Source organism: Peromyscus eremicus, chromosome 1, assembly GCF_949786415.1.
Source record: "Peromyscus eremicus chromosome 1, PerEre_H2_v1, whole genome shotgun sequence".
Taxonomy (NCBI): Eukaryota; Metazoa; Chordata; class Mammalia; order Rodentia; family Cricetidae; genus Peromyscus; species Peromyscus eremicus.
The window spans coordinates 110,698,296-110,770,384 of record NC_081416.1 but is presented as its reverse complement, the minus strand read 5'-3'; the positions used below and the strand labels follow the sequence as shown (position 1 = coordinate 110,770,384).

Sequence of the window (72,089 nt, the reverse complement as noted above, 5' to 3'; positions counted from 1 at the left end):
GCTGGAGTTCAAAGTCCTTAGATGAGGTTGTCAGGAAGGGAAGATGGATGTGAAATAGGGAAAGCAAGACCAAACTGGAACACACAAAGATGGACTAGGACTCATGTCAGGTTTTTTATTGTGGTCTTCATGTTATGAGGATCCTTCAAACAAAGACTCTACCTCTTTAATTAAAGAAATGCATCTGGTCCAGAAGTCAGATAAGCTAAGAGAAGACCCTAAGAAAAGTAGATCAGCTGTAGGGCTGGTCTCTACCTCCACCAACCAGGTGAGCCAACAGAAAGCAACCATGTGTGAACTATAGAGTAGCAGGCTTTTTATTAAAAGACCATCTTAGATTCAAACAACAATGTACTGTCATCATCAAACTGAGGCTGTGCTTAGACAGGCACCAATCATGCCATAGCCTATGCTCTGAGTTGTCATAAAGTAACAGATTTTTATTCCACTTCAGGAAGTTTTCAAATGATTGGGAAACAAAACACTTTGATCTTTTCAGCCCCCAGTTAATCCCACCTATGGCCAATGTCACGTGTCAGCCATTATGGACACAGAACTTAAAATCTATAAGCTTTACTGAAATGTAAAAGAAGAGGTATGCAGGGATTAGAGAGGAGGTTCAGCAGTTAAGAGTACTTGCCGCTCTTGCAGAGAACTGGAGTCTGATTCCCATCACCTATTTCAAGCAGCTCACAACCATCTCCAACTCCAGCTCCAGGAGATCCTTGGCCTTGCCTGGCCTATGTGGGCATCTGCACTCATGTGTACATACATATGCACAAATGCAAGCACATACCCATAAAAATAAAATAAATCTTTTTTGAAAGAGATATGAGAGCAGCTTTATTTGTAATAGCCAGAACCTGGAAGCAACCTAGGTGTCCCTCAACTGAAGAATAGATGAAGAAAATGTGGTACATTTACACAATGGAGTATTACTAGAAAAAAAGTCATCCTGAGGTGATGCAGACCCAGAAAGACAAACATAGAATGTACTCACTTATAAGTGGATATTAGCTGTAAGGTAACCATGCTACACAATCCACAGACCCAGAGATGCTGGATAAGGAGGGCTCAAGGCAGACATTGAGATCTCTCTAGGAAGGGAAATAGAAGAGATCTTGTGGGTGGACTGAAGGCCAGTGGGGATGGCATCCTGAGGGATCAGGTTGAGAGGTAGATGGAGGAAGAGACTACTAAAAGAGATGAGTGAAAGGGGGAGTGCATTTCAGGGTCAGGTAAAAACTCCCAGGAATCTACAAGGATGACCCCAGCTAAGACTCCTAGCAATAGCAGATATGTAGCCTGAACTGAACATCTCTTGTAACCAGGAAAGATTTCCATTGGAGGGATTGGGACACCAATCTACACACATAACCTTTGTCCTGCCTATGGGATATGCTGAAGTAAAAGGAGCACAGATATTGTGGAAATGGCCAACCAATGACTGGTCCAGCCTGAGACCCATACCACCAGAATGAGCTCATCCCTGACACTGTCTAGAGTGCCAGAACCCAGAGCTGGATGGCCCAGAGACCTAGAATAGAACCAAACACTATTTGAGAGAAAAAAAGTCAATATAATGATGCCTAATGATATCCTGCTATACTCATAGAGTAGTGCCTACCACAGTTGTCATCAGAGAGGTTTCATCAGTTACCACTGGTGGGAACAGATGCAGAGACCCACAGCCAAACATCGGGCTGAACTTGGGGGATCTTGTTAAAGGAAAGGAGGAAGGATGGTGTGATCCAGAGGAATCAAGGACATCACAAAACCCACACAATCAACCAACCTAGGCCCATAGGAGCTCACAGTCTGAATCGACAACCAGGGAGCCTGCAGGGGGCTGACCTAGGCTCTCTTCAGATGTGTGAAAGTTGTGTAGCTTGTTCTACTTGCAGGATTCCTAACAGTGGGAACAGGGACTGTCCCTAATGCTTTGGCTGGCTTTTGCCTTGCCCAGCCTTAATACAAGGGGAGGTGCTTAGTCCTGCCGCAACTTGATGTGCCTTTGCTGTTGTTGTTGATCTCCATGGAAGGCCTGCCCCTTTCTGAATAGACACAAAAACAGAGAAGGAGTGGAGGGGGGGGGGCAGAGGGGAGGGGGGGCAAAGAATGGGAGGAGAGGAAGGAGGGGAAACTGTAGTTGGGATGTAAAATAAATTAATTAATTAAATTAATAAAAAATTTAAGAGAGATATGAGGATTGACAGTGAAAATACATTTGTCACTCAATACAAAATGAATTCTTACAAGCAAATGTATATGTACGTAATTGTGTATCTACAAATCTTTGACTTAACTATAACTTACAATGTAAATTTTGAAATAATTTTTTTATCATGCAAACTTTAGGCAGATTCATGTTTGATAAAAAATTACAGTTAAAAAACTGAGACAGATTTTCTTCCAGATCAAGAAAATTTGGGGGAGACCTGATGTTTTTTAATCTTTTTCAGAGGCTGCAATTGGGCCCAGATGCTGCAACTTCGTCTTTTTGTATAATGGAGAAAGGCAGATGTAGACAAAAGAGGGAAAGGTATGGCCTGATAGGAACAGGAATCTATATAAAATAAAGAGGAAATGGGCAGCCTTGGTCTTGCCAGGCTGCCTATTTCGTTGATATGTCAGGAGCATTTTAAACATAGCCCTGCAGGTGGTGAATGAGAATAGAAACCAGAAATGTACAGATTAAATTTAGCAGCAGATTGGATCGCATTCACCAAGATGTTTGCCTCACTGCTTGCTCTCCTCCTCCTCCCCACTCAGGCTGCAGGACACCTAATCAGAGAAGGCAGGCTCCTAGTGAATTCAATTAGCCATGGAGCACCTCGTGTGAGTTAATGGACGAAAGAAATGGAAACAGACACGACTTTTGCACAGAAGTAGCCCTGAGCGGTATGGGAAGGACTCAGCGCCAAGCCAGGCAGCACTTCTCCTTCTCTGGGGATCAGGTATTTTTTTTTTTTTCAGTGTAGCTGTTGAGAACTAACTCCCCTCCCTCCCAACCTGGAAAGGCAGAACTAGATTCTTCGGCAGGGCTCCTGTAAGTCTTCAGCTCCAGGAGAATACGTAGGCACCAGGGTCCTGATCTGTGTGAACACTCGGTTTGCTCAGGACAGATGTGTCAGGCATTGCGCTCAGCCCAGCTATTTTTCTTTACTTTGTTTCTCTCAAGCACACTCATAAATTGACTTCCTGTAACCTAGGACTGTCACCACCACTTCCTGGGTGCTCACTGCTTCTTTATAAAAGAGAACCCCTTTTGAAGCTGAACTCCTATGTCAATGAAGAATTGGCGTCTCTCCTCCTCCTTCCAGATACCCACATTCTGAGACTCGGTCCCTCACTATTTGTCCAATGGAGTCTGTGCTTGCCTCGCTCCTTGTCTAACATGACTTGTGTCTCTTTCTACTGCAGCCTGGAAGAAGGCTTGTTAATCTCAAACTGAATCGACACCAAAACATTCATTAAGATGAGTATTGGATAAAAGCACAGCTCTGTGGCTCTGTCCCCTGAGTTCAAATCACTGCCTTTATCACCTATGGGCTCTGTTGTGTAACTTTTTCCTGGAGAGACAAGAAAAAATCTGTATTCACCCCAGACAGGTCACCAATGACAAACCAAACTAGTTCCTCCACCCAAGTCCAGAAAAGCGACCCAGCAAGTTTACTGACACCACTTACAAAACGTAAGTGAGAGGTCACTTACAGAGTCACGGGTGACTCAAAGGCAGTTGTACCACCAATGACAACCCCAATGTGGGTGACAGCTTACAAACGTTGGATCCCCGGAGCTCCCTGCCCAATTCCCAGGCAACTCCATCAGAGTGTCTGCCCTATCCCCAGCCATTGTCTGTTTTATATATCCCTGGAAATGAGCCTTGTGAGTTTTATAATTTTCTAAGCTTCCTGAGCTTTGCAAGCTTCCTTAGCTTCCTGAGTCTCATGAGCTTCGCTCCTCCCTCAATGAAGGAATGTTTTCACTTAGAAAACATTCTTGCCAGGCGGTAGTGGCACACGCCTTTAATCCCAGCACTCAGGAGGCAAAGCCAGGCAGATCTCTGTGAGTTTGAAGCCAGCCTGGTCTACAGAGTGAGCTCCAGGACAGGCACCAAAACTACACAGAGAAGCCCTGTCTAAAAAAAAAAAAAAAAAAAAAAAAAGAAAGAAAGAAAGAAAGAAAGAAAGAAAGAAAACATTCTTGTGTGTATGGTCTTTAGCAGATGCATAAAATTATCCTTACCCTTAGTCCCCTCAGTCTTTAAAATGGATATACTAGTAGTACGCATCTTATATGTTGCTGCTGGAATACCAAGTTGTGTGTAAAATATTTAGTACATGTACCACATAGCACTCAAATAAATATTAGCAATTTTACTTTTAAGTAAATTTTAGGAAATGTGCTAGGCAGGGAATAAGACATATGTTATCCCTAACCCTTAGTGATTACAGTGCAATGGAGGAAGCAGATAAGAAAATTCTAACCCTAAAATCACAAAATGAATGCTAGTCGTGCAGACCACACAGTGGCGTGAAGCCTTCCTTCTGCAATAAAGAATGATACAAGTTCTCATCAGGAGCCAAGCTCACTGTGGGAGAGGCATGAGTGTTGCCTAAAAGATAGAGGAAACGCAAGGCCACCATGACCCATATCTCACTTTGCAACATGCTCAAGGGACATCTGTGACTCTGCTGACATAAAACAAAGACTATAGCCCATTGCTTTGCTTGAAAATTTGTTAAGCTCAAATGTTCAAGACTAGCTTTTGACAACAGTGTTCTTATAGTCTAAGCAGATAGACACTTAACAAAAGAACTACAAGTATGCTGACCATTAGAAAGCAGAGATGTGGATGACTAAAGTGAAAGCTCCCTGGAGGATAAAGTAGAACTTAGCTCAGAGAAGGAAGAGAGGACTCTCATCGAATAGAGAGGCATGCCTCAAATATTGTAATCTTTAATACCTTTGAAATCATGGTGTATAAATGTATTCAGAGCCCTATGCAATACAGACTGGGGATCAAATTACAGCTCGTTCTTAGAATTAAAAAAAAAACTTACAAGTAAAAGTATCAGGTGAAATCCTAGTGGTTAGTCATTTTGTTTTTAATATTTAGTATTGATAATTAAAATAGCAGACAGTTTACTAGGTATGGTACAATTGTAAACACAGTTGGATGTAACTTGACTTATCCATAATAATGTAAAGTATACATGCAAGCACATACACACTATACTATCCTTTGCCTCCTTTCCTCCTTTGCCCTAGAGTTTCTTATGTCTTTGGCAATGAGCACTCCCATCTTAAGAATTATCAAGTTACGATAGTGATCTTTTCATGTTATCTTAACATTTAGGCACTTTTAATTACATGGGTAGATTTTATATATGAGTATGCAGAAACTGGGCCAATGCTCCTTATTCTGATGATTTTTATCAATTTGTCTCTGAGATAAACAGCCAAGTCTTTAAATGTGCTAAAACCTCCTATAAATAGTCTGGGGAGTTACTTAGCAGAGCCTTTTGCACATTTTTTTAATTTTTATTATTAAGAAATTTTCTATTCATTTTACAAACCAACCACAAATCCCCACCTCCTCCCTCTTCCTGCTCCCCAGCCTTCCCCCACAACCTACCCTCCATTCCCACCTATCACAATTTTAAATACACTTGTTTACCTAGAGTTTATTAAAAATTCTATGAAGACGAATGGTGCAGTTATATGCAATTATAAAACTGTATCATGAACTCTGGATCTTCTGCATGTAATGCCCATATCTGATGGCTAAAATCACTGTGAAGAATGTTCTTGGGAGGAAAGCTGTTAGGTGTTGATTTAGATAGATAGTTCTTTGGTGCAACACCTTGAGATGGGATGAGTGATATGTAGTCTCTTTTGAATTAAATGGAATGGGAAGAATAATTAACAGCAATGAAAGCAGAAGTGATAAACATTTTCAATGGACAAGACTACTTTTCAAGGATAGGGGAAAGTTAGAAGCAGAGAGTCTTAAATACTGGGGAAACAAGTCATTACAGGATTGGTATCAAAATTCAGAAAAGGCAACCGAATCAAAATAAAAACTCAAAGATCTTTCTTTCAAGCAACAATGTCCTGCTGTTCTCTCTGTACCAGAGGAGCAACAACAAAGCTCCTTCACCTTCTGCCCTGTCATCCAGTGTAGGGAAGCTTCAGAGAGCTGTAGCCATCTACAGCATGGCTCCAAGGGATAGAGGGATGCACCAATAGTCCAAGTCTGAGAATTGACACAGGGATGCTGTAGATACAGTACCAAAGTATGGACTTAAGGGTAACTCTCCTTAATTAAACTTACAATGTGACTGTCAAATAAAAAGAATTATCAAATTACATTGCATATTCACTGTGTACATTGAATCAAGAAACTATATAAAGCTTCCAGTTTGCTTTTCCTCCTGTCCTGAGCAACACACTGAAATTTAAATTCTAGTCCTGTCCTTCTTACTTTCTTTACTGTCTCATAAGAATTGTAGTCTGAAGTAGTCATACCCTTCCTCAGAGCCTGGGAGATTAATGGACCCATCACAAGATGGATCAGAGGCAGCCTGGCAAGGCATCTCTTCATGGTTCCTGAGTTACTAAGAAAGGGCATGAAGAACTTAATATTAACGTATATGAGTAAAATTAATTAGACAAAAATGGAAGCTGAATATGCATAGGTGCTCCCATCCTTGATTCTGTATAGATAGAGTGACAAGGGACCCAGAAAAAGGTAAGTGCTATGGGATAATGCTTTTGTACACTGGTTTAGTAAAATGTTGATTGGCCAGTAGCCAGGCAGGAAGTATAGGCAGGATAAGCAGATAAGGAGAATTATGAGAAAAGGACAGCTGAGTGAAGAGACACCAGCCCGCTGTCCAGGGAGCAGCATATAATGGCACATACATAAAGCCATGGAACATGTGGCAACATATAGATTAACAGAAATGGGCTGAGTTTAAGTGTAAGAGCTAGTCAATAGTTAGCTTGAGCTAATGGCAGAGAAGTTTTAATTAATATAAGCCTCTGTGTGTTTACTTGGGTCTGAGCAGCTGCAGACCAGATGGGATACAGGAAAAACTTTCAACTACAGGTAAGGATGTCCCCTGATACACAGACTGTCATGTAGCAGCATCAAGGCCACAGGCAGTAGATCCCAAGCCACATGTCAGTAGAAGAAAACAGCTGGTAAAGATTTAGAATCTGATAAATCTGATATTACTAAAACTAATTTGAAGCCTGGATTTTACAATTGCCAGTATGTTCTGAAATAGGCCATTTAGCATCTCTGAGCCTGGAATTTTCATCTGAAAAAAAGCAACAATACTTCATAGGATGGTGTTAAAGATCACAAAACCCTACATCTTTTGGTGCAGATTCAGCTTAGTTCTTTCCCACTGACCCTTTCAGAGTTCCCTTCTACCCCATCTCCATTCCTTTGTGTCAGCTGCCAATCTGGAAAAAAAAAAAAAACCACTTTATACCAGGGACCCCCAGTGGCCACACTGGGCTAGGATACAGGCAAGAAATTTTCACTATTCTTCTAGTCCCCAATTTAAAACTGGGGTACAGATTAAGGCAGAGTTCTCAAAAGATGAAACACAAATGGCTGACAAATACTTAAATGTTCAACATCCTTAGCCATCAGGGAAATGCAAATTAAAACTACTACTTTGAGATTTCATCTTGCACCAGTCAGAAAGGCCAAGATCAATAAAACAAATGACAGCTCCTGCTGGCAAGGATGTGAGCAAAGGAGAAAACTTATTCATTGCTGGTGGGAGTGCAAACTTGTACCACTGTGGTAATCAGTGTAGCAGTTTCTCAGGAAGTTGGGACTTGATCTACATCAAGATCTCGCTATACCACTCTTGGGCATATACCCAAAGATCTCTACATCTACAGAGACACTTATCCAATCATGTTCATTGCTGCTTTATTTATAATAGTCAGAAATTAGAAGTATCTTAGATGTCCATCAACTGATAAATAGATAAGGAAATGTGGTATATTTATATAATAAAATTTTACTTAGCTTTTATAAAATTTGCAGGTCAACTGATGGAGCTAGAGAAAAAAGCATCCTGAGTGAGGTAACCCAGACCCCAAAAGACAAATATTGTATGTTTTATTTTATTTGTGGATGTTAGCTTTTAAGCCTTCAATATATGTACTACAATATGAATAACCACAGAGGTTAGGTACATAGTAAGGAACCAGGGAAAAGAAGAGAGACTCTCAGAGAGAAAAAGAAATTGAATATGTTGCTATGGAGATACAAGGGGGAAACTATAATAGGAGAATTAAATAGGGCAAGGAATGGGAGAGAAGGGTAAACAAAGGAATATGGGGAGGGACAACTAACACTAAAGGCCACTTGAAAAACCATATGGAAATCTACTATTGAAGAAGGTTCATAAGATATATACATATATGAAAGGAATCTTAATGGAGTTATGTAGCTAGAGTTTTCCTGCCTGGCCCACGGTCAGGGCAAATCTCTCTCACCTGCCAGTCCCACAGCCGCTCAGACCCAACCAAGTAAACACAGAGACTTATATTGCTTACAAACTGTATGGCTGTACCAGGCTTCTTGCTAACTGTTCTTACAGCTTAAATTAATCCATTTCTATAAATCTATACCTTGCCACATGGCTCGTGGCTTACCAGCATCTTCACATGCTGTTTGTCATCATGGCGGCTGGCAGTGTCTCTGACTCAGCCTTCCACTTCCCAGCTTTATTCTCCTCCTTGTCCCGCCTATACTTCCTCCTGCCTGACTACTGGCCAATCAGTGTTTTATTTACCAACCAATCAGAGCAACACATTTGCCATACAGAACATCCCACAACAGAGTCACCATATAATGAGTCAAACAATGTCCCCACTGGACATCTTATGCCATCAAGTAAAAGATGAAGTATCATAAATAGGCTACATCTTGCTGAATCATCGGCCAAAGAGACCCCATGGACCACTTCCCCCCAAAAAAACAACCAATTCTTCCAATGATTCCCCACTCCCTCTCAAATTTGTGATGTGTTCTTCAATTATTGTTATACATATATGTAATGGGTCTACTTAGTACTGCTTATATGTGTTTAGGGCTGACCACTTGGCATTGGATAATGTATCAAGGGACTCATCCCTGGAGAAGACTGATTCTCTCTCTTTCAACACCTATCAATTACCAGTAGTTCATCTAGAAGTTGGGTCATATAAGATTCCCTCATCCATATTGGCCTATCAATTAGGACTGTCATTGTTCAAGTCGTGTTTAAGTGGGTTTTTTGTTTTGTTTTGTTTTGTTTTTAGATTTCCTGGGTGTAGCTTCACTGTTATAAATAGAAGACACAATCTCACAACAGTCTGGTCCTCTGGCTCTTACAATTTTTCCATCCTCTCTCCACAATGTTCCCTGAGCCCTAGGTGTAAAATTGTGGTTGGGCATCCCACAGCCAATTGTTCTCGGCATTTTAATCATCTGGGTCATTCTGAAGTAGTTTCATTCTGCTTCAAAAAGATGCTTCTTTTTTTTTAAATGTGTAGCCCAGGCTGGCCTTGAACTCATGATCCTCCTGCCTCTTCCTCCTTCAGCAAATCCTACCAGTGTACACCACCACAACCGGCAAAAAAGATGCTTCTTTAATGGGGGTGAGAACTATAATGATTAGTGGGTATGAGGAATAATGACAAGTATTTACGATACAGTTAGAAATTATACTGATTTAGGAAAGTGGCATTAGTTGCTTCTACTCTTGAGTCCATGGCCTCACCACCCACAGATAGTTGTCTTTGTTTATAATACCAGGAGTTATTTCTTCTTACTGAGTAAGCCTTAACAGCTGTTGGTGGAAGTGCCACCATTGTACACTTGAGTATATCTTGCCATGCTGGTCATTGTTGTGGTTCATAGGCTTTATATCTGGACAAGACTATTGATTGCTTTTCTTCCTTATCAGCTTCTGTGGCACCTTCAGATACCATGAGAAATAGTCTTCAAGGAGGAGGCTTCCAAGTCAGTTCCTGCTCAGTTCCTCCAAGCTCAGTGTCCAAAGTATTTGTTTTCAGAAATAGGGTCTTCCCTTCAAGTTCTGGCAACTTAGGGCAACAATAGCCTATATTATTATTTTAGAAGTCTCTTGGACTCCTCTGACCCACAATTTGAAAGAAGTTACCCATGCCTAGCACTAGAGGTTTTGTCAGATAATCTACAGTTCTTAGGGAGAACTTTATCACATTATCTCCCTAAGTATAATTTCATTCAAACTGTGTGTGTGTGCGTGTGTGCGTGTGTGCGTGCGTGTGTGTGTGTGTGTGTGTGTGTGTGTGTGTGTGTGTGTGCTTTTCCAAACATCTTTAGTGTTATTTATTCCCTCCTCTCTCCTCTTACCTTTGTATTACCCTCCTCTTCTCCCCCAGTAAAGCCCCCTCTTTTCCCCCATTCCTTCTTCATAAAACCTGTATCCTGTTCTTTTCCTATGTAGGCTTCTCCAAACACTCCATGGTCCCTTTTTACTTTCCTGTTTTCTGTGGTTACTTCAGATCATAGAGTCATATCTAAAGATTTAGAGTTAGGATCCACAAAGAGAAAGCATGTGGTACTTGTCTTTCAGGGTCTGCATTACCTCAACTTGGTACAAAATATTTTGTATTTTCATCCCTTTACATGCAAATTTCATGATTTTAATTTTTTAGAGATGAATATAATTGCATTGTGTGTATGTATCACATTTTCAGTATCCATCCATTGGTTAAAGGACATTTAGGTGGTTGATTTTTCATTTGAAAAGTAGTGTTATCATCAGCTAAGCATACTAAAAACAAAGTATCTCTCTTATTAACGTTTATTCTTTGAAATTTTCATATATATATATATATATATATATATATATATATATATATATATAATGCATCTTAATTATATCCACCCCTATTCCCCCCCTCCAACTATCCCTGGACCTTCCTGCCAATATATCTCCCCCACCCCCAACTTCATGTCTTTTGGTTTTTATTTTTTGTTTTTTTGTTTTTTGTAGTTAGTGCTACCCATACAGGAATAGTTGTAGGGTCATCCAGTGGGGCATATGTAGCCTACCAGTAACCAACCCCAGATGAGAAATTATTCTCCCTCCCTAAGCAGCCATCAACTGCCAAAGGTGCCTCAACTAGAGATAGGGAATTAGGGCTTTGGAAATCCCTCCTCACTCCACTTTTTCATTTGCTTGTTTTTTATTAAAATTTTTTACATAATATTCTTTTTGGGTTTTTTGGTTTTGTGTGTGTGTGTGTGTGTGTGTGTGTGTGTGTGTGAGAGAGAGAGAGAGAGAGAGAGAGAGAGAGAGAGAGAGAGAGAGAGAGAGAGAGAGAAGATTTTTCTTTGTAATATCCCTGGCTGCCAAGGAACTCACTCTGGCCTCAAACTCACAGAGATACAACTGCCTCTGCCTCCTGAGTGCTGGGATTAAAGGTGTGCACCACCACGCCTGGCTACATACATATTTCTAACTACTCAAAAAAGTGAAGATACTAGGTCAAAGGTCAATATTTTCACTGCCACATAACCAAACAGACCCAAGTAGATGTCATCTATGTGGCAATCTTGGCTAACCTTTTACATTTATACTTGTTTTTTCATGTATTTATTCATTTCTAATGTGCTGATCTCTGTCCATATTCCAGACACAGTGTTAAGTAAAGACAGCATGCTTTGAATTTATTGTATTTTTTAGTCCACCTGCTATTAAGCCCATTGCATAGTAAGCAGAATCACAGAGGGAGTAAAGAATCTGTATAGAAGTTCACAAAATATATTTGAGTACTGGTCAAGTAAAATTCTGTGGGATGCTACTTAGTAAGCCACAAGAAAAAAGATAATTTTGTCTTGAGGAAGTCTTCACAATGGAGAGATGACATTTCATTCAGTTTTAAAGGTTAAGTTGGAATTGTTAATCAGGGAATATGATGAAGACCATTTGAAACAGAATAAAGACTACATACAAGGATATAAACTCTGTTACTCAGTGTCTCAAGTCAAATGCTCAATGAATATTCCCATCTCAGCCTACTGGATGATAGAGTTTGAATTGATAAACAAAGATAGTGCAGTTGTGTTACATTTATGGTGTTTATAAGGACAGTACAATTCTTAGAAATAAGGAAAAGGCCTATTTAATTTTGATGGAAGCTAATTTTGACCACATGGACATAGAGAGAGGTGCAATCTTACTGGGCACTGCTACTTTCTTTCTTCAGTTTCTACTAACTACTTTCTTAGACTGTTACAGCAGCTAACCTGCCAATGAATATACACATATATTAGTAAGATAGAACCTACTTCAGATAATAAAAATGAAGTTTTAAATATGAGTTTTCATGTCAAATGGGGCAATTATTGCCTTTGAAAAAAGCAGAGAAAATGTTTAAATCATCAACCCAGCAAACTAGAAAGAAAAATTGAACCTTTGTTTTTCATGGTGAACTGCTTTTCCTCATGCCTAAAGAAATAAGATCACCATCGCCCAGTTGAGCGAGTTGAAAACAGTCTGACTCTCCAGTGCCTAGCACCACTGTGACCTTCCTTTGCTCGACACTTCAAGCAAAGCCAAGTTACATGTCTTCCTTTCTGTAACTCAGCCAACTTCGCCTTTCCCTTAGTCACTGGCCCAGTTCAGGACTCATTGCTATTCCACTTCTTATTCATCCTCTGAAGGAATTTGTTATTACTAAGATTTATTTATTTGTGCGTGTGTGTGTGTGTGTGTGTGTGCATGTGTGTAAGTGCCTGTGGAAGCCAGAAGAAGAAGATGAACTGAAGTGAAAGGCAGTTGTAAGCTACCATGTGGGTGCTGGGAACTTCACTTTGGTCCTCTGAAAAAGCAGTATGCACTTTGAGGCACTGAGCCATCTCTCCAGACCCTTAAAGGAACTTTTCAATATTTCATCTGTCTCAGATTATCTCATATCATTGCCAAGAGTTATTAGTCTAAGCAAAGCCAACTGGACTCCTTTTCTAGAACTGATACACAGAGATTGGGAAATTGACTCCTCAGGTCTTTGACCAGATGGGAAAGGCTGTCTGAAGTAAGAGAGGCTAGTGGCGACATTCTGAAAGAAGGGGCATGAGTGAAGATGAGCAAGGGGAAGTCCTGGCAGTCTTTAGTTCTTATCCTTGTTGTGACTCCTTAATGTCACTTTTCTGTTTTATCAACTACAGAAACTAGTAAATTATGATAAAAGAAAGAGAAAGGCAGACAGACAGACAGACAAGCAATGCTTATGTGCATCTCTAGCTTTTGACTGACTCCTCATTATCTCTAGAGTGAAATGCAAGTTTGTGAGCCTGGAAGTGTTAGCCCTTGACATTATACCTTCTGTCTGCTGTCTCTGTCCTACTTCACCATCCTCCCTTACTATATTCAAAATTCGGAGAAGCATACACAGTGAGCTGTATGTGGCTGTCATCGGTAATGCCACTATAAATGTTGTTACTGCTGCGATGATTTCACCATGCTCTGCTCAGCATTAGGCCTTGGCACTACACGGACCTCTAGCCCTCTTCCCTCTGCATACTAAGCCTCTAAATACAGCTCAACTGGAGTAAATGAATAAGTTGCTTTATTATCCCCTATGACTTTCTGACTTCTCCTACTCAGTGGGGACAAGGAAGAGCCACTCCCATGTTCTGGCCGGAAAGATCCTGGGAACCAGGAACACTCAACAGGAAGCCATACACATTTGCTAAATGAACAAATGGATGAATATCCCAAGATATGACAGTTTAGAAATCTTGAAAATTAGACTCTCTGACCTTTTTAAAAGATTCTCATTGCACACAGAATAGGAAGAATGTGGAAGACTATAATATACAGACACCCAACTTACAGGTTAAATGTTCTTATGATTGAGCTTATCTCCTTCAAGAGTTTAATATTAGCTTTTAATTGAATCCCCATCTAACTAGTGATTTAATAAATTCAAGGGAATAAGCCCTCTTTGCATATCAACAGAGGTGAATTCAATTCAATATTTCTATTTAATTAAGCATTTTTGTGCTCTAATAGTCAAATTGCTGGAGGAGATGTCATTTCCATAAGCTCGCAAACCAAAGAAGCTGAGTCATTTAATGACTTTTAAGAACTTCCTGCCCCAAGTGAAGACGGTTTCCAGCCACCTTCCTAAAAGTCCCCACATTGTACATCACTCCTCTTCAAGATGGTGGTTCAGAGGTACAAACTTTTATCATATTTATCCCATCTGCTCATCTCATCTTTCATGTAGATAGCGTCTCCACCTTTCAGAGTTCATGTCAGAATCCCTGCCCTCCATCAAGCCTGCCCAGAATCAGGAATTACTCATCTAAATTTATCAAAACCTGATCATTGCCATTCTCAAAGACATGATAGTCATGTTAACTCAGTCTAGCTCCTGACCTTAACAAAATGAATGGACATTCTGATTTATTTTACTGAAAATGAAAGGCCTTGGTCTTAGAGTCAGGGAAATCTGTGGGAGACCATTACACTTGCTAAATGACATGAAAGTGCCATCATCCTTCTGGGTTCCAGCTCCTGTGTTTGTAGAATGGAGATGATTTTACCTACCCAGCCTGACACATGTGGAAGTTAAGTCTCTGCCCAAATCACTGTTTACACCCATGGTGCTTAGAACTAGAAAGCCATCATACAATCACACTAAAAAAGATCACTGATGGACACACTCAATCCTCTTTTGGCAAAGTGTGAATCAGTGACCTGCAGCCAGGCTTTTTATACAAATCAAAGAGAAAAGGATTTTCAAAGGCAGATTCTGCATTCTCCCAAGTCAGATTTGGCGTAAGTTTGTGGCTTACTCATTGATGTTGGTAAGCAGCCAGTATTGAGAAACGACAAACAGTGTGGGCAGAAGCACCTCACTAGTCAATCAGATGACCAGACATGCCGACTTTTACAAATACAAACTCCCAGGACACATAAATTGACACACAATAAGGCGAGCAACTAGTGAGGAAAGGGTGCACATACCAAATTGCAAGCAGCTGGCAAAGTAGGTCTGTCAGAATCAACCAAGAAAAAATGCCTTTCTGTCTTTCTGGTTGAAAACAATTGCCCTAGCTCAAAAGTGATGAAAGGGGTTAATGTATTTGGTAGATGCATCCAGGGACTTACATACTAGTTACTTTTTTTTTTAGTGCTGTGATAGAGCACCATCAACAAGGCAACTTATAAAATGATATGTTTAATTGGGCTTGTGGTTTCAGAGGGCTAACTAGAGTTCATAATGGTGAAGGTAAGGCATGGTGGAAGTAACAGCTAGGAATTCACATCTCAAACTATAAGTAGGAGGCAGAGGGCATACTGGAAATGATGGGATGTAGCAGACTTTCTTTAGGCTGCCAGCTCACCAAAAAAAATGACACGGAGACTTATTAATTATGAAAGCTCAGCCTATAGCTTAGGCTTGTTTCTAACCATCTCTTATAATGTAAATCAACCCATTTCTATTCATCTATGTGCTATCAAGTGGCTCATGGCTTTTACCTCTGCTCTTGTATGTCTTGCTCCCTCTGCATCCAGCTGGAGACCCTGCTTTTCTTCTTCCCAGAACTCTGTCTGTCCAGAAGTCCCAGATATAACTCCTGCCTAGCTATTGGCAGTTTAGCTTTTTATTAAACCGATCACAGTGACATATCTTTATGCAGTGTAATCAAATACCTTGCAACAGTATATGTTAAAACCTCAAAATCTGCCTCTGTAACATACCTCCTCCAACAAGGCCACCTCCTAATCCTTCCCAAATGTTCCTATCAACAGGGGACCAAATATTTAAACATTTATTGGGGCCATTCATATTCAGACAACCACAACTAGTCTACTGGAACCCATAGCAACCAGTAACAAAAGGGACAAAAAAACTTTGGAGGTGAGGATCAAACTATGATGGTCTTGCTTTGCCTCCACCTGCAGTGCTGTGAGGAAATGATTATTATATGTATTTTACAGAGAAAGAACTGAACCATAAGAGTTTCAGTGATTTTGCTAAATGCATCCAACTTGGGTGTGAACAGAGCACTGCCTGACTCTAAGCTCTGTCCTCAAAGCTGGTGGAATTCATGACAATTCACACTGCAAGTTTCCATTTCCTCATTTAGAATAATAGAAAATTCACTATTATGAAGTGCTGTGGGATGGTCTGTTTGGCAAATGTGTTGCTAATTAGTCAATAAATAAAACACTGATTGGCCATTGGCTAAGCAGGAAGTGTAGGCGGGACAAGGAGGAGAATAAAGCTGGGAAGTGGAAGGCTGAGTCAGAGAGACACTGCCAGCCGCCACGATGACAAACAGCATATGAAGATGCCGGTAAGCCACGAGCCATGTGGCAAGGTATAGATTAATGGAATTGGATTAATTTAAGATATAAGAACAGTTAGCAAGAAGCCTGCCATGGCCATACAGTTTGTAAGCAATATAAGTCTCTGTGTTTACTTGGTCGGGTTTGAGCGACTGTGGGACTGGCAGGTGAGAGAGATTTGTCCTGACTGTGGGCCAGGCAGGAAAACTCTAGCTACAATGAAGGGATATGGGAAATTGAAAATAATGTAGCCATTAATATGTGGTAGCTGGTATTGTTGTTTAATATTGCTAAATGATCTCTTTGGATTTGTGGTATTATGAGTGGGTATAGATGGAGTTTTTCTGTCCTGGTAGCTGCTCCCAAATAACCACTCAAAGATTTAATATTAATTATAAATGCTTGGCCGATAGCTTAAGCTTGTTTGTAGCTAACTCTTATAACTTAAACTAACCCGTTTATATTAATCTATGTGCATTATATATTAATATAAATATGTTTCTATTAATCCAAGGCTTATTAACCTCCTGTATGAACTTCCCATCCTGTTCTCTCTGCATCTCATGGCATCTCCTCAGACTGCCCTCCTTCTTCCCAGCATTCTTCTGTCCCCAAAATCCTGCCTAGCTATCAGCAAGTCAGCTCCTTATTCATATTATATATATTCATCTTGTACAAAAAGATGATTCCACAGCAAGTGGGCATTCTCAGAGATTAGAAAGCCAAATATAACACCTTATCATAATGGCCTGCTTAAGACAGAATTGCACCTTGAACTGTTTATCTTTTTGACTATACACTTTGATTTTCTCCTCCCTCATTTTTATTTTTTTCTTTTTAATGATTCTTGAAAAAATAAAGATGTGTTCCAGGTCTAAATATAAAATGTAATGTATATGGAGAAAAAGTGCTATCTTTCAACCGAAACAAAACCTGGGCATTTGCTTCCAAAGCCAGCTGATAATCTTCCCTGTAGAATATTCTTCTCAGTGGAGACACAATTAAAGAAGCATCTAGTAAGAGAAGCAGCATACCCCAAATTGCCATCTGCTGGCAAGGCAGTTAGTTTAACCATGTCCATTGGAATCAAACATGAAAACTCACCTTTCTGGTTGAAAGCAACCACCTTAGCTAGGGCATGATCAAAAAGGCAAATCAGTGTGGTACCCAGGCTGCTTTCTGCCAAATGCCTGAGCACAGGCTTGCTGTGCTATTGATGCTAGCCTGTTCTCCCTTTGCCTCCACTGTGCAGTTTTGTAGACCCTCAGAGGATTATAGACCACAGTGCTCTGTATAATGCAGAGAACAAATTCCACATTAGCTTGTCCCTCAAGGAAGCAAACTGGTATGCTGAGGCAGAGGATCACGAGTTGAAGACCAATCTTGGGCTTCATAATGAGGCCCTATCTTGATTTTCTTTTTTAAAAGCAAACAGCAACTTGGAGCCCAGAACCTCTGATTTCTGACATGTGATCATTCTTGTCTTGGAGTCATTCTAGAGTTCTCGAATTAGTTGCAAAGTTCAGTAAAAGACAGGAAAACCAAATCTGGGGACAGACCCTTCCCCAAAACAAAAATGGAGGAAAAGGAGATTGTAGAGAAAGTATAAAGTCCTGCATTTAATATTGATTTAGCACCCTCCTTGTATCAGACAGACTATCAGGTTCCAAGGATACCAAGTCAAAATGCTACATGGTCCCTTTCCCAGTGCAGTTGAATGGTGGTGGAGGAGAAAGACAAAGAGACTCACTGATTGAAGTGCAAAGTGATAGAATGGAAGAATGGAAATCACACAGCTCATTGGGAACATTTGAGACAAAACTCCTAGCATGCACCTTGCAAGACTGACAAGCGTTTGACATCAAGAACAAAGCATGCATAAGGCATGAATCAGAATGATGTGTCAGGAAAAGTTCAAGCCAATCAGAGAGACTCCCACAGTGATTTGAGAACCACTGCCGAAGAATATTGGGTGAGATTTTGTTTCCAGGTAAGTACTGAATTCCTCCTGCTGTCCTGGATCATTGTTTCTTCCTACAAATTTATTAAGGCAGCATTTCTTCCAGCAGAAGTTCTGCGATTTCTGTTATTTCCGCCTCTTATAACTTGCTGAGGAGTGCAGATTAATGTATCTCAATCCCATGGCTCCAATTACATGGAGAAATGTGATGATGAGAGCTGCGAAAGATTTTTTTCTGAAAAACACAACTACCAAAGTACTTGGCAGATTGTATTTTATCATCTTGTGTTATTTGCAGAAAGAGGAACCTTGGTCTCCACCCTGTAGTCCCTTTCCTCCAGTTCTAGTGAGGCATTTGCAATCAATCAAGGTGTTTGAATCCTGGATGGGCTCTCCCTGTCTGGTTTCCTCCCTGTGCTAGTAAGAAGGAGTCTGTGCATGACAGGGCTATTTATTGAGAGTGTGACTTTGATACCCTTTTTATAACAAAGCAGTCAGAGTCCACCCTGGGCCCATTTTGGGATCATGATATCCTACCTTCTCAGAGCTCAACACAGAGACCTATATCAACAATGCTATTTATCTAAGAAAGAATATCTTCATCAAAGTCCTTCCTTTGGGCTATCTTCAATTTTTTTCATCCCTGATTTCTTCTTTGTCCCCTTAATTTAGAATCAGTTTTTCTAGGTCACAAACATTACAGTTTCTATAGCCAACACTAAATTCGCTGCTAGAAATCAATAATGTTTTAGGACAATGTCTTACCATTAACCAATTCTTTCTTATTTATAAAAGCTTTTTACATGCATTACTTGGTCTCCAAAATAGATAGCCTTTCAGTTCATGTATTTCTTGATTTTTTTCCACTGTATTCAATAATCCTAGTAAACTTAAAACCTTTCTTTTAAAACTTTTTGATAGTTCATTACCTTGGGTCTCAAGGATAGTTCTGTATTTCTACTTGTAGCATGAATCCTAATTGGTCCTAATAAAAACCCGGAACCAGATATCAGGGTAAGTGCTGAAAGATCAGAGAAGCAGAGCAGCCAGCCACTAGCTCTTACCTCTACCCAATCCTCAGCCAAAAGGACTCTGAGCTCCTATCTCCTCCCGCCTTGTAGTTCTCTCTCCACCTAGCCACATCACTTCCTGTCTCCACCTCCTTCGTGCTGGGATTTAAGATGTGAGATCCCAAGTGCTGGGATCAAAAGTGTGTGCCACAACTGCCTGACCTTTATGATTAGCTTGTAGCTGGAGTTTCCTCTCAGGGTCCTGCCAAACCCCGGAAGTCCGACAGCCCACTTATAAAATAAACACACAGACGCTTATATTATTTAAACTGTTTGGCCTAATGGCTCAGGCTTCTTGCTACCTGTTCTTGTATCTTAAATTAACCCATTTCTATTAGTCTATAAGTTGCCATGTGGCTCATGGCTTACTGGTACCTTACATCTCGCTCGTCATGGCAGCCACTGGCAGCGTCTCTTTGACTCAGCCTTCTACTTCCCAGAATTCTCCACTCTGCTTGTTCGGCCTATACTTCCTGCCTGGCTACTGGCCAATCAGTGTTTTATTTGTTAACCAATCAGAGTAACACATTTAACATACAGAACATCCCACAGCATTAACTAGTGGCTAGCTTTGCCCTGTGGTCTTCAGGCAAGCTTTATTTGTTAGAGCACATACAAAATATTACCACACCTACTAGCCAGCTTCCTGTACCAGTTATTTTTTTACTAACTAATGTGATTACAAATAAAAGTCATCATCTGACCAAAATAGTCTGCTGTACTTGTAGACTGGAGCCTACCCCAACTGTCATCAGAGAGGCTTCATCCAGCAACTGGTGGAAACAGATGCAGACCCACAGCAACTGGTGGAAACAGATGCAGACCCACAGCAACTGGTGGAAACAGATGCAGACCCACAGTCAAACACTAGGTGGAGTTCGGAGAAGCCTATGGGAGAAGGGAGGGAAAGATGGTTTGGACCAGAGGGGTCAAGGACACCACAATAAAACCCATAGAATCAACTAACCTGGGTTCACAGGGGCTCACAGAGACTGAACTGACAACCAGGGAGCCTGCACAGGACTGACCTAGACCCTCTCTGTGTGTGTGTGTGTGTGTGTGTGTGTGTGTGTGTGTGTGTGTGTGTGTATAATAGTTGTGTAATTATGGTTTTCTTATGAGATTCCTAACAGTGGGAGCAGAGGCTGTCTCTGATTCTTTTGTTGGCTTTGGGGACCCTGTTCCTCATACTGGGTTGCCTTGTCCAGCTTTAATATGAGGGGAGGTGTCTAGTCTTATTGCAACTTGATATGCCATGTTTGGTTGGTATCCATGACAGGCCTGCCCATTTCTGAATAGAAGTGGAAAAGTGGATAGAGAGGAGATGGGAGGAGAGACTGGGAGGAAGGGAGGGAGGGGAAACAGTGATGAGGATGTAAAATAATAATAATGATGATGATAAAAGTAATAATAATAATTTTAAAAAACAAGAAATAAATAACTCATTATCTTGGTGACTTATAACAAAAGTTTATTTCCCAAATGCCTTACAGGTTGATATAGGTTGGCTGCAGTCTCTCTGTGTCTTGTTTTTTAATCCAGGCTGAAAAAGAGACGTATTTGGTACATGCTATTCTAGTATAGTTAGGGAAATAGCAACAACAGATCCAGTGACATTTCTTAATGCTTCCTCTTTAAACACACGCCTTCTACCACCTTTTATTGGCCAAAGTAACACATGAAGTCCAAAGTCCCAACACATAAAATTCTACTTCTAAATAAAGGCTATGAAAAACTAGAAACAGTAACACAATCTACTAAACATAGATCACTCACCTAACATTTACTGCCAAGAAGTCCTCCATGCTGCTCAAAGATAATATTCTGTTTTGTTTGTTGTGGTGGTTTGAATGAGAAATGTCCCCCATAGGCTCAGGTTGTTTGAAAAGGTGGTTCCCAATTGATGGTGCTGTTTGGAGAGGACATGAAATCTTTGAAAAGTATAGCCTTGCCAGAAGAAGCACATCCCTGAGGGAAGGCTTTGAGAGTGTATAGCCTTGCCCCGCCTCCATTTTGCTCTCTACTTCCTGTTGTGGTTGGATATATGATCCCTCAGCTTCCTGCTTCAGTCATCTCCCAGGCCTCACTGGCCATTATGGACTCCCCATCTGGAACCATAAACCAAAATAAACTTATTCTTCCATAAGTCACTTTTGATTATGATATTCATTACAATCAATAATTTGCCCCCTATAAACTGTATATTCCTTTTTCTACATGTAGCTCTCCTCAAAAGCTCTTCTAGTTTCCATATCTCATAGAATCTAAGAGTGATGTACAAACAGAAGAGATGATTGTTGTAAGCTGCAAGGGTTTCAGAAACGCTAATAAATGGCAGAAGTAACACATTGATGGAATAGATAAGCAGGATAAGATTTTTTTTTAGAATTTTTAAATTATAGAGATTTATTTCTTAAATTTTCTTGATGTGATTCCTAAACTGAAAAAGAAAAGCCTTGAATCCCAGAAATGTATATTTATTTCTCAGTCCTCAGAATGCTACAGAATGGTAAAGCAAACACAAAAACTCATTTTTAAAAAGTAAAGATTGCATGTCTCAGAACAGGCTTTACATTTACATCAGAATGTGATGTAAATAAGATGATAAAGTATGACAAGAGACTCAAGTAGAGTTGTGCCTTACTGAGTGAACCCATTGCATAGAGTGTTGAATAATATATCCATGCCCAACTTAAAGATTTCCTGGAATGCATTATAAGAATATTTCCTAGGTCTTTGCCTTACACAGCAAATCTTTTTTGTTAACTATTGTATCAGTAGCATAAAGATTATGCTGTGTTTGTCTTTGGCACAGTTCATGAAGTATCTATGACTACATGATAGAATTGCAATTTCTATCCTCCATGTAGCTGCCAAGTATACAAAATTGTTCCAGCTAAGGAGCAAAGGTGTATTAGTTTTTTTTTTTCTGTTCCTGAGATAAAATATCATGACCAGAAGCAACTTAAGGAAGAAAGTGTACTTTGACTTACAGTCCAGGTGGCTAGAATCCATAATAGTGGGGTCACGTATGGCAGAAAGAACAGGACTCTTGATTGACCCATCACACTTTGCCTGTACATAAGAAACCGAGGGTGAATTGGAAGTGGGACAAGGCTACTAACTCTCAAAGCCTACTCCCAGGGTGCACTTCTTTCAGCAAGGATCTATATCCTAAAAGTTCTATAACCTAAAACAAGGCCACTAACTGCATACCAAGTGTTTGAAAAATACATGAGCCTATGGAGGACACTTCTCACTTAAACCACTTCTGCTCAACACCTCTAGGCTAAAGTAGTGTGTCTTACTTCTAATTGCTAATTTTGAAACTTCCCAGAATCATTTTTCCTTCTTCCATTTTAATTTACTTCAGTGGAAGTGAAGGTTTTACTCAGCCTGACTCCCAAGGAAGCTAGAAACAGAGACCCAACCAATCCACAATGGACATGTAGGACAAGGCACAAACAATCTTCCGATTTTATAAGCCTCTTCAATTAAGAAATTGTTTCTCCTTCAATATATCCATCCTATCCTGACTCTAAGACTAACAAAATTCTACTAATATAGAACAATTAGAGGCATAATCAATGTAAAGTATGATTGATTCATGGCAGAAAGTGTTATAAAAGATTGGGATTCGGGGCAGAATGAGTCTGGCAAGGTAGATCCTAGGAGTGTAAATGTAATTTCCTGTGCTTGTGGTTCAGAAATCAATAGGAATTCACAAAAGGAACAGTTTGTGGTTTATACATTCAATAAGAATCACAATTATACATTGGTTGCCAAAAAACACCAAACTTACTGACAACTTATACTCATAAAATAAAAGCTTTTGTAGAGTTAGAAAATTAATAGTCCTGTATTCTAAAAAGTAAGTAAATAGAAAAGCACCCAAAATCCAGACTTCAACTGACATCAGAATAAATGGAGATAAGATGTCAATAGGGATGGAAACTTTGAAAGATACGGAGATGCAAAGGGAGGGGAGGGGGGCAACTCAGAGAACAGGAGACTTAGAAGGGACATGGCCTGTTTCTTTGACTATCTGGAGAGCTGGAATGGCTCTATTCTGTTTGCCATCAAGGCCCAAAGTAAAGAAAGCTGTAAGGAAGAAGCAGGCCCTGGGAGGCTTCCTTGAACCTCCACAGATATCACACTTAGGCCCAGAAATGATCTTGCCTATTCTTAAACTGGAGATCAGACTGAATTTGTCTGTATGAAGATGTCAGAAAGCTTAGAGTTCTTCAAGGAAAATGGATTGCATTATCTATATTCCAATATTCAAGATGGATTCAGCGTTCATAGACTGGAGCTTGATCAGAAGGAATTTGAAAACAAGCAGAATTGCTCAAGAGGAGGAGAAGCACAAATTGCCACTTAGGGAATTCATATAGGAAGGAAGCAGCCAAAAGAGATGGCCCTCTAACATTTGTTCCTGCTCTTCTTGTCCTCTGCAACTTAGAAAAGGCCACCCTGGAGTCTGACATTTAAAACCTCCCTCTAACTCACATATTCTTGACATACAGATAATACATCTGCTTAAAAAAAACAGACAGTAAAAGACAGAGATGGAACTCAAGAAGACAGACCACATTGTATGCCTTAGTTTATTGACTTTGTGCATACATTAAATGTTGCCATTTTCTCCGATGTGTGTGTGTGTGTGTGTGTGTGTGTGTGTGTGTGCGCATGTGCGCATGTTTAAGGAGTTATTTTATTTTTGTACTATTCGGTCTATCTGGTATAAAGACAAATAGGAAACCTCGTGAAGTGGTAACTCAATAAAAATGCATTCATTTAATCAAGAAATAAGCATTAAGTATCTAGTAGATTCCTTACACTCTATCGGGCTGTAGGAAAACAAAGATTAGATAGATGGGTTCTTCTACACAAGGACTGTTAATTTAGAGAGAATACGAGTAATTACTCGTTGTGTGCTTCTAATTGTAACAAGAAGCCTAGGACAGGAGCCTTAAACAGAGGGCAAACAGTAGTCGGAGAGTGTCTTGATTTTTTAAACACTTAAAACCACTAGAATGACATCCTACAAACCAGGGGAGAAAGGACAACTGGATTCTCTCAAAAGAGCTCTCCTGAGTGGGAACTGTTACAAAAGCGTAAGGTGTGAGCACACGCTGGGAACCACGTGGGGCCGGGTGTGTCTTAGTGTGGGCAGTTGCAACCAGAGTTAAACCACAAGCTTCTGAAGCAGACCATGGCCAACGATGAGCACACCGCCATAGCTATCAAGCCCGATGGGGTCCAGCAGGGGCCTTGAGGGAGAATTCATCAAGCATTTTGAACAGAAGGGATTCACCCTTTTAGCATGAAATTTCTCAGCCTCAGGGCCATCCGTTCATTACCTGCCTGGTGAAATGCATGCATGTACTCAGGGCAGTGTTTGCTGTGGTCAGGGTGGGGCTAATGCTGTGAAGACAGGCTGGATGATGAGGGAAGACCAGCCCTGCAGACTCAAAGCCTAGGACCATCTTTGGAGACACTAACATCCAAGCTGGCGGGAACATCTTTCACAGCAGCAACTCTGTGGAGAGTACAAAGGAGATGAGCTTGTGATTTCAGCCTGAGGAAATGGTGATTACAAGAGTTGTGCACAGAACTGGATGTTTGAGTGACAGGAGGGCAGGCCACCATGCCTTTCCTAGCTAATTTTCCCTGTTCTTGCAGGCATTGGACCAGACTTAGTAAATCCAGTTGTTTTTAGAACCTCCTTTTACCTGGTGGGAAACTCTGAGAGGAGTGGGTGTCCCTGTACAACTTGAAGTGCTACTGTCAGGTTAGGATGTTTCATCTTGCAATAACAACAGCAAAAAGAATATTACAGTTAAAAAAAGAATATCTTATTTTTATATTATTGATTCTTTGGTGTATAGAAAACAAAATGTTTTATCAGTAAACTTTCTTTCTAGCACATATTTAGGTCCACAGAAAATTTTAGAAATAAAAGTTCCCATGTACCTCTTTCTTTCATACACATATATCTTCCCCTCTATAAACACCCTATATCAGATGTAACATTTGGTACAATGGATAAATCTACATTAGCATGTTAGTATAACTCAGACTACATAGACTACAGTTTGTGTTGCATGGTACTGAATAATGACATACATCCAGCCTTCCAGTATCAGTCTGGATAATTTCATTGCCTCTCTAGTCCTATGTGCTTCATCAGTTCATTTTTCTCTCCCTCAAAACCCAGAAAACCATGGACCTTTCTGCTGTTGCCATAGTTTGCCTTTCCCAGGATGCCATACAATATGAATCCATGCACTATATAATGTTTTCCAATTTACTTCTTTCACTTCACTATATTACTAAAGTTTCTCTATGTACTTTAGGGTCTTGATAGCTCATTTATGTTTGCAGCACCAAGTAGGATTGTGTCACTTGGGTGCCATGGACTGTCTCCACTCACCTACTAGAGGATAGCTTGATTGGTCCAACTTTATACAATTTTGAATAAAATTGCTGTAAACACCTGTTGCTTTTCTGTAGACATAAGTTTTGGTAATTCAAATCATTTTGACAACTAGCAAGGATGATACAGCAAGAGTATCTTTAGCTGTACTAAGCCATCACAATGTCTTCCAAAATAGCTATTCCATTTTACATTCCCACCGGCAATGAATAAGAAATCCTGTTCCTCTCATCCTTAATAACATTGTTCTTGTTAGTGTTGTAACAGTACTGCATTGAGTTCCTCCTCCATGTTCAGACCCACTGCCACACATTATCTCTGATCATTGTTTTCTCTGCACCTCCAAGTTTTGATAAATTGTATTTTCAAGATATTTTAAAATATTTTTTTTCTGGAGACATCTTTAATTTGCATGTTTTTTAAAATATCCCATTTAATCTGCAAGTGTTTGGGGCCCCTGCAGGTATCTTTTTTGCTACTGATTTCTAATACAAGTTCCCTGTGGTCTGGGGGCATGTTGTTTTTCGGTTTCCTTGCAACTTCCTTCTTAGACTGGAGTCTGACTCTTGAATCCTGGTATACTTCATTTACTTTACTGTTAATATGGTGCTAAAATATTAGAAATTAGCGGTCTCCTATAATAGTGCAGTTAAGGGTCAGGGTTTTAGTGGGCGTTGTCACTGATCCATGACCTCTTGAAGTGTTTATTGGAATTGCAGAAGTATTTCTAGGCACAGAGAGCATATTTCTCCCCCAAATCATTTGCATACTCTTGTAGACTACTTTGGAATGGAGGCCTTTGGTCCCAGTTTCTCATAACTTTGCCTTTCTTCTTATAACTTGAGGTAACCCTCCCCCCGAATCTTCACAGAAAGAAACCAGAGGTGCTCGTGAAGCTAAGAACCTGTTAAAGTTTGGTAGTCCCCAAGCTACTGAGTCCCTAGGAGTTTTGAACTTTCCAGCTAGGAAACCTCCAGGGATTTGCTAAAGCTATCACTTAAATGTTCTTACCAGTCATTTTCCCCAACATCTCTGGCTCTGAACTGATCTCAAGGAAGAAGCTGTATATTCCCAATCTTTCTTGGCTTGAGATTTGAATTCTCAGATGAGCCTAAGACACACAGCTAATTTTTGTTTGTTTGTTTGTTTGGAGTTTCTCTTATTGTGAGGTGCAAAGAAAAAGTGACTTCCAAGCTCTTTACACATCCTTGCCAAATCCAGACATTATAGTTCTTCAAAAAAGAAATAGAAAATAATTTGATCTTTTAGTAAAGGCACTTTGGCAATTCCATACATATATACACATACATATACATATACATACACATACACACACACACACACACACACACACACACACACACACACGTGTGTGTGTGTGTGTGTGTTTGATTCTGGTTATTGGCACCCCCACTTTCTCTCATCTTCCTTTCATTCCTATTCCTCCCCCTCCCCACTACAAATCCTTCCCCACATCCATGTCTTTTTGCTTTGTTTTGTGACCCACTGAGTTTAACCAGGGCTGGATATTTAAAAATACATATTTGTCAACTTCAGGGTCGAATGCTCAGCCCTATATAGGACAAATCTATATTTTTTGTGAGGCTTAAAAATATATTTCATGACAAGGATGACAAGGAAACATTTAATGTAGTGGCCTGGGGAAATGGCTCAGTGGTTAAGAGCGCTTCCTGCTCTTCCAGAAGACCTGAGTTCAGATCCCAGCACTCAAATTGGTTGGTTCACAGCTGCCTGTGACTCCAGTTCCTCGGCATCCAGTGCCCTCTTCTGGCCTCTGTGAGCACCTGCAGGTGGAACTCACAATCACACTGACAAGTAAACACGTATATAAATAAAAAATAAACACAATTTCTAAAAGAAAATTTTAATATAATAGCATATAGAAAGAAATCAGCATGTCACAAATAATATCCCAATTGGGAGCTAATTTGGAAACTATATAGACATTTGTGTGCTTGCATGTGTATAGGAAAAAAGTAGTTTTTCTCATAGTTATGTAACATCTAGGTACTTTTTATGGTATTCTTGTGATTTTTTAAAAAGTTTTCAAATATGTTACAATAACCATATATTTTTATAATAAGAGAAAAACAATGAATGCCATCTTCATAAGACAAAAGGAAATTTTCAAAGGGGGAGAATATTCGACGGAGAAATGTAGGATTAGCTAGGTGCTGAGGGATGATTTGTGGGGCTCCTCTATGCTCAGATAAGGAATGGCATTTCAGAAGTCTCCCATCCCTACCTTGTGACATTAAAAAGCCCTCACCAAAAGAGGAGTTGTCACTGAACCCTGGAGGCACAATGAAGGCCAGCTGGGTCAGGCAATGGAACACATCTTGGGTATGAACCCTCTTCTTCTCCACACCTCAAGGCCCTCCTTCTCTAGGAAGCCCACCCTCATGGCAACAGCAACATTTCACTGAGCATTATCTTCATTGCACTTCTGTGTCTACAGAATCTGTGGCCCTGTTCCCAGCAAGGAACTGACACAGCCAGCTGGCTGAGAATTCTCCAAGGGAGTTCTCTTCTAAAGAACAAAAGGCAAAACCAGAACAGAGATATCGCAGCCCATTTCCACACGTGATAATTCAATAGGAACTGTATTTATATTGGCTCCCCAGGAGACTCTACTGTCCATCCAAGATAGGGGATCATTATACTGCACCATTCCTTAGCATAACCCACATAAAGTTTGGCTTGCTTTCTGAGAAGATGTTAATGTTATTTTTTTCTTACCTCAGAATAATTTTTATCTCGAAACTGTCAGCAATTTTCTGTCACATTCACTGTCAACCATGATTGTGGTACAATGTTGTTCTGAAATAGGCATTCAATAAATATTTTAAGTCAAGGAATAATAAATATGCACACAGATCAAGATGAAAAGAAAAGGACAGACATTTTCCCTTAGAGACTAAAATGTGTACCGTATCATTGAATAATTCTGATATGTGACATTTATTTTAGGGACTTTTTTGAGATTGTAATTACAGCTTGACTTCCTTTCCTGTCCTCCTGCCAAACCCTCCCATGTTCCCTTCCCCACTCTCCTTCAAATTCACAGATATGTGACATTTATATAGTTTCTTAAAATTTACAAACTGATTTCTCAGTTGTTACTAAAGTTAATAGAAACACACCACAGAAATTTACTATTGATTATTATTATTATTATTATTATTATTATTATTATTATATTACTATGATTAAAACTGTCAAGGCTAACTAATTAGACTAATTAGGAAACCTAGACTCTTTGTCTTGTCCAATTTCATGAGCACAAAGTCAAGACTTAAAGACTAAAACAGAAAAAGAAGAAGAAAAAAGTCTCATTTATTTCCCACCATTTAAAAAAAATGAGTAGAGAAAAAAAAAAGGTCTTCTCTTAGTTTAGATGGAGGGCAAAAATACTAGGAGTGGAAATAAATTTTGTGTAAATAATACACTTGTCACTGAGCTGGCCAGTGATAAATCTGTAGAGACTGAAGAATCATTCCAGTCTGGTCACACAAGATAAATGTTTGCATTTGGCGGGAGAAGAAAAGGATGCGGATAGCAGCTGAAGGCCCAGGAGTCTCCAGAAGATGTTGTCATTGCCTTCAGTGACTTGATCTCTGTGGTGATTAATGGAAACTCTTTACACAGTGATATTTAATCTCTGAGTTTGGAAAGTTAAATTTAAACATACAAGCAATAGATGAAATTTCTCATCAAAGACAAGATCTTGGGTCAGCGGCTCCAATCCCCAGAGGATGTGTGAATGGAAAAGATTTGGAGAGCACAATAAATAGACAGAAGAGTGTAGACAGCCATCCCTCAGTTTACCCCCAAGCACTAATTCTGATTGGACTTTTAGGAAGAATGAGTCAAACAGCCAATAGTAGTCTTCTCTGAAAGATGATGGAACCATCATCTTTAGTTAGACAGAGTTTACAAGTCATGGGGGAATGCATCCTGGAAAGAAGAGTCTTTCAGTAGCATCCTGGGCTTCTCCCATCACTTTCAGAGGACACCATTTGATAGCTGTGAGCCTATCAGAGTCTAGGAGACTCAGCTCTTCAATCAAGTTACGTAGCATCAAATTCACCTCCTCAATTCCACCCTCCTCCTGCTAACTAACTTTGTCAGCCATGCCCTTTTCTTCTTTTTCTTGCCCTCGTTTTCACTTCACATTTTCTTTTCACTGGAGGGGGATGAGATGAGAATGGAGACTACTGTAGACCTCACAGAGGCTTCCTCCTTTCAGTTTTATCTGTTTCTTCCTGTACCTCAGGCAAAGAGGACATGATCACAATGGTTCCCTGCTGAAGGTCCTTCAGGAGTTTTCTGGTATTTTGAAAATTTAAATGAGAATCTCAAGTGGCTTCCATGCCTCTCAAGTCCTTTAAACTGAGCCCAATCTGTCTGGCACATTATACCTACCGCATGTGCTCTGCAACCTCTTCTTCCATGCTTCCTGAGTCCTGTTGACTCTTTGCCCTGTTCACTATCCCTCCTGTTTATATCATTCTACTCCATACTCCAGATCACTGTTTGCAGTACCTAGCCCCAAGGTTCAGTGGTTTACTCTGCCTGGAAAACAGCTGGGTCATATCTCCCAGGATCCTTCTCAACTAGAAAAGGAGAGGCATAAACTAAGGTCTAGCTTTAGGAATATGAGTGAGGAGGAGTGAATGCCATTTCCAGAACTGGTCCATAAAGATCATCCATATATAAATTTTCCCTTTAGGCCAGTGACTGTGAAAAATAAGTATTGATAAAGTTAAGTATGTAAATTTTTATAAGAAAGTTATGTTGACACTGGCCTAGGGCCACTTGGCCTGTGAGTCAAAGAAACCACAGGCCTGCCAGGTGCCATTAGGACCAGGTAGTTGAAGGACACACACACACCTAGTTGGGCTGGTTGGCCTGGGCAAGTCAAAGAAATCATAGACTCACCTGATGCCACAAGGTTGGGCACCATTATGGTAAGCAAATATATAGTGGGGTGTGGGAGAGAGAAAGAGGCAGAATGGTTCGTGTCCTGTGGAGAGAGGTGGGTCTGAAGAGGCAAAGACAGTAAGGAATGCACTGATGTGGGTGGCCTGCTTGCCACCCAGGACCATAGTGATGTCTTGGCCAGGGCTACTGCTAAGGACTATATTTGTGTTGATGTCCATGGTTCCTGTTACCACCAAAGGCTATGCAGATGCCTGGAGTGTGGACAGACGTCTAAGGCTATGTTGGTGCCCAAAGGCCATGCTGCCTTAGGGGCTATAGAGCTCTGCCACCCAGGCTGTGGGGACATATCTGGGTCTATGGTCATATGATAGCCAGGGTCTGTGTTGATGTCTATGGCTCCTATTGCCGTTGAAGACTGTGCCACTGCCTGGAATCTGGGCCACCACCTGCGGCCATATTGGAGTTCTGGGACCATGCTGCTGCTGGGCCTATGCTGATATGAGAGGCCTGCACTGCCACTCAGGGCCATGGCAATACCCAGGCCCAAGGTGCTGCTCATGGCCATGTCTGAGTCCATGGTCCTACTACAGCTGGGTCCATGTTGATGTCTGTTGCCTGTGTTACCACAGTGACCACGTGAATCATGTGTTGAACCATGTGTTGAACAATGTGCAGAACCATGTGTTGAAGTATGAGGGTCATGCTGAGCTGGCCCACTCCTCACTAGCCCTGAGAGAGCACCACCACCACCACCAGAAAGCTGACCCTGCCCTTCACAGGTCCTGGGATAGAGGATCCCCACATGGGATAGCCGCTTCCACCAATCATGGGAGAGCTGCCCTCCTCCATTTCACTTGAGAAAGCTGGCTCCCACCCCTCACCACAGGTGTGAGAGAGTCTGCCCTTCATGTGAAGGTGTAATCCCAGCAGCCTGGATTGACCAACTCAGCTACCACTCAGAGCTTTGAGTTGGCACACTCTGACATCTACTCCATCTGTAACCTACTAGAGCCTGTGAAGGAACTGGTCCTCTGGAACCATAGCCCCAGGATCTCTATGAGTTGAGACAACAGTAGGATATCCAAAAGTAGTTTCAATGAGGGTCCAGTATTGATGATGTACTAGAAGCCATTGGCCTTGAACCTGACCAACAACACATGACACAATGAACATTTGCAAGTAAAGCTCTTTGGACAAAACAGTATACTGCATGATTTACCACAGCTCCCAGTGCCACTAAGATGAATGGAGAGGCTGTGGAGAGGTGGAAAAAAATGGAGGAGGGAAGTAGTTTTTTGTTGTGGAACATTTTAACTGGGCAAAGATGTGTTATATTTGTTTATGTTGAGGAATATTGCTTTGACTATGTAAAAGTGTGTTACATTTGTTTATGCTGCATTTGTTTAATTATGTGAAGATGTGTCATATTTGTTTCACCTTACCTGCCTAAGGCACCTGATTGGTCTAATACAAAGCTAGGACAGGCGGACAGAAAGAATAAGTAGGAGGAGAAATCTAGGCTCAGCAGAAGAAGGGGGAGAATGAGGGGGAAGGAGGACAAGCTTGGGGCTGGAAACCAGGTAGCCACCAGCCAGGCAACCACAAGAACCAGGTAGCCACCAGCCAGGCAACCACAAGAAGCAGGAATGTAAGACATGCAGAAAGAAAGAGGTGGGGGGGGGGGGGGAGAAAGGAAGGAAAGAAGCAAAGAAGGTAGAAAGGAAGGAAGGAGAGAGAAAGGTAAAAAGCCCCAAGGCAAAACATAGATAAAGAAAATCAGGATAATTCAAGTTATAAGAGCTAGCAAGAAATAAGAGCTAAGATAAGGCTGAGCATTCAAAACTAATAAGAAGTCTTCATATCATGTTTTGGGAGCTGGATGGTGGCTCAAAAGAAAGCCTGTCACAGTTTTTTGTTTGTTTTTGTTTTTGTTATTTTGGGGAGTTTGTTTGTTTGTTTTTAATTAATGTCCTTATTTGTATTTTTTTAGTTTATTTTTATTATTTCTTTTTAAATTTTCCTTTTGGGTAGACACTCCAAGGGTGAAGGGAGGATATGGAGAGACTGGGAAATAAGTGGGATTGGGGTACATGATGTGAAATTCCCAAAGAATCAATTAAAAAAAGGAAAGAGCCGGGCAGCGGTGGCACACACCTTTAATCCCAGCACTCAGGAGGCAGAGCCAGGCGAATCTCTGAGTTCAAGGCCAGCCTGGACTACAGAGTGAGTTCCAGGAAAGGTGCACAGCTACACAGAGAAACCCTGTCTGGAAAACAAAAAAACAAACAAACAAAAAAGATATTTTAAAACATTTTTCTGCTCACTTGGAGTATTCAAGTAACTAGCTCAGGCCGGTTTCCTTACTGAAAAATGATTATTGTCTACCCCATCATTATGAAACTTGCTGTGGGCCACAGAAATATGAAGCAGGAATTCAATTGACTATAGCAAAAGCTAATACCTGGAAGAAGCAGGGCTCTTCCAGAGAAAAAAGCCAAGCCTTAAGGAGTCTTGGTGACGTTAGCTTTTAAATATATATTAATGGGTTCCTGCAATGATTTTCTTGTGCGCTATGGCAGCTTTCCTGATTAATTCTTCTCCTAATAACTTCTTTTTTTTTTTTTTTTTTTTTTTGGTTTTTCGAGACAGGGTTTCTCTGTGTAGCTTTGCGCCTCTCCTGGGACTCACTTGGTAGCCCAGGCTGGCCTCGAACTCACAGAGATCCGCCTGGCTCTGCCTCCCGAGTGCTGGGATTAAAGGTGTGCGCCACCACCGCCGTGCTTCCTAATAACTTCTAAGCAGTGTGGATTGATCACTCTTTGGGCATATACTATTAAGGTGTTTGGATAACAGCCACACAGGCAAGGCTTCCTGCTTCCAGGCCTTTTGTTTCTCCCTTTTTAGCATAAGAATCAGCATTTCAGACCACCACATGCTAGTCTCCTGAATTAAGGTAAATATCCATATGGAGACACCCTGCCTAGACCAGGCTGCCATTAGGTATGTAGCCTTGTTTCTTGTGCAAATTGAGATCAGACCCTCCTTTCTTACACAGCCTTAGTGGAACCCCCAGTTATCCCCTCCAACAGTTAACTCAGAACAAAAGGGTTTTTACATACCAGGTGCATCAAGCGATGAGGCAGGTTTCCTAGCTCTAAGCAGACTTACCCCGACCAGAAAGTGGCAGGACCAGAATATTGCTGATGGTAGGTATGGAGGCAGGTCACGGGAAGAGGAGAGGAAGGAATGAGGATGGAGATAGGAATGAAGACAAAGATCAGAACAAGATGGAAAGAATTTAGATAGAACTCTGAGCAGACAGGAGAAGAAGGAACAGAGAGGAGCTAAGTATGAGAACAGAATTAAAGCTGTGTAGATGGAATTTTGTATCAGAAGAATAAAGTGAATGGACTGAAGAGCTTGGTGTACTTAGATTCATTCTCTCAGATTATTTCTCGCTGTTGGTAGTGTCTTTTCTGGAAATCCTTGGAAAACACTATTAGAAGTTGAACCCTAATAGCCTTTATTAGAAATTGGACCGCATATAAAGCTTTCTAAAGGGGATTACATAAAACCTTTTAAAATCTTCAGCAAATCTGCCCTGTGTCAGGCGCTGACCTTGGTGTTAGAAAGACAACTTGATTATGTCACTGGTCCTGCCATCAGCATGCTCCGGTGCTAGTGGAAGAGATAAAGATGTCACCCTCTCAGTGTGACCGAGCGTGTACTTTCCTAAAGTGGGGCAGCTGGGGTTCTATAGAGAAACAAAACCACTAGAAGAAATACTTCTAGTTTGCTTTCTAGGCATCTGATAAAATGAAAAACTGATGAACACTAACTTATGAAGGCAAGTGTTTATTTGTCGTACATATCCCAAGTCACAATCCACTGAAGGAAACCAAGGCAGGAACTCTACACAGGAACCTGAAGGCCAAAACTGAAGGTGAGAACTGAGGCCAAAACCAGAGGTAAGAACGGAGGCCAGGGCCTTGGGAGGAATGCTTCTTACTGGCTTGTTTCTTGTGGTTTATTCAGCCTGCTTTCTTACACAACCTGAGACCACAGGACCACCCATCCAGGGGTGACACTTCCCACATCAATCAGTTATCAAGAAATAGCCTACAAATATGCTTATAGGTAGTCTGATGAGATTTCTCTTCCCAGGTATCTCTAGCTTGTGTCAATTTGACACAAAAGTAACTAGGACACACACACACACACACACACACACACACACACACACACACACATTAGATTGACTTCAACAACTGGAGGTTGGAGAGTTCAATCACAGGTTGCTGCATGCTACTGAGTCAGAGAAGCCACAGTGCAAGGGTAAGCAATAATGCAGACCTAGTCTGAGGGGGAAGGCCTAGACTCTCCCTAGAGAATCACCGATGTAAGTCCATGTTGAAAAGCCAAAGAACCAGGAGTCATATGTCCACAGTGAACCACAGCAAAGGAAATTCTTGCTCAGGAAGAAAGGATCTTGCACATCTGGGCTGGTTTCCTTTTCTACTTCTGCCTCCTTCAGGCCTCAGTCTACTACACAGTGCTGCTTACATTCAAGTCAGTCTAACACACTCAGCTGCAGCCTCATAGACAGTTGTCTCTGGAAATGCCCAATCAGACTTATATACAAGTACATTTTTTCCAATCTCGTGGGCACCTTGTGGTCCAATCAAGTTGACAACCAAGATTAACTGTCACAAGAAGGCAAAAAGCAGAGAATCCCAGCACCCTTCATCTTGTAGTTCAGTCATCTTCATGGGGGTGATGAGGAGAAAGAAGTGAAATGGGGTAAAGCAAAAGGTTTGAGAGACAGTGATTGTAAAGATGTGATTGTTTGAGAGACTGCAAGATTGTAAAGATGATAAATAGGAAAAACACCTAAAATGAGTCATGCAGAATATGCAAGAGCCTTGGGGGGAAAGGCCGGGTAGTGATCACAAGACCAACAAGTGTATAAAGACCTAGATGAGGGGGGCATGCTATAGAAGCAGAAATTCCTATAGGCCTTTGCTTAATTAATAGTTGTTCCTCATATCCTTCAACTGCTGATGTTCATGCTCTGTAAAACCACACTGACCTCTGATGAATAGCCGTGGCACTAAGATGGTTCAGCATACCATACTGATAGGCTGCTCTCCAGTGACAAATAGGCAAAGCTAGATGCTAGTTAAAGAGGTGATAGATTTTAGCTAGCAATAGCTATTGTGATAGGCACAAGAGTACCGCATGAACTTAATTTCAGTTTGTGTAGAAGGGACAGAGAATGCTTAAAGAATAAGGAGATTGGGAAAGGGTAAGTGTGGTCTCAAGAGAGTCAGAGACAAGAAAAACTACCAAGGGTACATCGGTGTAAATGCAATTAGGTCACCTGTATCTGCCTTACAGAGCCAGAGTTGTAGGTGGGTGTAAGCTGCTGGACATGGGTGCTGGAACCTGAACTTGGGTCCCATGGAAGAGCAGTGTGCACCTCTGAATCACCAAGTCATCTCTCTATACTCGTACTTACATGTCTTGTTGCTGTGACAAAATGCCTGACCAAAACAAACTTGAGGAAAGGGGAGTGACTTTAGTTTACATTTCAGTGGTACAGTCCATTAGATCCATAAAGTCATGATGGCAATAGCTTGGGGCAGCTGGTCACTTTGTGGCTTCAGTCAGGAAATACAGAGCAATGAAAACTCATGCTAAGTTAGATACCTCCTACTTTTTCAGCCCAGGATTCTGGCTATAGAATGGTATGATCTACATTCAGGGTGGGTCTTCTCATCTCAATTAACCTAAAGTAGATAATCCTTCACAGACAGGTTTAAAAGCTAACTTTATCTAGATAATTCCACACAAGCATGCCCACAGGCCTCTAGCTTAGGTCACTCTAGATTCTGTCAAGTTGACAATATAAGCGTCACAATCTTGTGATACTCCTCTGTGGAACATTAGACTGTATGCCCACTTTTACAGATCAGCAGGCTTGCAGACATTAATGGCCCACATTGGCTGGTCTCCAAACCCAAGCTTACCAGCTTCAAGTCACACTGTTCCTTTGTCCTGCTGTCACAATGTTGGCCTATGAATGCCTTTGTTGAGTCATATGATAAATCTCTGTTCTTTGTTTCTTGTATTGTCAAAAGTCACTCTACAACAACTAAGCCTGCAGCTTGCCAACCGGGTTCACAGTGCCTTCTCTTCACTCTCCATTTCTCCCCCAGCATCCAGGACTCATCACTTGCCAGATAGCAAGGGAACCTGACAGCTCTTTCAAAGATGGAACAATCCTGTTGCATTCTCCCTCAAGGAAACCCTGTACAAAGAAGATTAGGCTAATACAATCTATGCTGACAACTCTGGCTTCTTAGTATTGAGCTGCCAGTAGCATCTGGGACCTCCTTCACCCTGAAGCATTTAATAAAATAGGGTCTTCAAAACTCCACATTCAGTAAGGGGAGCCCTTCAATCATGAGAACAGAAATCTCACGGCCCATCCATGAGATTTATATCAACAGAAACCTGGCACTCTGACAGTCAGAAAGATCATGCTAAGATCACCCAGAGCACTGAAACCACAGTCTGTGTCCTCCCCAGGATCCAACCTGGCAGGATGGGGTTTAAGGCCAGTGTCTTAGTTAGTGTCCTAATGCTGGGAAGAGACACCATGACCATGGCAACTCATATAAAAAAAAACCATTTAACTGGGGCTAGTTTACAGTTTCAGAGGTTTAGTCCATTATCATCATGCGGAGAAACATGGAAGGCTCACAGGCAGACATGGTTTTTCTCTTCCAAGCAGATCATTTTAAGAGTTACAGAATGTTGGCAAGTATATGTCTATGTACTTCTCATGATATATGTTTTCATATCTCTTCATTCCAGGTTTTATGCTGTGTGACTCTGACACAGCACTCGGTTGCCTGGGGCACAGTGATAAACAAGGTCAGTATCCTGTCAGTATTTAGTGAGAAACAGGCTAGTATCCTCTGCTTTGAGCACAGGTCATGGTGAAAATGAAACCTAGATGATGAATGTTCGGTCTTTATTTGAATTAATTCAGACTTGATAGGAAACCGTATAGGTAGACAGACCAGGAATCCATCACTACCCTTCAGACACTTTACCTGAAGTGGCCAAAAGCAGAGGTCCAGACTGAACACATAGAGGTGGGAAGAAAACAGTCAACAACCTACGTAGTTGACAAAGTGTTCATCTGTAGGTAAGACAACTGCTTTTTAATGTCATCCTCACCAATGCCAGTTTTCAGGGGTGAGTTTCATGAACAAAGAAAAGCAACCCTTATGTCTTTGGTATGAACAGGCTTTTAAGGAAATGTATCATTTTAATTAAAATGAAAAAACTTAAACAAGTTGCTAAGAAACAAGACCCTATCTAGGCCCATTAGGAGCTTAGACCAATAACAACTGGTTGTAGATGGGTTTCCTTGGAAACAATTTCTAGACATTCCGAAGTATCAATGCTGAGAAAGAACAACATCTTCTTAATAGATGTGCATGAGGACTGTAAAAGAACTGCTAGCTGAGGCAATGAACTACCTGTGACAGCAGGATATAGCCATGAAAAGGATAGTCTAATAGTCTAATAATGTCTTCCCTATGTGTTCTCTATTTTTGTTGTTTTCTTAGATAAAAGTAGCATATATTCATGGGGAAATATTTCAAATAGTCAAAAACAAAATCAAGTTAGAAGTAGATTTGCCCTTCACCTCTCCTGTGCTTTTGTTTTTCCTCACAATCAGCCACTAGCAACTTTAAAAACTTTCTCGATTGGCACAAGAGTGACTGTATCTTTATTTTACATAAATAAAAATGACATATTCCATTCCTAGACTTACCACATGTTTCCCATGATGTCTTATAGATCATTCAGTGTCAAGGCAATGAGATGCACTTCACCGTCCTTAACACCTACACTCCACATTGGACAGAATCTCACAAATTTTTTTCATTCATAAATGGGTATTAATGATACATAATCATGGGTAGCATTATGAAAGACAACACCCTTAATCCATTCACTAATATGCCTTACATAATTTCCATTCCTTCACTTACAGAAGCAATCCTGCAGTGAACATCCCTGTATACATCTTTGCACACTTATGTGTTCCATATTTAGGAAAAACTCCCCAAAATAAAACTGCCAAGTCAAATTGCACATGTATATTTTTATCACAGTTGCCAAAATTTCTGAATATATCGCACTACTATTCTCCCACTAGTCACATAGAGAGCTTCCTATTTCGGGCCTTTCTTCATATCCCCAACAAACACTGGGTACCACGGAACCTAAAAGTCTTCATGAATCTGATAAAATATTCTTTAAAATTCGCATTTTTTTCACTTTGGAATGTAGCTGTGCATTTAATGTATACCACTCACTGTTCTCTTTTCAATAGATTTTCTGTTTGTGGCCTTTGCCCACTTTTCTACTGACTTGTCATTTTCTTAGTAACACCTAAGCACTCTTTACGTACTAAGGAAATTAGCCCCTTACATTTACAAATATTTCTTTGCTTAGAAATGTTATTCATACCGTCAACATGGGATTCCTTTAATCCTTGATCAATTGGTATATATGAAAATGCTTTTATTGATACAAAATCTTAATTTATATATTTTTCTAGGTTGTTTTCTTATTACCAAAATAAAAGCATCTGGTAGAAGAGAAGCACACTTTGTATCTGAGAATTCAGCTCAAATCTTTGCAGTCATTAATGGCTGAAGAGGCAAAATGTTGGAATGGCCTTAAATACTAGCTAATTTACATCTGTGCCCTTAGAGCCTTTGGTCACCTCCCACTCTGCCTCTGGCCATAGCAATGTGGCTTACTTTGGCCAATCAGACAATCTAAAACACAGAGTTACAAAAAGGCTCCCATATTTCTATCTCTTGAATGTTGCTACAAGAATAATTTGTTACCCTAAGAAGACCACACAGAGCAAAGCTGGATTGTCTCTGCCAATTCTCCAAACATGTGTAGAAACCAGACAAGACCAATAAATCTCCTTGGCTGCTTATATATGAGCATGAACAAGTCACTGAGTGGGGGGATGGGTTGTTGCAGCAATCCTATACTATCTATATGATTAATCTCATTGTATCCCAGTTTTTAAAGATAAGTGTGTGGATTTGTGCTGGATAGTTTTATGTCAACTAAAGTCATCTGAGAAGAGGGAACCTCAGTTAAGAAAATGCCTCCACAGTGGGATCAAGATCTATCCCTGGTGCATGAGCTGGTTTTCTGGAGCCCATTACCTATGGTGGGAAGCCTTGCTCAGCCTTGATGCATGGGGGAGGGGTTTTGTCCTGCTTCTACCAGCAAAGTACCAGGCTTTGTTGACTTCCCATGGGAGCCCCTAACCTTTTGGAGGCAGGGATTGTGGGTGGGTTGGGGGAAAGCTGGAGGGGAGCAGGAGGAGAGATGAGAGGGGGAATCTGTGGTTGGTATATAAAATGAATGAAAAAAATTCTTAAAAAAAAAAAAAAGAAAAAGAAAATGCCTCTATAAGATCTTTCTGTAAGCAAGCCTATAGGGCATTTTCTTAATTAGTGATTGATAGGGAAGTGTTCAGCCCATTTTGGGTGGTGCTATCCCTGGGCTGGTGGTCCAGGGTTCTATAAGAAAGCAGGCTGAGTAAACCATGATGAACAATCCAGTAAGCTGCATCCCTCCACAGCCTCTGCATCAGCTCCTGCCTCCAGGTTCCAGTCCTGCTTGAGTTCCTGTCCTGACTTCCTTCAATGATGGACTATGATATGGAAGTGTAAGCCAGATAAACCCTTTCCTCCACAAATTGCTTTGATCATCATCACAGGGATAGAAACCCTAAGACAGGATTGTGGGATCATTACAAGAAATAAAATAATACTTATCCCAGTAATAGGGACTCTGCAGTTTCTTCCATCAGTGAGGAAACTACCACAGGTAGTGTTTAGAAACTTCAGTAGTTGAATATGCTACCCCAAAATATAAAGCAGTTGCTACTAGATACTATTATCTTTAAGATCATCTGCCCAAATTCTTCTGTATCCCAAGAGTTGCCATGCATCCTTGAACAGCTTGGTGAGCCTTTCTGGGTTCCCTATGTTTCTCTCTAGCTGCTTTTCCACCTGACATTTTCACTCAGCTCTTGAACTTACTCGGGCTTCCAAAAGATTCGTTCTTATCTCTTTGTTAAGCAGGCCCTGCACCTCACCTGGGTGGTGCAGTAGAGCTAACCCTGTTGACAGTGGTGCAGGTGAACCAACCCCAAGAACACAATCATGGGAGATCTCACCCTACTCCTCATCTGCCATGCAATGGTATGGGCAGACGAGAGATTCCCTCCTCCCCCATCAACACCTGAGGCAGGTGGGAGAGCTGTACCTGCCCCTCACCAGCTGCAGCACTCAGGAGAGTGGCCCCTGCATCTTGCCTGGGCAACACAGTAGAGCTGGCCCTCACGGTGTAGGTGTGGGAGAACTGACCCTAAGGGCATGAAAGCAGGAGAACCAAACCCACACCTTGCTTGCTGTAAGGGGTGAACTAGCCAGGGCAATGCTGGAAAGCTCACCCTGAATGTGAGAATAGGGAAGAACTGGCAGGATGACCAATCCTACAACTACCTGTGTTCAGAACTAGGGTTATAAGTTGGACCACCCCAACATCCACCCCATCTATCATCTGCTGGAACACATGAAGGGGCTGGACTCCACTACACAAAAACAGAATGTCCAAGAGGAGTCCCAGTGAGGGCCCGGTATCGATAGTGTAGCAGAAACCAGAGGCCTCGAACCAGACCAATGACTCTTTTCAATGAACATTTACAATTAAAAATGTGTGAATAAAAGGGTTTACTGCACAACTCACTGTGTCACACTACGGCTTCCATGTCAAGATTTTTCTTTTTTTTTTTTCTCTTAGATTTTATTTAATTTTATTTGGGGAGTTGCAAGGGTAGAGGGCAGATACAAAAGGGATGGAGAGATAAATGGGATTGAGGTGCATGATGTGAAAGACACAAAGAATACATAAAAAGAAAGTCTAAAAAAAATCCTAAGTCACCCCAGGTCCTGCCCCTACACCCCAATGCATCCTTCACTTTTAGAGTCATATTGCTAAAGCCCAGATTTGCTAAGCAATAAACCACAAAGCTTTCAGTGCTTCACCAGAGTCTTGAGGAAGTGGTCCAGCATCTGGAAACAGCAAGGCACATCCTATTCAACTTCACTGGCTTCTTCCCATTCCACCTGTCTGAGTTTTTATACCTAGCCCACCAGATATGGCTGCTGAGCTCTCTAGGCTTTCGGAAGTGCTGTTTTCTCTGCCTTGGGGTAAGCTTCCTGTCACCAACTCCCTGCTTTGCCTGGTCAGTTTCAACCCCTAGAAGGCTTTTTCTAACCCAGGATTTCTGATTGTACTGTTCGTGCTCAGTTGAGCAGATGGTGTGGTGCTGGCTGTGTATTAAAGGATGTTCATTTAGCAACACACCTCTCTGGCTTCTACCCACGACATTCTAGAAAGACTCCTCTCAACTTGGGACAAATAAAAATACTCATAGACATTACCAAATATCTCAGAGGCAAAATTACTCCCATTGAAAGCCAATCCCAATGCAGTCTAAAAGCAGATTCAATGTTGTCAGCCCTCCAGGCCTAATTCTGTACAAGCGATTATGACACTTTACAGTAAGCATCTGTTATCAGTTTGATTTTTCCAGAAAACAGACTTCCAAGGACAAAACTTATGACTTGGATGCCTGTGTGCTTCACTGTTTGTTGATTTTCTGGAACAGGGAAAATGATAAATGAATATTAGTCAATTGTGTGTGTGCACATGTATATGCACTGTGTTATATAATATAACACAAATTGAATATAACATATGTTATATATTGCATATTTGTTATATTATATAACAGCAATGTAGAAGTCTGGCTCCATATTATAATCACAAAAGAATTTTTCTTAAATACAAATTCCTAGACACATACTGAATCATTATTTCAGGATTAGATTCCAGACATGTCTCCTGTTTAAATCTCAAGGTGATTATGAGTTTATCTGCCAATGAGAGCATAATGTAGAATATCAGTGGACAACTGTTACCACCTTTGCAGACCATCTGACAATACCCCCTTCATGGCTGAAAAAAAAAAAAAAAGATACTCATTCCTCCAGAGCTGTGCTTCTACCCTCAAATTTAAAGTGTTTTTGTTATAGAGTGACTGAGGCAGCCCCTAAGACACTTCCAGAAAAGCTTATAAAATCCTTATATACAGGCAGGATAACCCCCAGCCAGTCCAAGTCAGTCAGCATTTATGAAACACTCTTTTTCCAGGCAGGGCATTTGAATCTGCTCTGCTTTCCTATTCTGTGGCCTCTCATGGCCACCCATGCATGGCCATTATAGCCTTTTCCTTCATTTAACACAGATGACTACTTCCACAAGCAGGCTGCTGATTGACAATTGCCTTTGCGTCCAGCCAAACTTAGAATTCTATAGCAGAATATGTAGACTGACTACCCACTTGCCCCCTGAAGGAAGTAGACAGTGACGTGCACTATGGCAACACTATTTATATATTCAAAAATATGCACCAATACAAATCAAAGCACATACTTAACATTAGTGAAGGTGTATCTGGTGAAAATCTCTTTATAAGAGGGCTAGGGAGATCAGGCCAGTAAGAATGGCCCACAGTCGGGGAATCAATAGAAAGCAAGACACTGAGGAGGTACATGGGCTAGAAATGTGATAGACTTACAAAGAAAACTTTGCTCTCCCTGCCTTGACTAGTTGCTAAATATGTATCAATGGTGGAGGCTCCATGTAGGCAGTATGGGATCTTCTCACTCCCCAAAGAACATCTTTAATGATTCTGTCATATTAACGGCCATGTCAGAGTGCTTTTATTACAGAACGTCTGTGTTTCTTTGCAAAGGCTGCTGTTGAGTGGCTGGAACAACAGAGAGAGATATTGTCTCACAATTCTGAAGGCTGATACTCCAAGACTAAGGCATAAGCAGGGTTGGTTCTTCAGAAGATAATGACAGGATGCATCGGTCCCAAGCTTCCCCTTTGGCTGCAGATGGCCATCAGCCTCCATGTTTTCACAGCCTTTCCCCTCTGAGTTTCTGCCGCTAAAATCTCCCCTGTAATAAGGATACTAGCCATGTTGGATAAGAGAACATCCCACAGTCTCATTTTAATCTGAATACCTCTAAGATGTGTCTCCTAAGAGCATTCCCTTCTGAGGAGTTAGGAGTTAGGACTTCAACATATGAGTCAGGGTAGGGACATACACTTCAACCCTTAAGGATGTCTGACAACAATGCCTAATGCTGTCAGTTCACACCCCTACACACACACACACACACACACACACACACACACACACACACACACACAAGGGTGCGTGCTTGTCGTTCCTTCTCCCATCCTCCGAATCCCTCAATTCTCTCTGACAAGATTATGGTATATTTTGCAGAACCTTGAGAATGAACCTAATCACACCAAACTAACTGTGCTTATAAAGATTATAAGCTCTTGGAGGAAATAGAGCTGGTTTTAAATCCATTCTAAGCTGTACTAACTGTGTGTCTTAAACTCTTTCTGACCCCAGTTCCACAAATTTATGATATAGATCTACCTGTTAAGTTACATATTTTAAATGTTACTAGTTATTTATTTCCGTATTCATAAGTGAAAGCCAGAAATTACCAAGGAGCAAATTGTGTTATAGGGAAAAATAACCATTGAATGGCTTGAGTTCGCAATTAGGAATTGGGCCCCATGGCAAGAGTGTTTGAGTCAGCCTGTAGCCTGTCAAAGTGAAACCCTTCACAATGTCTCATGGTGTGAGCCCTAAGAAGGATATGGGCACATTTTCCTAGGCTTTGGAAGGATCCTTAGTATGAAAGTCTAGAAATCATCCACTTTTTAGATAGAAAGCAAGACTCCACAAATAACAGTTGATCAGCATCTTTTAAATTTCTGTTTACAGACTCACATTTATGGGAAATGAAATTTAAACAAATATTGTAAATAAATCAATAGAGAAAAATTAAAACCAAAGGGTTTTTAGTCATAGATTTAACACACATAAAAATAACTGTAAAATATTTGCAATATTTCATAATAATGTTTTTATTTTATAAGAATGTTTTCATTTTATTTTATTTTATAATAATTTTTTAGAGATTTATATCAAGTTTTTAAATTTTATCTTTTTGTAGGCTAGTAACAAAAAAGTCTGTGGCTCATCCTCTGTCCAGGCACAACAGAGTAGTGTGGCACTTTAATGGATAATAGAGGACTTAAGCAGAGCCATCTGTCTGTGAGGACTCTGAGTTGAAGTACAAAAACATAACATTCAGCTGCTGACATTCACGAGTTTTTCTCATCCACAGAGAGAAAGAGGCTTGAAAGTCAAGCTTTGTCAAGGGAACAACAAAGAAGCCAAAGTGGCTCCTTTCCATCTTTGAAATATCAGGATCCAAGCATGGAAGACAAGACCACAATATTGCTTGATGCCTAGAGTACTGGTCTACCTTTCACCTAGATGTGAACATTATTATCAATATATAATATTAGTGCGTTTTATAAAGAGCATCACCCATATCTATTAACAAGTTAGAACATGTTTCACGTCTATAGTGGACATTTATATATCACTTTACCTAAAGTTGTGTCTTTATCCCCAACTTACAAATAAGGACACTGAGATGATGGTATACATCAAAGAACTGTCATCTTCCCTACACTTGGAGAGGGTGTGATATATTTTGCTGAGTCCCTAATGGGAATGACTTTTTCTGTATTATATCTGAAGACAGCATAAAGGAGTAAATGGTAGAGTCAAAGACCTCCCCTTTGTGAAGGTATTGTCATTATGACCTCCCTATCATCATCAACCAGCATTTGTGTGGCCCTGTTAGGTCTAAGATTCTGTACCTAGCAAACATAAACAACAGGAACCAGAACAAGAGTCATGAGCTCGAACACTTTGCAGCCTGCTCTGTGCCTGGAGCCTATTTTCACAAACACACACTCATCTACCTTGGAGTGTTGTTGTATTAAATAATAAAGTACTTAGCAAAGCACAAGGCTCAGAAGACCTACAGAATATTCCCTCTGTACTTGCAATCATTGTTATATAAGTAATCATATATGTGTGTGTTTGTTAATTACAATAATTAACAATCTATCTTGCATTTTATCACTTTCTGCATGTCTTTACTTGTTTTTGAAATGACTACCTCCTCAGGGACACTTTTAAAAAGCACTAAATAAAATTATGAATTTTTCAACTATAAAATAAATACTCAAAAACAAATTGCAGAAGAGAACTCTAGACAGACAACAAGAACACACCTCTGGAGCATCTTGCTGGCATGCCTTTTTCCCAGCAGTGCTCTGGATGACAGGAAGCTGTCTCCATTCTGTGGAGGCAGGAGACAGCTGCTCCCTCTATGGTCCAGCCATAGTGCTTGGGACTGTCTGTTGGAAAGCAGGAGCTGAGAAATTTGCTTCAGAAGAAGTCAATGAAAAAGTCACTAAGCAAAACATCTATGCTGAGAGGAGGACTACACTTGGAATGTAATCCAAGGTTATCAGAGAGGAAAAATTTCTGGATGTTTAGGAGGTCCTTGATCTCCATACCATGCAGCTCAGAGGTGCATGAAGGCTACTCTCCTGGGGCATCTCTGGGCAGCACTGGACCACAGAGAGCAGGCTAACACAAACAGAATCTCTTGACAGATGCTCTGGGAATCTCCGCTAGCTCCTCTCCCAGGCCTCTCTCTTTGTACAACATCCCAACTCCCAATTCCGTTTTATTGTAGTTAACACTGATTGTCAACCTGGGTGGATTAAGAAGCTGGGTGGCGGCGGCGCACACCCTTAATCCCAGAACTTGGGAGGCAGAGCCAGGCGGATCTCTGTGAGTTCAAGGCCAGCCTGGTCTACAGAGTGAGATCCAAGAAAGGCGCAAAGCTACACAGAGAAACACTGTCTCAAAAAACAAACAAACAAACAAACAAAAACAACAACAAAAAAAAGAAGCTGTTAGGAGATTAGTGAAGCACACTACTGAGTGTGTCTATGAGGACTTTTTCTGAAGAAGATTGATAAAGTGGGGAGAATGTGGAAGACATAGAGGGAATGTTTTTAAAGGGAGTGGAAGGAGTTCAGAAACACAGACTCTCTCTCTCTCTCTCTCTCTCTCTCTCTCTCTCTCTCTCTCTCTCTCTCTCTCTCATTTTCTCTCTCCTCTCTTTCCCACCCTTCCTCCCTCCCCACCCCCCACTTTGTCTATGTGTGAGTGCACATGAGTGTGAGTGTGTGTTTCATATTGACCTCAAAGTGAGTAGCTTCCGCCTTTGTCATGCCAACACGATGTCCCTCCTCACCACAAGACCCAAAACTACGGGGGTCAAAGTAGACATTCCCTGCCTGAAGTTACTTCTGCAGGCATTTTGCCACAGGCTTTCACTTCCGGGGTAGGAGGCCATTTCTAAAAGTGTCTGGGGCCCTTGGATGATCTTTCCACTGCTTCTCCTACTGAGAGTCAGCTTCAGCACACTGCTGGTGTGAACCCTGTAGTTGGTGCTTCCAGTGGGGAAGCAGACTGCTGTGCTTGGCCCTGAGTCCAGATAAAGCATGTAGGTGTGGAACATGGAGAAGAATGAGACATCTGCAGTGGACTCTGTCCGTCCCTGCTTCTGCTCTCCAGGCGGATAAGGCATGACCCTCTCCTGTTCATCCTAAGATTCTGGTCACATCAATCGGGGATCCTCTCTAGTTACTTTCACTTTCACTATAAAACACTCTCATCCCAACCATGGTCTGTCAGGACTCAAAGACCAGTCAAAAGGGAAGGGCTACTTTCTAAGAAGCAGGAATCCAGCTTCTGATCCTTGCTCGGTGACTAGTTTGCAATGTTACCTTTGGACTCATTTCATCCCTCTCTGGAATCAGAGACAGTCGGTGACTATGCTCCCAACATTTCCTGTTCTGGCCCTGTGGCCCTGTCAAATAATCAAGTTAGAATTCTTTATGGTCTTTCCTCCTCCTCACTGCCATCCTCCTCCTCCTCTTCCTCCTTCTTTTCCTCCTTCTTGTTCAATGTGTATGCTACTGGAGTAAGAACATTTAATTTAACAAGAAATTTCTCCATCCTTCTAACAAATAACTATGTGTATTCTTAGCAAAAGGTATAATAGTCATGTTTTCTAAGCACTCACCATCCATCCTGAAGACCAGCAGAACACAGAGGTCCTGTGGGAGCCAGCGACAGCTCACGTTCTGCTGTGGATGTCCACTGGTGTCATCATAAGTCATAAAACCCTCAGGATGATCTAAACATCCTGCTTGGGGTGGGTAGGATGGAACTGGAAGATCTTTTTTCCACCACTAGGTGTCACTGTCTTACCCTAAAATATCCCTCACATTTGCCACTAGATTAAAAGGAATGGATTCTTCACTCTTCATCTAATTTGCATCCATTTTTTTTCACTGTCCAAAGATATAACATTACATTTAAAGGCATATGCTCATTCACATCTTTTCTTTCTTTATATGACTCTGGAAATGACTAGTGACATCAAAAGTAAAGTGTACCCCGGCCTCCAAGTAATGTCTGTAGTCACTTCCATTCATGTTAATAAAATAATAATAATAATAATAATAATAATAATAATAATAATAACAATAACAATAAAAATCATAATAAGCACCTTCTGTGTACCCAGGTCTATGATGGGATCTGAAGACTCAAGGTAGAAAGTGCTTTCTAAGTCCTCAGGCACTCATAGAAACCGTATCACTATAATCCAGTGAGAAAATATTTAAGTGAAGGAACCTGGCTGGTAAATGAACAGAAGCAGTCCTCTGGCCTGACTTGAACAGACAGGGAAACTTCAAAAAAGAATTCAGAGTTCGAACTTTGTATCAAGCTGATGTGAAAACTATTGGTACAAGATATCTCTGAACGATGGGACAGCAATTAAGCCCTGCACTCATGACCAGTACAGTAGAACCCTGACCTACCTTTCTAGGCTTCGTTCCTGTTGCTTTCCCTGCTTATGTCTCACCCTAGAAGAATGAATCACACACTCTCCAGAAAGGCCCACAGCTAACCTCACGTTCATCTCTTAGGGGATGTCCCCCTAAGCTCACTTCACCACACACTTACACCCCAATGGTAAATGGAACATCATAACATGGTCTCACTAACTGTGCTGTCAGTTTAACTACTGGGCCCCTGTTGAATCTTTAGAAAACATTGAAAATTGTCCATGCCCATGCCCATATCTGGCTAGAAAATCATTAGCTCACACACTTTTATAGCACGGTCATCAAAGCTCTTATTATCTGCTTAGTGACTAATAGCTTGTGTGTCTCTGAACTCTGGGACTGTCTCTGAAGGGCAGGTATAATGTTTCTAGCTCCAGAATCAAGTTGAGATTCATACACGATACTTAAAGGACTACCCACTTTCTGCATTTGTTCTTTTGAGCATCTGGCTACTGACAAACACTGAAAGGACATCTCATATGCATCTAATTATAACCCCTTACCAAGTTTTCCAACACAACATTACTCTTTTGCAAAAGTGAGGTCATTAAGAGAAAACAATAATTCAAAAGGCATTTAGTATCTACTGCATATGAGTCGTTACATTACCACCAGCAATATAACAGTGAACTAAACAATTCCAATCTTTACCTTTTTGGAACATACAGTCAGGAGAACATGGACAGTAGGTTAACAAGAAATATCCCCACCTTTCCAACCAACAATTAAGTGCATTGTTAACAAAATGCACAGCAGTTAAGTTTTCCCATGCACTCGCCATCTATCCTGAGTTAGTATAGGTGTGGAGTGTGTGACAAAGAAAAAGTAGAGGAATCTCAAACAGAGAGCCTCATCTAGTCTTGAGGGATGCAGGCAGGCTGACCTAAGGGAGGTAAAACTATAATCCAGGACAAGATGAGTAGGCATTAGAAAGGCTTAGAGAATGGGAAAATAAATGTTAAGAATTTAAGAGCATGGCACTCATGATCTCACTGCAGCTGTGGTTTCTTGTATAAGATCTGCATCAGATCAAGCCAGTCAACATTCCAGCAGGAACAGAAGAGGGCTTTATGCACCCTTGCCCCCAGCCGAGGCGCTATTGACAGTTGATGGCTTCTGAGGGAAGGAGAGTCCATTCTCTTTAAGGGTGAGTTCCCTGATAGGTTTGCCACCCTCTGCTCCAGAGGATGTCCCCATCCCCAAGAACATGTGGCCAGCACAAATGTGACTCAGTGGGTTATTTTTTAAAAAGTTGGGAGGGCTAAAAAAGTGTGTGTTGGGGAGGGGTAAACCTGGAAGGAGTTAGAGGGAGACATTAGGAGGATTAATATGATCAAAACACACTACGTGCATGTGTTTAATGCTCAAAGAATTAATAAGAATAGTTTTAAAGAAGTTAAATAGGCTAAGTATGGTGGCACATGACTGTCATCCTGGGGTTCACCTGTATTTCTGCACTCACAAGGCTAAGGCAGGAGGATCTCAAATTCATGAAGAGGAGGAGAAGGGGTGCAGGGGAGAAAGAAGAAAAGTAGAGGGAAAAATTAACCCAGGAGCACTAAACTGAGTGACTTCCCTTCCTACAGCCATTGTCCAAGTTTAGATAAATCAATAAAACTGTCCTTCTAACTGAGCAGATGATGAGGGATTTCATTGAAAGGAAACCTCATGGTTTGCATTGCAGCCAGGGACCCAATTCTAGACCAGAAGGTGATGGCTCTAGCAATTGATTTATATGTGAAATACATGCTGATCAAGAATCACACACACCTTTAATCCCAGCACTTGTGAGGCAGAGACAAGTGGACCTGTGTGAGTTCAAAACCACTGGTCTACATAGTTCCAAGACACCCAGAGCTACAGTGAGATCTTGTTTTTAAAAAAAGAAAGAAAAGGAAAAAGGAAAGAGAGATAGTGTGAGGTAGTGGTAACATATGCTTTAATCCCAGTACTCTGGAGGAGACAGAGGCAGGAGGATCCCAGAGTTCAAGGCCATCTGCGCCTATAGAGAAAGTTTCAGGACAGCCAGGGCTACACAGAGAAAGCTCGTCTCAAAAAAGAAAAAAAAAATCAAAACAAAACAAAAAACATACATATTAATACCTCTGTACTATTTTTGTGAAGAGTTGGTGAATCCAGATGAACATAGAAACCTTGTAAATTGCGAAGCACAGGGCTAATGTCAGTATCCTAGCATCAGAAGCCAGTAAACTCAATCACAGTCTCATCAGCTCCATTACAAATTTTCATGTTCTTCACAATGTGCAACTTCTGCTTCTGGCTTGATTACAGGAAATCAAGCATTCTCTACAATCTTCCTTCCAAATATTTGGGAGGGGTGGAGGGATAATCCCTAGGAATGGTATTCTTCAGATTCTGTGAGGCAGCCAGTGTGACCCCAGATCCTGACAACTCCCCAGAGGATCTGTGAAAAACATTTAATCAGTGTCCAAAATGCTACAGCCAGTGTGGAACAGAACCACCATGGCTCCTAGAATCCAGGAGGAAGGAAATAGTGCTTTCTGTTTTAGGCTTAGCTGTCAGGGAGGATTTTTACAGCATGAATACATAAACCCAAAGAAGTATAATCACTAGTGACCTAAGGCCTGTCTTCCAGTATTCAACCAAGCCTGCAGGGAGGTTGGGATAAGAAAGACCATGATGACTGTCTCTGTGCATCAGGCACTAGTTCTAACATTCAAACCTGGAAGGAGTGTGCTGCTGGAATTTAACTGATACAAGCCAGGGTTCAGTGCATAAAAAGCTCTGCATTGAAGCATTGTCCAAGCCAAAATGTCAACAGCACTGGTATTCTGAAATCCCAAAGTGACTTGTTTATTAGATGATTTTTTCTTTTTATAATTTGGCCTCTTTTGAATCTATTCTTCTTTAACAAGCATTCTTCCTTATGTCTAAACTCCAATATGGATAGAACTCAAGTCCAGAGCCAAAGCTTTGACTTTTATGTAACTCAGCAGATTGGGAAGTAGTTACACAATCTTTTTCCTAAGTCTCTTGCATGACATGACACATCTTAGCCCCCACTTCTACCCATTCATATCATTACATTGGAGGTAAACAATCGTAGGTTCTTTGATTCAAAAAACAGTTAGTGAATACTTAGTATACAGTTGTCAAAGTACTGCCTAAATATGCAGTTGATTGACAGTGCCCCTGTTCCTATGGAGCTTTCAGTGTGGAGAAAGAGTAAACGGACACCCTGAGAGAAAAAAGATGCAAGGACATCCAGGAGCGAAAAGCTGAGTATAACCCTCTGAAGAAGCAATATCCAAGCTGAAGTCTGCCAAAGACCTAGACATTAGTATAGTGAAGAAAAAGAGAAAGATTGTGCATAAAACACTTACATGACCCCTGAGAAAGTACATGGGAGATCTGGCCCCTCCCCTTATCTTCCATACAGTGGAGTGTGCAAGGGAGAGAAGACCTCCCCCTCCCCTCACCATGTGTAGTGGGTGGGAGAGCTGCCCCTGAGGTCATGAGAGTGGGAGAATTGGCACTGCACCTCACCCAGGCAGCACAGTAGAGCTGACCCTCTTGACAGCGGCACAAGTGAGCCAGCCAGGAGGGTGTGAGAGCAGGAGAACTGACCCCACCCACCTTGTCTGCCATGTGGAGACATAGGTGAGGAAAAGATGCCCTCTCCAAACCCCCTTGCCACCTACAGCAGGCAGGAGAGCTGGCCCCGGGGTCACAAGATGGGAAGAGTTGGTCCTACCCCTCACCAGCTGCAGCATATGGGAGAGCGGGCCCTGCACCTCACCTGTGGGGTACACTGGAGCCAACCCTATAGTCAGGGGCACAGGTGAGCCAGTCCTGTGGACATGGGAGCAGGAGAAAAGCACCTGCTCCCTCCCTCATATGCCAAGTGGTGGTATGGGTGCAGAAAATATGCCCCCCCACCCCTTGCCAACTGCAACAGGCAGAAGAGCAGGCCTCAGGGGCATGAGAGTGGAAGAGCTGGCCCTATCCCTCACCAACTGCACCAACTGGAAGAGTGGGCTCTCTTAGGGTCTCTATTGCTGCAACAAAACACCATGACCAAAAGGCAAGTTGGAGAGGAAAGAACTGATTTGCCTTATACTTCAACTTTGCTGTTCATCACTGAAGGAAGTCAGGACAGGAACTCAAACAGGGCAAGAGCTGATGCAGAGGCCATTACAGGGAGCTGCTTCTTGCTTCCCATGGCTTACTTAGCCCACTTTCCTATAGAACCCAGGACCCCCAGCCCAGGGATAGCACCACCCACCATAAGCTGGGCTCTCCCCCGTTGATCACTAAATGAGAAAATGCCTTACAGCTAGATATCAAGGCAGCATTTTCTCAACTGAGGCTCCTTCCTCCAATGACACATAAACCACCCAGTACATGGGTCGTACCCCTTGACTGGGCAAAACAGTAGACCTGGCCCTGGTGATGTGAGTGCAGAACAGCTAGACTCAAGGGCATGGGAGCAGGAGAACTGGCCCTGCTCCTTGCTGCCTGCTGCACTGGGTGAACTAGCTGAGGCAGTGCTGACAGTGAGGGAAAGCTGGTGGACTGACCAATCCAGCAACCAGGGCTGAGTCAGCCCACCCCAATATCCACCTCATCTATGAACTGCTGGAGTATGTGAAAGGGCCAGATTTGCAGATCCAAAGCTACAGGATCTCCATGACACATGACAATAGGATATCCAGGAAGAGTCCCAATGAGGGTAGCAGAAGCCAGAGGCCTCGAGCCAGACCAAGGATCCATTGCAATGAACACTTACAAGTAAAGATGTATGGACTAAGGGGTAGACTCTGTGACTCACTGGGCCATACTACAGCTTCCATGACAGGATTTTGTTTGTTTATTTGGTTGGTTGGTTGATTGGTTTGGAGTTTTTGTTTTGTTTTATTTTTAATTTTTAATTTTTTGGCTATACTTCTAAATTTTGTTTTGTTTTGGGGGGAGGTCACAAGGGCAGAGGGCAGAGACAAGAGGACAGGGAGGTTAGTGGGACTAGGATGCATGATGTAAAATCCACAAATAATCAATAAGAAGTTTAAAAAATAGTATTTTTCTTTAAAAAAAGAAACTTGTGTGAAAAAAAGAAAAGAAGAGATTGGCACCCAGTAGAAGAAGTAAAAGGATGTATGACTACACACGGTGTGATGTAATTGGTGTTTTCCAAAAGAACTCCCTGCTGCTATGTGGATGGCAGGCTGGGGAGTCAATGCAGTGAGAGATGCCTGGGGAAGGCACATGGCAGGTCCAGGAGCCCAATGGTGGTGGAGTAGGTCCTGTAAGGGAAGAATGGAGATAAAGCCAAAAGCTCTGAGACGTTCTGATTTCTGAAGCTAAAGTCTATGTTAAGTGATAAGCAGAAGCTGAGGTAATTTGGGAGAATAAATATCACTCTGAATAACTTCTCAGAATTACAGCTTCTCAAAATATCAGCACTCATTTTTTTTCTCAGCATTCCTATTGGGGAGGAATTATACACATCGTGGGTATCTTTCCTTATATTGCAGTTGGAGTCTTCTGTTCTTCATCAGTTGGTAGAAATATTGACTGATATTTATTTACATACTTTTTCTTACAGAAGATGTACAGAAAGGAGGAATGACTTTTCACAAAACTAAATTTCCCTTTTTCTAGAGCTATTCATTACTGTCTCTGATCAGTACCAAGTCTTCTTAAAGTCAGGATGACCAACAGCACGCCATGGCCAAGGTCTTAAAATTTTTTTCCTCTGTTTTAGTAAGGATGTCTATAGCTGTGATAAAACATTGTGACCAAAAAGCAAGTGGGTGAAGAAAGGGATTATTTGGCTTACACTTCCACATTATAGTCCATCATCAAAGGAAGTCAGGACAGGAACTCAAATAGGGCAGGAACCTAGAAGCAGGAGCTGATGTAGAGGTCATAAAGAGTGCTGCTTCTTACTGGTTTGTTCAACCTGATTTCTTGTAGAACCAGAATCATCTGCACAAGGGTGGCCCCACCCACAATGGGCTGAGCCTACCCACATTAATTGCTAATTAAGAAAATGCCTCACAAGGCCGTCTATCTTCCGTCTATCTTCTGGAGGCATTTTCTCAATTGAGGATCTCATCTATCTGATGACTCTAGCTTGCGTCAAGCTGACATAAAACTATCCAGGACACAATGATTATCTTGGGGCTGGGAAAGTCCTTCAGATATTTAAGCAATCTTAAATCCATGTTGAACCCTGTCAAAAGCCTTTCCTTCCAGAAAGATCCTGGTGACCTTACTTTTAGGGATGAAAGCACTGTTGGGGAATTGCACTGATGGGTTCCATCTCATGGAATGTGCCTTCAACCCAATCAGATACTTGTTACCCTCACAAACTTTGTGCCACCATTGCACCAGCACGTGTCCCAGACAGGTCTGTGATTGAAGATGAAGAGTTTACAGCTGTGTTGGTGTTTATCTTTCTCCTTTGGTAGCATGCAGAGTACTCTCCTGTACCATGAACATTAGTTCATAGGAATGAGGACTCTAAGTAGGCACCAGCTTGACTTCTCCACTTTCAATGAGTTGGGTAGGGGTTGTCTTCAATAAAAGGGCCCTACCATTAGAAGACAAAGTAAGACTCAGGAGTCTGAACTTACAGGAAAGTCAGCTCATATACCATCATTATCATGGATGTCAACTGTCATTTCTTCAGATGGCACCTTCACATGACAATGCCATTGTCATCCAGGCAAGAAAGCTTAAAAGGCATGGGGCCAAATTTGTAAAATGAGATTATACCTCAAGCAGAGATGATCGACTTGAGAACAGCTGAGCCCTCGGAGTAAAAGACCACCCCCACCATCAATGCTGAGCTGTGTTCAAGAAACACTAGGACTCACTACAGAGGATTGTTCAACTGGGGAGACTGAATAGGGAGCAAAGACTGGTGAATGATGGGAACTATATTTCCTGCTCTCAAGGAGCTCACATGTAATACTAGAAGCAGAAAAGACTAACAATGAAAATATGCTATGTGTGGTAATTTGAAAGAACATGGCTCCCAAAGGGAGTGACACAATAAGAAGGCATGACCTTGTTGAAGTCAGTGTGGCCTTGTTGAAGAAAGTGTGTTACTGTGGGGGTGGGCTTTGAGGTCTCCTTTGCTAAAGCTACTCCGTGTCACAGTTCACTTCCTGTTGCTTTTTGATCAAGATGTAGAATTCTCCAGCATCATGTATGCCTGCACACCACCATACTCCCAGCCTCTGTGCTTCCCACCATGATAATGATGGACTAAACCTCTGAAACTGTAAGCTACCATCTCAATTAAATGTTTTCCTTTATAAGAGTTGTAATGGTCATGGTGTCTCTTCACAGCAACAGAAACCCTAAGACACCATGTGTATGAACACTTTGTGCAATGGTGGATGGCAGGAGGAAAAGCAGAAAATAAATTTTGCATGGAGACTGAAGAGACTTTCAGGAGCCTTGGTAACTCTTTGTGCTGCAAAGTCCTCCATGGAATCATCAGAGTTGGTTAACTGCACTTAGGGGAACAAACAGAATGCTAACAGTGCATTTCAAAGACAATATGTGCTTCATCATTTATTTTAAAAGAATAATCAAGTGACACAAATTTCCTTGTGGAGTATTTTTTTATTATAAAGTTATCCACAAGGGGTGAGTTTTCAAATAGGAAAATACTTCCTTAAAGTTATATAGCTTTAGTTTTGGCATTTATAGCCAAGCTCCAGAAGTATCTCTTAGTCAATGTTGGAAGCCTGCCCTTTGAATGTCCTTGAAGAGAATCCAGGCATCAAGGCACCTTGATGGGTGAAAAACCAAATGAAATGTGATGTGACCCCCACCTCTGCAACCTGGCAGCTCCTTTTAAGGATTCATAAGTACAGACTGAAGTTGGTAAGCAGTAGAAGCCCCATATTTATGTTCAAGATCCCCACTCCAAGAACACAGTTTAAACCTCCAAAGACCTGGCCCAAAACATCCCTTTATACATTATGAAATTCTGCAAAAATAATTTCCCATAGCTAATTTTTAATTGGGTCATACTTCATTCTGTTCATCTTAGAGTGAAAGAAAACATAATACAACCTGACCCTGGTAAGAAAGAATCATTATTCCAATCCCCTTCTCTCTCACCCAGTTAATCAACTCACAGATCTTTCCTGTACACTTGATTGCTGTGAAATGTGTTGCTCTGATTGATTGATAAATAAAATGCTGATTGGCCAGTAGCCAGGCAAAAAGTATAGTGTAGGCAGGATAAGCAGAGAGGAGAATTCTGGGAAGTGGAAGGCTGAGTTAGGAGATGCTGCAGCTATTGCTGCCATGAGAAGCAAGATGTGAAGGCAGAACTGGGAAAAGGTACCAAGCCACGTGGCTAAACATAAATAAGAATTATGGGTTAATTTAAGTGTAAGATCTTGCTAGCAAGAAGCCTGAGCCACTAGGCGAAACAGTTTTATTTAATATAAGCGTCTGCGTGTTTATTTGGGTCTGAGTGGCTGCGAGCCAGGTGAGACCAGGAAAACGTCTGGGTATACTTGATGGTGGATGGGAGATGCCATGTTCAGGGTCCTTGAGTCATGAGGGGAGGGAGGACATGAGATAATTATATCAATGGACGGCATGTGACATTTGCCACTAGCAAAGCCTCTTTATTTGTATTACTCTAGGAGCCCTCAACAGTTCTTTCTATTGGTGAGATCAAGGCTTATCAAGAGTTGGGTTTTTTTTTTTTTTTTTTTTTTAGAACTTAGGAAGGATTCAAATAAGTACAAGCAATAAATAGTATATAAAATCAGGAAGAATTATTCTGACATGGAGTTGCAGTTAGGACAGAAACAAAACTCATTTCACAAATATTTGTATGCCTTAAAAGAATCATATAAATCCAAATGGGTGTAATAAATGGACTTATGGATTGATATCTAATTGGAGAAGAGGAGGGAGTCATAAGGACCATAAGGACACAGTGGAGCATTTTTGGTGGTAGACATACTGGCAATAGCAATTTAGCTCATCAACAACAAACCAAAGAATATTGTCAGAGACTATTTGTTTAATACAAACACTGCCTAAGATTAGAAAAGGTCCTCCAAAATTGATTATTTTTAATATTTACATAAACTTGAAGCCACAAAGGAAAAATACAATGTTCTCAGTAATAAAATCAGGATTTTGATCACCATACAACAAAAAAGAATACAATATCTTTGAATTTTTTGTAGTCAGGAATATTACAAAGTATTGTAAAAAGGTAATCAGAGAGCTATTGTTCCAAAAAATATATGGAATCAGGTGTGTGTGTAATCCCAGGATTTCTGAGAATAAGTCAGGAGAACCTCAAATTCAAGGTCACTTTGGGCTATACAGTGAGTTGGAGGCCAGACCAGGCTAGATAGAAAGATCTTATCCCAAAATGAAACAAACTGAACATTTGAAGAATATTATAGATATCTTTCAGGTAATTAAATAATAAATATAAGTTTCTAAATTATATTTTGTTTTTAACATAGGTTATAGAGATATCTTTCTTATTTTCATGTAAGTTTCTTTTTTATACAATTTTATATTCCTACATTTCTATTTGTTTTATTAAAGAAGACTGCAATTATTTAAGTTTGGGCCTCACAAAACTTAGGAGTTGGACCAGTGAGATGGCTCAGCAAGTAAAATCCTTGCCACACAAACCGGGAAATCTGAGTTCAATCCCCAGATCCCATGGTGAAAGGAGGGGACCAGAATGTCATATTCTAATGTTCACAAGTACACCATGGTACACACATACCTCAATCTCAAACACATGTGCACATACAACCACGAAAAACCCACACACTTACACACAGACACACAGACACACACACACACACACACACACACACACACACACACACACACACTAAAATACACAATAATAATACAGAGTGTAAGTTAAAGCTGTGCCTGGTTCTGATTCATTTGAGGATAGGAAGAGAGAAATTCTTGGCTGCAGTTGTGTTGTGAGAAAGTAACAGAGCCAGGACTCAAAGCCAGTATCGGTATTTTTCTTACTCCACAATCCTCTCTCTGCTCCTCGGGTATGGACACATGAAATAAAATTCACACATTTCCTTTAAGGACACAAAAATAAAACAAGATGGACTATTTTAAAAATTGAAAGTAACTACTCAGATTTCTAAAGAAGGATTCAAGAAGCCTGATAGAACACCACCTGTATTTTCCCTCCGGGGCCTGTGTATAAAGAAGAAGATACAATAAGCAGCCATATTCCAGGTTACAACTTCAGACTTGAATGCAGTCATAGTAAGGAAAGATGAATCCCATCAGGAACAATCTGGACATGTAAGTAAAGTTGTCCTGAGTATCTACCCTGTACCAGACACTAGCATTGGCAGATGCCTTTATCCACATGAAACAATTATCCTTTTTCTAAGAACAAGCAAACAAACTCAGAAGCAATTTGTCTGGTCTCCCAGAGCTTGTTAAGAGATAGTACAAACTATGATGCCAGGTCTTCTCTGCCTCAAAACCATCTCCAGGTCTCCAGGGAGAGTGTTTCCAATGGAACACGTGTGAGATTCTTAGACACATAACTTCCAGTCAGGAGAATGCTTACTATACTAGGAATCCTCTTTCTTTGCCCCATGAATGCCCAAGCAGTCAGGGGCCTCTACTGCCAGCCAAGGCGAATAGATGGGAACAAATGCTCTCTATGACTGGTCCTCAGATGTGAGATGATTGCTGCCAACCTCATTGGAGACGAAAACACGGGAGCACCAAATAACAAAGGAGGCATCAAATGACAAGGGCAGGCCTGGTGTCCATGAGCCATGTGATAGTGAGCAAGTTGGGTCCCAATGGCAGTTCTTTGCTTTTGCTCTCAGCTAGCCTGGAGTGCAGGTTTCCTTCAAAAGTTTGGTAGCAACTTGTCTCCCCTTATTCTGAGAGTCTCTAGCTCAGTAGTTCTCAACTTTCCTGAAGCTGCAACCCCTTAATACAGTTCCTCATAGTGTGATGAGCCCCAACTATAACATTTTTTCTGTTGCTACTTCATAACTGTGATTTTGCTACTGTTATGGATTGTAATATAAATATCTGATATACCGGATGGTCTCAGTCAACCCCTGTGAAAGGGTTTTTTGACCCACAAAGGGGTCAAGATCCACAGATTGAGAACCTCTGCTCTAGAGACTATTTAGCACTGTGCTTTCTTAGTTTGCCTCTTCCTAGCTCCGTATTTCTCTTGTGGTATGAAGGGTTGTGGAGGAGGATTGTGTGTGCGGTCAATGTCAGGTGTCTTCCACAGCCATTCTCCCCTTATTTTTTTGAGACGGTGCTCTCATGAACTTGGAGCTCACTGGTCAGGCTAGACTGGCTAGCCAGCAAGCTCCAGGGATCCACCTGTCCCTTTCTTCCCAGTACTGGGATTAAGACATACACCAATGTGTTTGCCTTTTTACATGGGTGCTGGTGATCTGAACTAGGTCTTTATGTGGCAAGCTCCTTAAAGACTGAGTGAATCCCTCCAGCTCAGCTGGCTCTGTCCTCTTCTGTGGTGGTGAGAGCAAGTTAGCAGAACTCTTATTGCCAGTGCTTAAAATTAGGCTGATGGACATCAATGACTCTTCTTAGTAGGGACTCCTTGCAGTGATAGTCCCTAAGGCTCCTCAAGATGCCATTCAGGCCATTCGTACTCTCTGTACACTCTCTCCAGATGAGCAGATAGCCAGCAGTGCTCCAATCCCAGCTCATACGAGGGTGACTCCCAGAAGCATATTGCCAGGGTTTCATATAAAACTGAACGTCTTACAGGCATCTAAAGCTCATATCCAAAACAAAGCCATGTATCCCATACCAGCCTGCCTCTGTTTGAGTATTGTCTACTACAATGAATGGTGTCTCTCTCCACACAGATTGCCCCTGCCAGAAATGGGAGTCATTTCACTCTTGTCCTTCTTCTCTCTCGTGTCTACTCTGCTATGAAATTCTACCACTTCTATCTTCTATCTTTCGAATCCATACTCATCCTTTATCTCCACTCCCTAGTTTATCTTTATTCAGATCTTTTCCGTCTCTCCTGTTGTCTCCGTTCCTGCTTTATCTGTACTTTCTCCCCTGTCACCCTGGCTATGGGCTTTCACAGAACTATACTTCTCCAAGAATGTTTCTTAATACACAATACTGTCATAATCATTTGCTTAATGATCTACAAGAACAGGCCTTTATGCAGTATGTGTCACAGGCTTCTTAGGTTGCCTTGGGTTTCATCTTGGGTATTTAAAAAGAAACTGGAGAGTCATTTACATTTTCAATAATTGTTTATTAGTGAGGAAACTCCATGGATTCTATCTGATAATCAAAGGGATTTATTCTGGGTTAACTCACAATAAGCATAAAGGAGTTGGTTGCAGGATCCCGGAGGGGTGGGGCACAGACCACCTCGGTTCTCTGGAGAACTTTGCCTTGATCCACAGCACCAGCATCCAGCACCCAAGACCACAAGGTAGCCAGGGGAGTAAGCACATATGCATCCCAGGTCTTAAGGGGTTCCCCCCTTGGCCAAACCCTGGATCAGGGGCAGGTACCTAGCAGTTACCTGCTGCCTACTAGGGGCAGTACTTCAAGGGTAAAGCATAGACAACCACCCTTACAGTTTATGAGTTAATAAAGCCAAAGAGATGAGAGTATTTTCTGTTGTCCACTCTCTACATCAATTGCTAAGGTGTGGTACACTTGTGTCTTTGTTAATACACTGACACATTAGTTACAGCACTGTGGCAGTGATTCAGTTCTGTAGCATGGTCCTGATTCAGTTCTGTAGCATGGTCCTGCATGGTACTTAGTTTTTATGTTCCTCATAAGCAATTGCAACAGACTCTGATCTTTGTGTTATTGTTGCTATTTTTATTATTGTTTGCTCTTTGAAACAATGTCTCACTCTGTCTCCTAAGCTATTATGGTTGCACTATGCAGCTTAAATTGGCCTTAAATTCATGGTGATCTCCTGCCTTCAACTTCTGAATGCTGGAATTATAGGCGTGGGTCACCACACCCAGTACAACTCCATTTTTTATTTGTGGATTTTTTTTTCAAGCATCTCCCTCCCCTTCTTTTTAGCCACATTGCACAGGCGGAAAAGAAGCCCCCCTGACTTCACTTTCTCTTTTGGTGCCAAGTGGGAAACTTGAAGTGTTCCCCCATCCCTTACCCTCAAGCATTGTAAGCCATGCTCCTTAGCACTGAAGGTCTGAGCGGCTTAAACCCGCTACCTCTATCTCAAAATAAGAAAGCAATTATCTATGACGCTGAGGCAGGAGAATCCTGACTTTGAGACCAATCTGTGCTACACAGCAAGGTCTTGCCTCGAGGAGAGTAGCTTTGTTAGTGCATGCCATGTCAACAGCTTTGATTTTCCAACCAAATTTTGTGGGGGAATCTCTCCTATTTTGCAAGGAAAGTATATAATTTCAAAGACCTACCTTAAGCATGCTTACTCAGAGAGGTACATGGAGTAACCTCATTGCTACAACAGTTCACGGTCATCTTCAAATCATTCAGTTTTCAGTACATTCACATTTGCTGTCCTTATATAGCCAATAATAGATTTCCATTAATTAAATTTCAAACAAAATGAAAATTGTGAGAAGGAACAATCTAGGAAAGTCTATAGACAGTGTCCCAGAGATTAGGACTAAATTTCACTGTATTTTTTTTTTTACCTCTACTGTATAACTTGTGTGGTAGGTGCTGTTGTGCTGTCTACATTCATGAATCAAAACTGTGAGCATTAGAGAGATTTAAAAACATTCTTCAAGGTTATGGAGGTTATCAATCAGAAAAGAAGAAATCTAGAACTCAGATTTGGGCCAGCTTCAATACTTGAGCTAGCAACCACGGTGTTTGCTGCACCCCTCAAGAGTTTCCTGGAAGCCAGTCCTGGAGAATCAAGCCTTTGTCAATGCTAAATACCAGTGACTCTAGTGGGAAGCCACAGATTCACAGACTAAGTCCTGCTCCCTCCAGGAAACTTACACCCTGCCTCTGAGGGCCCTGTATATTTTCATTTGTGTGATATACAGCTGATGTTCAATGGTGACTTCCTGCCTAAAAGCAGGCCTCTACTTCAGAAATCATCAAATGGAACACACGACTCACATGTGACTATCTACGAGATTAGAAGTCAGTAGTTCTGGGTCCTATCATGACTCTTCTCAGAAGCTCAGTGACTGCTGCAAGTCATTTAGCCATTTATCCTAAATGCTTTTACTTCCTTGAGGTAAAACAGGGTAAGGAGTAAACAAATTAAGAGCTGTGAAATAACAGACATGAATAATTGATTCCAATCAGAGAAGAAAAATATCCTACATCATGGTACTCAATCTTCATAACTCCTGCAGCATAGGATTGCTGTTTTTTAACCTTTATTTTATTTAAGCACACAGAAATATACTCACAAAGCTAGTACATGGTAAATGGGCTCACATGTATGTCTTTCTGGATCACATAGTTTCCAATCTATTTTTTCCTACTCCAGTGGACATGTTAAAAAAAAATATGTTGTATCTACAAGATACAAGGTAGATACAAAAGGTTTGGCAAGCCATTTATTATTAAGAAAAAATCCCAAGAAAAGGTTGAAGTAAACCCAATACAGGATGTGGCCTTCAAGGTGGTAAAGGAGCCAGATGGAAGTGTGAAAATCTTTATCAGGAGCCATCCTGAGCCAGCAGGATCACCTGAGCTGTAGTCAAAACTAATTCAATAATCAGTGTTTGAGAAACCATATGAAGGTTCAAGTTCAAATGCAAAACAAGACTCCTTCTGGGATGAGATCAGGAACAAGTTGGGAAGAGAAGTGTAAAGTTAACAGCTTCACTTTCAGAGGGTCAGCAGCCATTGAATGTCCACTGGTTTAGGGGGAGATCAGCATTTTAAAGCTCATGTTTTCATGGAAAATGAGAAAAGAGAAGATACTTTTTCTCAGGCTCAATCATGTGAAGCATCATCAAGAGGTTTGTTCCTCAGCCCTGTACTCATTGCAACTCATTAAAGATAGACAGGAGGAAGGTCATGTCAGGACAACGCCATGGCCCATCGTTCCAGAGAGTCCCACAGCTAGAATTAACATTTGATGCTCAATTTACTATAAAATTTGAAAGCAACTCTATGGTCATTTTTACTTGTTTTTTCCAATGCTTAGCCATGTTCCTATGGTGTTGCTGATGATGCAAATCCCAGTGGACACCATGGCCTTAGTAACACTCCTGGACTGGATTGAACCTAATGCAACTATTTACAAAGTTGAAGTTAGAGACACTTGAGAGACAAGGGATTGTGACTTCCAAGAGCCTTAATTGACACACAGCCCTTGGATTCCAGACAATAAAAGCCTACAGGGAGGTTTTTGCTCTGTAGGGGGAATGGAGAAATGTCTGGGACCTGCTCCAAGCCTAGGGGAACTTGGATAGATCCAAAAGATGATGAAAGTTCATTCCTTTCCATCTCCTGCCCAAGCCCCAAGACAGCATGGACTTTAGGAGCCAAGCAAGGGTCAGCAAAGCAAGGACTTGTCCCCCTGACAGAGTCAAGCAGGAGGGGCTGCTTTTATTGGGTAGATTTTCTGAATTCAGGATGACATTCCCTTCTCTTTACTTGTACTTTTGTGAGGCAAAGGGTCTGTTCTGATGGACCCAAATCATTTGAAGGAGAAAGAAAAGAAATACCAAGTATCATGGGATACATCCATAATTAGAACACCCTAGGAGACTCCCCTAAATATGTGGAATGTTTTCCCCCACACTCACTGAAACCTTGTGACTTTGTTCTTTGTGTATTCTTCATTGTTATCCTGAGAAAGTAGAGCAATACAAATGATTGCTGTTTTTCCAATTTATAATGAAAATAGTGACAGAAAATAGTGACCAAGAAACACAACAATGAAACTGACAATACAGAAAACTCTAAAGGTCAAAGTGTGGTGTGGTGGGTAATAACTAATCGAAGAATCATGCAATGCTATCCCAGCATTAAACTGCCTAGGAAATCGTGTGTGCGGAAACTTCTGCTTGCAAGTATTCAAGGCTGGGTATCCATCCTGTGGCACAGCATTTGCCCAGCATGTACAATGGTCAGGCTTGATCCTCAGCACCAGAAAATTGAAGTTTTTTAAAAGAAGAAATAACCAGAAGCAACAACAAAACTGTTGTTAAAAGCCACACTCAGGAAAAACTAACAAATGAAATATTTAAAAATTTACCTTTAAAACACAGTATCTGAAAAATTGACTTTAACAACTATAAAAACTAAAAGGGAGGAAATGGAAGAAAAATTGATCAGTAAGGCTTGACAAAAATGAAATGATAGTAAGTAAGACACTTTCATGTCTAAGTGAACTATACATGATGCACAAGAGTTAGCCCAGGTTAGTATCAGTAAAACAGAAGTCAGTTAGAGCCAGTTTTTAATCGAGAATGGTACTGGATTAAAAATTGGTCAACAAATTAAGGCAGATTCATATAGAACCCTATAAAAGAAAAAGTGCTTTTTTGATGGATATTTACTCAATAGGGTGTAATTATGTTTTTCTGTACTTATCCTACAAAATGTGAATAGTAAATACGCTCAAAACCAAAGGGCTAGATCAAAACATCCATGTAATATCAGAAAGAGGCAATACTACATAATCAGAATGCTCTGGCCTCAACTTCAGGGACTAAATCCTGTCAGAGACACATGGCTTTGACATCAGTAAATGTAGTAGTTTCCTCGTATGTGAAATGACCATGTTAATTCTACAATATTTTCCTTCTATGTTTAGACTGTGCAAGCCAACCCTGAGAAGCCTTGTACACACCTCTCTCCTGAGACCTTCATTACTGTAAGTATTCATACCTTCTATCACATAACCTCAGACTCCCACCAGGACCTCTGGAACTATGTGTGAATACCTGATCTGAAGAAGGCTATGTTTAGATTGACAATAAATCTGTCAAAAGTTATCCCCAAAAAGATATTTTGAGGTTACTGGCTAAACCTACACAGGGAATTTTCAACTCTGATGTCCAATACAGTGGAGAGAGAATGTAATTGGCATAAGCAGAGACTGGCAATGCGAGAACAGTAGGAAAAGAAAACATTAGGCACGTTAGTAAATAGCCATGATAAGTGAAAACCAAAGAATCAAGAAGATAGTGCATCTGGAATATAACAGAAAAGGGTAGTAAAAGAAACAATGGATTAGTCAGGATTCTCCAGAGAAAGAGAACCAACTAAGATATGTAAATATGTAAGAGCTGACATGTTACAAGAACTGCTCACGTGATTGAGAAGACTGAGAAGTCCCAGGATATGTCATCTTCATTGGAGAATGAAGAAAGTCGGTGGTACAACTCAGTTCATGTCAGAAGGCTTAAGAACCAAGAGCTCCAAAGAAGAAAATGGGCTTCCCAGCCCAAGCAGAAAGAGAGAAATCACTCTCTGCCCTCGTGTTCTACGTGGGCAGAACTTCAGGAGTCTATATTCTGCCCGCATACATTGGCAAAACTGGAGCTTCCTCACTCAGTCTGAAGAACTCAGTGCCCACGTCATCGAGAGGTGTACTCACAGCACGTCCAGAAGTAAGGGTTCTCAGCTCTCTGAGTATTTCTTGAAAACCTCTGTGGAGACATAAAGTTAACTGTCACAGTCATGAGCACAGAAGACTTCAAATTATTCCTGGAGCCAGAACTATGGATAGACTTGTGCTAAGTGGTCCTTAAACACATAAAAATACATTTCTCTCGTAAAAGGAAAGTTTAAAACTGAGATTTTTATGTCTCACCTATCTTACTGTCAAACATTCAAAAGTTCAATATGAAATCTTTTATTTATGGGAAATGGAAGAACAGACTAGAACAAGCCCTGGGTATGGGGAATTTGGCAATATCTAACAAAATAATACTTATAATAGACCTAGGGATATGACTTATAGAGAAACTGAAGTACACACTGACAAAAATATAACAATTTGTCTGTATGCATAAGGATATAAATGTGTCTGTGTGATTTGAAATAAAATAAATTATAACTGAAAATTAAATGTGCGCTAATAAAGGGACCAACTGAACAACTGGCACACCACCCTAACTATATACAGGTTACTAAAGGACAAGGGATGGTCTCTATGCTGGCTGTGAAATGGTTTCTAAGATTTAATATTAACTAAGAACAAAAGCTGAGGCAAAGAAGAGTGTGCACAGCCCACTATTGCTTACTGTGGCAGGTGGGAGAGGTCATGAGCATGAGTGAGCTGGCCCTGTCCCTCACCAGCTGCAGCACTCTGGAGAGTGGTCTCTACACCTCGCCTGGATGATACAGTAGAGCTGGCCCTGGTGGTGTAGGTGTGAGCGATCTGACCCTGAGGACAGGAGAGCAGTGGAACTGGTCCTTCCTCTTGCTACTTACTACATAGGGTGAACTAGCCAGGGTGGTGCTAGACAGCTCACCCTGGTGTTGAGGATGAGGGAGAGCTAAAAGGCTGACCAAACCAGCAACCACCCAGAACCAGAACCAGGGCTATGAGTTAGCCCATCTCATCATCCATTCCATCCGTGATCTGTTGGAGCACATGAAGAGGCTGACCCTGCAGACCAAAAGTTGCAGCGTCTTCATGACTCAGGACAACAACAGGATATCCAAAAGGATCTCCAGTGAGAGCCCAGTATCCATGGCATAGCAAAAACCAGAGGCCTTGAACCAGAACAATGACTTATTGCAATGAATATTTGTAAGTAATGATATACAGACTAACGGTATACTATATGACTCACTGCATCACACTACAGCTTGCATGAGATTTTTCTTTCTTTTTTCTTTCTTTTCTCATTTCTTTTAAATTTTGTTTTATCCTGGGGGCAGGATGGTTGCAAGGGTAGAGGGCTGATGGGAAGGGATGGGGAAATGATTGGGATCGAGATGCATGATGTGAAATCCACAAAGAATCAATAAAAAAAGTTAAATTGGAAAAAAGTCTAAAAAAAAAATCTGTGAGCACCGAGTTAGAAAATACCATGCCATTACCCTCAGAGAAAATAGGGAGCCATTTTTCTGTTAAGAACTTAGTGTGGTATTCTATCCAGGCAGCATCTGGAAATCCACATATCAAATACACCAAAAAGCATCACCAAGAGAGAAACCGGGTGCTATAACTTCCTGATGAAGATAAACACTATCTATGAAATAACTATTTTAAAAAGACAAATCTGAATCATATCAAGGTTTAGTTCTAACTGCTTAATAAGGCAATAGAGGGGACAAAAGACCATATTTCCTGACACTGTGAAAATGCAGTCAAAAAATTCATTTGTTTTCTCAGGATAAACAGCTCAACCTCTTTAATAAACATTTTTCTTTTCATTTTTTATTTATTATTATTGCATGAGTGCATATGACTGATGTATGTGTATGTGTATGTGTATGGGAGAGTGCAGGTACACATGTGTGGGACTTGGTTCTATCCTTTTCTTCCACCCTGGTATCAGTACACTAAACCCAGGTTGTCAAGTCTGAGCACCAAGTGCTTTTTACCAGCTGAGCCATTTTGATGGTCCCAATAAATATATTTAAAGAAAGAAAGGAAACCCATAGATTAAAAAGACACTCAAGAGATACAGCCACCAATCAGTGCAATATCTGAACCTTCTTTATATGCTCACTCAATCAAACATGTGTGTGTGTTCACATGCTTATATGAACGTGTGCTGAGAGAGAATGACAGAGGAATTTGAAACCCAACTGGATATTTTAAATTTCCCAAGATTCATTGCAGTTGTATAGTAAGAAGAATGACATGGTCAGCTGTGAATTAATCTAGGATTCTCAGATGGTGATAAGTACCAGGGCTCCATAGTTCTGGTATTTCTAAGTTTGACATGAGCTTATCACCCTTTAGACTAAATTTTTAATTTAAATTCCAGTTAAATAGGAAACTGGATTGTAGTTGACTTTTTCTTTGGGCTGCTAACCAGATCTCAAATAAAGACACAGAGACTTATTATTGACTATGAATGCTCAGCCTTAGCTTAGACTTATCTCACTAGCTCTTTTAACTGAACTTAACCTGTTTTTATTAATATGTTTTGCTCAGGGCTTCTTACCTTTATTTCATTCTGTATGTCCTACTTTCCTGCTTCCTCCATGTCTGGCTGACTGGCCCCTGGTGTCCCCTTTTTCTTTCTTCTCCCAGCCTAAATTTGTCCTCCTACTTACTCTTCCCACCCACCTGCCTATACCTCCTCCTCACTATTGGCCATACAAGTTTTTATTAGACCAATCAGGTGCCTTTGGCAGGCAAGGTAAAACAACAACACATCTTTACGTAGTTGAACAAATATTCTGCAGCATAAAAAAAGTGCAACACATCTTTGCATAGTTAAACAAATATTCCACCACACTGAATATATTTCTCTTTCTTATATTTTTAAAATAATCTAGTCAATATACAATTATTTTTAAAATTATATTAAGCAAACATTGAAGAATGGTGTGTCCAGTCACTGACAAACAATAAAGGACTGAAGAAAATGGTGAATATGAAGTTTCGGGAGTTAGCCAACTTCAAGTTACTCTGTAAAATTCAGTGAAGTCCTAGGCTTATTCTTTGTAAATAATATACACAATGGAATCCTTATACATGTTGTAAACATTTAGAAACAGAGTCTCATGTACTACATCTTTGGTTCCATGTAATATTTATTTTTGTGCCTGGTATCTATCCCAAAATTGTTTCTTAAAGCTCTATCTTAGCCAATGTATACCCCACATTCCAGTTCTGGAAAATGTGGGCAGAGTATTTGCAGCGCTCTTACCCTGCGAGGAAAAGTCATGAAACACGACAGAATCCACTAACAAGAGTTTTATTAAGATAAGGAGAGAGGGACAGATGTGCACAGGCCTGTGGAAAGACATGTGTGTGAAGGGGGCCAGAGAGTCATGGTGCCGGCTTATAAAGGCTGGGCTGTGCCTGCGCACACAGGCCCATGTGGCTATTCCACACATGCACGCAGATCACATGGTTGCACTACATGCTTTTTACTCAACCATGTAAAGCCACGGTGTCCTGGGTCACTCAAGATGTTTGACCCGGAAATGACTGGATGGAAATGACTAGGTGTCCCACCAGGCATGCGCGACCCGCAAGGTCATGGTCATGCAGGATGCTTTGACCCAGAAATGACTAGGCAGAAGTGACTAGGTCCCGCTGGGCATTTGTGACCATGCCCAACTGTGGGGGAGTGTTGGGAATTTATATCAGCCAATGTACACCCCACATTCCAGTTCTGGAAAATGTGGGCAAAGTTTTTCATCTGGACCACTGGTCAGCTCTGTCCTGCCATCTGGCTCCAAAATAACCACGCAGAGAGTTATTATTATTTATAAATGCTCAGTCAATAGATTAAGCTTGTTACTAACTAGCTCTTTCAACTTAAATTAACCCATATTTCTTATTTACACTCTACTATGTGGCAGTACCCTTTTCAGCATGGCATGTTCATCTCCTGCTTTTTCTGCATCTGGCTGGTGATTCCTCATGACTCTGCTCTTCTTCCCAGTGTTATTTCAGTCTGGCCCTCCTGCCTAACCTCTTCCTGCCTAGTTATTGGCCGGTTGGCTCTTTAGTAAACCAGTGAGAGTAATACATATTCACAGTATACAAAAGGATTATTCCACAGCAGGAAAACTCTAAGCTTTTGACATTATGGGCTTTATTGCTTCACTTCTTAAACTTCAAACACCTACACATTGACTTTCTCAACCCTGATCCTCTCAGTTACTTTTCCCAACCATAAACTTGTCTCCTCTCATGGCAAATTTCCTAAATATGTATGTCTCCTGAGAATAGTGCTTCCAACTCTTAAGCCATGGGCAGCTCCAACACCACCTTCATCCTGACTCTTCACAGCATAGTTTGATCCGCCTCCAATACTCTTCCTAGTTTAATGGCCTCCCCACCATTGCTATCTTACTATCCAGTTTAGGTATGTTCAGGACTTCTAACCTCCCATTCAGCATTTCTCAAGCCCTTTATGCTGACACTTTGCTTCCATTTTACAATATACTCTGTCCTTATTCTATAACTAGTAAGGGGTTCAGGAAAAATATGACAGTTTTATGCAGCTGCTGAAAGGTTGATATCATGCTGTTGCTGATCCAATTATTGCATTTAACTGTTACCAGAAGTCAACTGATTAGACAATTTGGCAAGTATTTTGCTTATTTTTAAAATTTCTTCTCTAAATGGGATGGATTTGTACAACTCAGTTGGTTATTCCCCAAAGTAGGCCTAAAGGGTTGGCAATCTTAACACTTCTGTAATTTCCAAGAAATCAGGATTCCATATTCCCTTAAAAGTTAAGAAAGCAAAGCTCTAATTTTCCACCAATGTCTATTCCAGTTGGGTCAAAGGATTTGAAATGATTTACTATCCCAACAGGACAGCTATATAATGTGAAAATAAAAGGGAGACTAACAGTAAATCTTTGATTAAAGCACACTCCCCTTTCTAAACCTCAGTCCCATCACCAATAACAAGAGATTCGTGGAGTTGTTTATTTAACTTTTATACTCAAAAAGTTTGAATGCTTCTAATTCATCAGAGAATCTGATGTTCAGTGAAATGGTGACTTCCATCGAAATATACAATATCCCTCACACCATTAACAGCTCAATATGGCAATGATTCTTGGGAGACAAGAGAGTCATGGGCATATTGGAAGCCACCTCCAATTCTCAGCCATTATGCTAGAGAGGTGATGAAGAACCATAGAGAACATGCCAGAGACCACTTCAAGTTAACCGCTACTTGAATTTGTGCTCTGCTGTGCAAGCCACCAGGCATAGGAAACCACACATTTCAGGTTCAGGGCATTTGAACATGACCTACCTTTCATTGCTCTCCCATTTAAGAATTTTTGAGAGTAAAGAACAGTACTTACTTGAGTAACTGTAAGCAACACATTTGTGTTTCTATTTTGATTGCTTTTAAGACATAGCAATAGGATAATCAAGACAAATGGTGAAGACAGAGCCCAGGAAAAACTAATGTTTAAAGAGTTGAATACACACTATAAATCAGACCACAGAGCAAGCCCCTTGCTGGGTCCCTTTCTCTGTGGAAGCACTTAACCACTCATCCCCTCTTCTCTCTGTACATCTCTTTGTAAAGAAACTTCTTATTC

The 72,089-nt window shown here is 41.0% G+C and overlaps 1 long non-coding RNA gene and 1 pseudogene across 1 annotated transcript; one reads left to right on the top strand and one right to left on the bottom strand.

Moving 5' to 3' along the window:
* Positions 1–24,621: 24,621 nt before the first annotated feature.
* LOC131902165 (nucleoside diphosphate kinase A-like) lies at positions 24,622–25,039 on the top strand (annotated as a pseudogene).
* Positions 25,040–26,907: 1,868 nt separating this feature from the next.
* Positions 26,908–48,168, bottom strand: LOC131902159 (uncharacterized). The gene is made up of 3 exons (XR_009377025.1): positions 48,057–48,168; positions 28,606–28,686; positions 26,908–27,077 (listed from the first exon to the last, which is right to left on the bottom strand). It is a non-coding gene; the product is annotated as an uncharacterized LOC131902159 (long non-coding RNA).
* Between the last annotated feature and the right edge of the window lie 23,921 nt (positions 48,169–72,089).